Below are 72,089 nucleotides of genomic sequence, written 5' to 3' on the forward strand. Positions count from 1 at the left end.
TATATCAAATTCTAAAGGTCTCCTCTTAGCACCCGCATACTTCTTCATCTGTTTGTTTGCCTTTTGCAAATTGTCTTGAGCTTGATCTAAAAGCTCTTGCCTATCTTTTCCCACCCAATCAGCAGCAAGAAATTTTTCCCTTGTTGGCTGTTTTGCAATCTCTATAGGGGTCAAAGGATGCTATCCCTGCACCAACTCAAAAGGACTTAACTCTGTTGAAGACAATTTATGAAGATTATAGCAAAACTGCACAGAGTCTAACAAATCTAGTCAATTCCATTGGCTAACAGTCACATAATGCCAAAGATATTCCTCCAACAATGCATTCACCCCTTTAGTCTGACCATCCATTTATGGATGATTAGTTGTAGAAAACTTCAATTCAATTCCTATCATGTTAAAAATAGCAGTCCAAAATCGTCTAGTAAACCTCTCATCTCGATCACTAACCAAATCCACTAGCACCCCAAAATACTTCACCACATTTTTATAAAACAATGCAGCAGCTGTCTACGTTGTACATGCATCTGGGGTTGCCATGAGAACTACATACTTAGAAAATTTGTCCACCACAGCAAGGACAAAAAACATACCTTCCACCTTTGGGAACCTGCTGATAAAATCAAGAAAGGCTGACACCCAAGGCCTCTCGGGAATGGGCAGGGGTTGCAACAACCCTGCTACCTTCCCTCTTTCAGTCTTGTCTAATTGAAAAGCAAGACAAGTCTTGACATAGGACTCAATATCAACTTCCATCTTAGGGCAATAATAATCCATTGTCAACAAAGCCAAAGTTCTTTCTCTACCGAGATGATTTGCCAATGGTGCATCATGAACTTCTTTTAGTAAAAGTCGCCTCAATCCACCCTTGTTTGCAACATACAATCTATTCCCTTTAGCATGCAATAACCCATCCTCTAACCAATGTCGTCGTACAATCCCATCATGAATTTGTGTCAACAAGTCCTTGTACTCGACATCTTGTTGGGTAGCCACTTGTAACCTATCCAAAATGTCAAATTCCACACAGGTTATTACATATAGAGTAGTAATAACTTCTTTCCTACTCAAAGCATTGGCAACCTGATTGTGCCTCACAAGCTTATGTTGTCATGTAAAGTCATATTTAGCCAAAAGATCCTACCATCGGGCCTGTTTTTGGTTGTTTTAAAGAAAGTGTTGGCACGTTATCTGTTATCACCACAAACTTTGTGCCCAACAAATACAGTTGCCATACCTGCAAGCTATGCACAACATCCACCATTTCTTTCTCATGAGCAGAATACTGCTACTTAGCCCCATTCAACTTTCGACTCTCAAAAGCAACAGGATGTCTTTCTTGTACCAACACCCTACTAATAGCTTTCTCTGAAGCATCCGTATGCACTTCAAATTGTAACTCAAAATTAAGCAACCTCAACATCGATTTTGAGGCAATGACTTTCTTCAACTTATTGAAAGTCGTGGTACATGTTTTTGTCCACTCCCACCTTTGCCATTTCTTCAACAAATTAGTCAACGACTCTGCCTTCTTTAAGTATCCTGCAATGAGCTTGCGGTAATAATTTTCCAAACCCAAGAAAGATTTCAAATCGGGTACCTCTGTAGGAGTTGGCCATTCCATTATTGCCTGCACTTTCTTTGGATCCATCCTCACTTGGCCTTTACTCACCAAGTGCCCCAAGAACACGATTTCCTATATAGTAAATTCACATTTCTCCATCTTCACATACAATTGATGCTCTCTCAATCACATCAACACCCTTCTCAAGTGAACCAAATATTCATCCAAATCCCGACTATAGATAACAATATCCTTTAAATACACAACCGCAAATTCATCCAAGAACTCATATAGCACATCATTCATCAAATTATAGAATGTAGCTGGTGCATTTGTCAAGCCAAACGGCATGATTAAAAATTCATATGAACCATACCTGGTCACACAAGTGGTCTTAGGCTCATCTCTCGCAGCAATTTTGACTTGCCAATACCCTGATTGCAAGTCTAATTTAGTGAAAATTGAAGCTCCACTCAACCTGTCCATGAAATCTTGACCAATGGGAACATGATACTTGTTCCAGATGGTAATTTTGTTCAATGCCCTATAGTTGACACACATCCGAAGGGAACCATCTTGCTGCTTTTGTCACGACCTTAGTCCGCAATGTTGTGACAAAAGCAGCAAGTGTGGAGAGCGAGTGTACATGGTTGAGTGGTTTCACGAAGCATTCACATGTGGTGTGATAGTTGAGACATCATGTGTGTTTCCTCCTGGCACATTGACAATGCTTCATTAGAATCTTTAGGAGGGAGGTGTTTTGTGAAAGGGGAGTGCATGAGCTCTTCTTCATAGAAGAAGGGATTAGACCATCTCTGCACAAACTGGTTGGGAGTTGGAGCTGCTTTGCTAATGAGTCCATGGCATGACAAAACCAGTAGACTTCGAACCAATGAATGTCACACGTGTAGGCTTACCCCGTCTCTAGCGAGACGTTGGGGTGCCACACGGGCCATTCCGCTGCGTCAAAACTCTTGGCTTGTGACACCAGGTAAACCCTCTTATCCTTTTCTGGCAAATTGGTTTAAACTATTTACAATTTCTCTTCTTGTTTAGTGGCATGTGTTATCCATTAATATTATTATATATATAATCCAGTAATTGTACACCTTACTCAAGTGTCCACAATCAGTTTGATTAATAAAGTAAAGCCGCCTCCTTGTTGAAAGATTGGACCAAAAGAACATGAATGAAATTTCTGAATGCACAGATTTGATACATCAATAATCTATTTATAATTATAATAAATTTACTACTTGAAAGTTAACGTCAAGTGTTTTGCAGGTCAAAAACGTGGTTCAAATTTTATGTCTAGAGAGAATGATTAAAATGAAAATGGCTCTAAATCTTGTCATTAATTGTTGAAAATTCTGAAACAGAATATCTTGGTGTAAGTAAGATGACAATTCGTGAGATTATGAAAGAATTAAACCTAATCTATATGTTTATAAGTTCTTAAGGGCAAATTCATTTGGCAAAGTTCCGACCACCCAACTGATACTCTCGTGGTAGGTCAATCTCTCGGCTTTGGAGGAGTAACTAAGCTCGTGAGCCGAGCATCCGCTAAAGAAAACAAAGATGGGGCTTAATAGTTTGGTAATGGAGTCGAAACGATTGGCGTTGTATTATCAAATTAATGAAAAACTCCCCACACCCTGTTCTCTACTCGGTGTCAGAACTGTGGAGTAAACAGGGCTCTCTTGAGTATGTGAAATTCAATTCTGAGCCAGAGTACGGTGAGGGTTTAGCTTATGATCTAACTCTAGAGAAATCAACTGGCGGCAGTCTTGTTTTGGAAAGGCGGCACATTGTCATCTCAGGATCTTCACTTTCTACGACAAGGTTACTTGGAGCGCATGGGAAGAAACTTTCACTCTCTTCTCCAGAGATTCAATTTGAGAAAATGAGTGCCAATTGCCAGAGAGATGCGGCAATTTCGGGGTGTGTGATGAATATCAATGTGTTGCTTGCCCATCGGAGAAAGGCCTGCCGGGGTGGAGCCAACACTGTGAAGCTAAGAAGTTAAATTCTTGTGGGGTGAATGATTTTCATTGTTAAAAGGTTGAAGGAGTGGATCATTTCTTGAGCAATTATAATTCAGCAAGTGGACCAATCAAAGTAGATGAATGTGGTGAAAATGTACAAAAGATTGCATATTTTTGGGGTATTTTTACAACCAGGAGACATCAAGACGTTGGATTGCATATGAGTTGAAGAATGTAACTAAAGTCTCAAACTCGACACATTTTGGCTACATTAAGGTACCCAACAAACAAGTAAATTTATTTGGCTTTTTCTTACTTTGTTGTAACTTGTGTTTCTGTGGGAAAGCATCGGAGACCGCTTATTATAAGGAAACAGTGGAGAATCCAAGTTGCCACAGAAAGTTGTGTTTGTTAAACTTAATTATTACAGAAAGATGAAAAAAAGTCTTAGTTGCCTATTTTCAAATCAATATCCCATCTTTTCATTATAATATAAAAAAAAAAAAAAAAAAAATAGGACACAGTGAAATCTATCCAAACTTTAGACATGAGATAAATTTAAGGAAACTTCCTTAATCTTCAAAAGCAGAATAAGATAAAAATCGTTCAACTTTGAACGTCTAGTAAAAATTCCAACAGGCCGCTGTCACCAATGAAAATAAAAATAAAAAAAAGGTAACATTATCCTTAATATTGTCCGGATGCTTCACTCTATTAAACCAATAACAACCAACATAAAAAATCAACAATAAATACTTTACAACACATTCGAAAATCTAGCTTAAAGGAATTTAGCTTCTAAAAAAGTAATAGAGATCGGTGGAACTAGGAAGAGAAATTAAAGTGAGAAGTGAGAAGTGAGAACAAAGTGGAGAGAAATGAGAAATAAAGTTTTAGTTTATATTAATATATGGGTTGTTGGGTTGTTAATTTATGAGAATTTCAAACATGGGTAATTTGTAGAGTAGTTAACGATTTTTTTCCATCCAATAATGGCTTAATAACACTTTTTCACCCGTAAACTTTAAATATACATTACTATCCAATTTATATTCCGATGGTAAATAGAGAACAACTCGGTCTAGATTGTTGGAGCTTTTGAAGAGGGGAGACCGATGAGTCTTTTGGTGGGGGAATGTTTTATTTGGTGGTTGTGATTGATCGAATTTAACTTGAGAAGAGCAGCTGCGCAAACCTAATCGTTTGATTGCTTACGATTGGTGGGTCGACGAGAGTAGGGTTTGAGAGGTTTTTGTGGTGATGATCGGGGAAGAGAATGGTTGTGTGGGTCATAACGATACAAGAATCGGAAGTATGATATAAATAGATAGTAAAGGGTATTTTAAAAAGTTTGTTGATGGAAAAGGTGTTAAGCATTATTTGGTGGGGGAAAAAGTCGTTTACTCTTAATTTGTATTTTGTTATGTGAATATGGTCAATGGCTCTAATTTCTCTAATCTATAATCCCCCTAAGGTTTATTAAATTACAAATATCTTATTGAGGTTGCAAAAACAAAAGGAAGAGTAAATTTCACTTACAATCCCTCAATTTTGTAAAAGTGACAGGTGCTTATCAAGTTTAGATTTTTTCGCCACATAACACCCCCATACGGCCATACCATTCCAAATTATGGTTTGGCTTATGAACACTTTAGTTTTAGAGAATATTTAGTAATGCTTTGGTTCCTACCAAAGACATGTTGGTTGCTAAGGTTTGTTAATTGCTAATCGGGGGATTAGCTAATCAGAGGGACCAAAAGTTACAGGGACTAAAACTTTACTAAAAACTTTTAGTAGACCAATTATCTAAGCCAAACTTCATGGATGAACTTGTCATTTTCCCGTTTGGTTCCTATGATTTCGAAATCTGTGAAAATAGTTAACTTACTAGGCATTTTATGGCTATAAGTTTCCAGATCCAGTTCCCAGAAAAAAACACATCTCTTTGACCGGTTGCACTATGTCCTGTTTTTTTTCCAATTTTGCTCTCCTTGACTATTATTTCACAAATTTTGTTCATCCACACCGACCTTTCCTCAACCACTGTAGAATTCATCATTTCATTTTGAACACTAGCAGGACCCTTTTGGTTCCAATATTTGTTTCTGCTCTTGTACTTTGAACACTAGCACAACCCTTTGAATGAAAGCTAACAAGTATTGAGTTATGGTTGTTTTCATGCTAGGCTCTATAAAGGCTCTCGGTAACATGCATATTGCAAACACAAGCACGAGAGAAAAGTAAACTGCACCAAGAACTATCTGTAGCATTCCTTTATATCTGAAGATGGATTATCAGTTGATGATGATGTTTGGAGCACTTTAGCATCAATCTTGGGGCTCTTTCTTGCAAAGTTCAAGAGAAAGAAAAAGAGTAAAGATGATTTAATGAAGATTCAGAGAAATAAATGTTGAAGAAATCAGTAAATGTAACACAACCATTCCGAGGTTCTGGAAGCACAGATATAATTATTGTTGGTGCTGGAGTTGCAGGTCAGCTCTGGCTTACATCTTGCCAAGGTAGTACACTCTGCAATGTGAAATTGGTTTTCTTTTTTTCAAAGACTAGGCTTTTTCCTTAATTCTAAGGAGCTTTTTTTTTTTGGATTTTATAAAACTCTGTTGATTGCCAAGAAACATAAAAGGAAGAAATAGAAAACTAACATCTTTCATTTCCAGCCTTTGTTTTCTATAGTTAAGTTCAATTGAATCTGTTGATGCAAATGGATCACATAATATTGCAGAGGAGGATATTGATTGGATGAATGAAGACTATCATATCCAACTTGTTTTGAGTATGTTGCAGGATGGTCGCCGAGTGCATGTGATTGAAAGAGACTTGACTGAACCTGACAGAATTGTTGGTGAACTCCTACAACCAGGAGGCTACCTCAAGTTGATAGAGTTGGGTCTTGAGGGTAAGCACAAATTCAGCTACATCACTGTGCCTTTGTCTTCTCATATGTTATGGCTACAACACCTCGATTCTAATCTGTGAAATATGTTTGTGTGGCTGCAGATTGTGTAAATACGATTGATGCACAGCAAGTGTTTGGATATGCTCTCTACAAAGATGGAAAAAGTAACAAAGTATCTTATCCCTTGGAGAATTTCAATTCAGATGTGGCTGGAAGAAGCTTTCACAATGGCCGTTTCATTCAAAGAATGAGAGAAAAAGCTGCTTCTCTATCGAAGTAAAGTTTTTCTCCTCGAACATCCCATTTCAAATTGCTTCTCTGTTCTTATAAGACGAAGCTTAATAAAGTTTACAAGATATGTTCCTCCAGGCTAGCCATTACAAATCTCAATAGTTTGCATACTTTCCTGGGGCTTAAATTTCTGCAAAGTTATCTTAAACTTTTATCTTTCAAAGTAATATCATTACTAGCATCTTGTTTACATAATTTTTCTTTTTCGCTGCAGTGTAAGATTGGAACAAGGAACTGTAACATCTCTAATTGAAGAAGAGGGGATTATTAAAGGGGTGACATACAAAACTAAGACAGGTCAAGAGTTGACAATATATGCTACCCTCACGGTAGTATGTGATGGCTGTTGTTCAAATTTGCGGCGCTCTCTCAGCAAACCTAAGGTTAGTATCCTTGTCTGGTTTGGTATGCATTTCAACAATCTGATTAATGACTTGAATTTCTAGGTAGTTTGAAAGTACAATCATTACTTAACAAGCTGAGGTTTCAGCTATCACAGAAAACCTACTTATTGCTATAATTGTTTTGCACTAGAGTTTATTATAGGGTACTTATCTTTTTTGTAGGTTGAAATCCCCTCTTGTTTTGTTGGTTTGATCCTGGAGAATTGTGAGCTTCCATACAAAAATCATGGACATGTCATACTGGCAGATCCTTCTCCAATCTTGTTTTATCCTATTAGTAGTACTGAAGTTCGCTGCTTAGTAGATGTACCTGGCCAGAAAGTACCATCAATTTCAAATGGTGAAATGACAAATTATTTAAAAACTGTGGTGGCTCCTCAGGTATGTGTAATTTGTTTGAATAGATCTCTACACAGTTGTCTAATTTTACTACTATTGCATAATTATGTTTTAAGTGTTCTTTTGCAAATCAAGTGAAATGAGAATGTCACATTTGCTTATTCCTCAAAGTATATGAGTGATTCTGGCGATGAAAACAATTTTTTAATGTTTTAAATTTTCTTAACAACATTTGAATTTAGCTTGTGACTGATTCCTTAATACTTATTGGAACTTGCATGTTTCAGATTCCCCATGAACTCCACTCTGCTTTCATTGCTGCAATTGATAAAGGAAACATCAGAACAATGACTAATAGAAGCATGCCTGCTGCCCCGTCTCCTACTCCTGGTGCTCTTTTACTCGGGGACTCGTTCAATATGCGGCATCCTTTAACGGGAGGAGGAATGACTGTGGCTTTATCTGATATTGTTATCCTAAGGGATTTGCTTAGGCCTCTGGGCGATCTAAATGATGCACATAACCTTTGCAAGTATCTGGAATCTTTCTACACCCTCCGTAAGGTAAGTAGCATTCATCGATTCAACATCTGACAATGTCTATGCTTTGGTTATGGTATTTATAGATCACTGTTGGATTTACAAACAATTTGAATTTACATAATTCTTGTCTGCAGCCAGTGGCATCTACAATAAATACATTGGCTGGTGCCCTCTACAAAGTCTTTTGTGCATCACCTGATCCATCAAGAAATGAATTGCGGAAAGCATGTTTTGACTATTTGAGCCTTGGAGGTGGTTTCACGAACGGACCAATAGCTATACTCTCTGGTCTAAATCCTCGTCCACTCAGTTTGGTTAGCCATTTCTTTGCTGTCGCAATCTATGGTGTGGGACGTTTATTGCTTCCATTTCCTTCACCTAAACGCATGTTGATTGGTGCTAGACTGATTTTGGTACGCATATCTTCTGCTTTGTAACTTTAAATGGCCTAAATAATTTATCACTGATTTTTCTATCTTCTAATGGATTCAACTTTTTTCCCTAATTTGTCAATTCTGTTCTTTTTCAGGATGCATCAAGTATAATTTTCCCGATTATGAAGGCTGAAGGTGTAAGAGAGATGCTCTTCCCTGCGACCATGCCAACACATTACACAGTTCAGGATCTATGCTTAAGTTAGGTGAAGAAATATGTGAATCATCAAACAATTTTTATTATATTTGTAGGATTTGTTCTCAAAATATGACAGAAAGTTCGAATTGAACTGAAACTAGACATTCTTTGTACAATGTAAATTAGTTATTCAGTTTATGAACATGCCTTTTACACTGGAAAAAGGACTTACAATGTGATTGTGTATGTTGAAACTTAACATTCTCTGTGTATTATAAACTATTTGTTTATTCTCTAACATGCTTTTTCACTGGCAATGAACTTAGATTGTGATTGTGTATGCTTAAATTGAGGGGAAAACAAGTAGCTATTGTGAACTGCAGTGACCATATCCGTAAGGAATAACAATGATAGGCTAGTTTATCCTTGTGAATGTGTGTACATTTTTATACAAGAAATGTTTAATGCAGACAGTATCACATTCTGTAGAAAGAAAACAAGCAGTCAATCCTAATGTTATGAGTAGGGGAATTCAAATTATGGATCTTCATGAAATGGAAAACATGGCGATATACATTTTTTCATTAAGCAACCATAAGGAGGATCGGGGCAATATCCTGTTCTGCAAGATTACTCAGTTATTGAAGGTTTTATTCCGTCCCAAAAACCAAATATGGTGTTTTTTACTTACAACTTTGCTGGTTTGAATGATGAAGGAACCTAGAGAAAGGCAGTTAAAGAATTGAAAAAACAAGAATTATGAAGCTGAACAGAACCCAGTATGGCAGTATATCATTCAAGTTGATACATAATCAGGCCATCTCAAGAACATTTGTGATCCTAGGCAAAAATTACTTGGGGGGCCTTCTAATAATATAAGCATATATTAAAAAAAATATATCAAATTTATTTTCTTGTCTTTTGAGATGCAAAATCACTAGGAGAGGTGGACGACGATTGGTAGACTAATTAGGTCAGGTTGGTGGGGGGTTTTGGAGAGCAAATGTTGGAAAAGTGATGGGTGATGAAATAGATAATTTCCAATGCCTGGATTGGCCAGAAAAGGCTTGAGAAGTCGCACAAAAGGTATCGGTGGCTGCCGATTTGACGGAGTAAACGAATGAGTTATGATAGAGATTTTGGTGAGAGGGTTGAGGGGAGGAAGATGGTGGTGTCAGGGAAGGCCAACAACGCCAGGTACATGCTGAAAATGTTGAAAATGACTGTCATGCACGGTAGAGTTGGGTTATGAGATTCGTAAAAAATTGGTCAAATCGAGGGCTATCAAGATTAGAAAAACACTTGGAAAAATGATAAAGTGATGATTCCAGTCAATTTTGGTGAGAAACTTGATGAGAATCAGCTCCAAATGGCTGGCGGTGAAAGAGGGATGGAGATAATTTATGTGAATTATCAAATTTGGGATGGAATTGAGGTTGAGTAATTTGAGACATGTAAATGACTATTTAGCCTTTTATTGTTAAAAGAAATATAATGTGTTAATTTAAGGGTGTAAATTGGAATATATGAAATTAGAGGTACAAACTACTATTTTATCAAACTTTGGGTGAGAATATATATAAAAAATTTATAATAAATTTGGTCCTTTTGGTTTTTTTTTTTTTTTTTTTCCTGGGCCTGGATAAAAAATCATACACCATTTCTATTTTTGTAATATATTAAAAAAATTATAAAAAATTTGGGCCCTATTTGTGGGGGGCCTTGCGCCGGGCCTGTACATAATAATCCTAATAAATTTACATTTGGTTAACTTTCTCAACCTCTGAACAAACTTTTCTAAAAAGCACAAGTTCACCCAAAATTTGACAAATTGGGCAATTCAATTGTACTGCCTAATGAAGCCATAAATGCAGGCTCAAGTTGGCATCAAAGATGAGAAGCTGGTTCAAAATTTTAAAGATTTCTTCAAACATAAATTAACCCATAACCCAAATTTTTAATAAAAATGGATGTATTCCGCTGCCAGGATTTGACTTCAATTAATTAAGCAAGTTTTTAGATTCCTGGGAATCCCAAAACTTTACGCTCAAGGCTTTTTATTTTTTATTTTTTATTTTTTTGCCTGCGAATGCATGGCTGATGGCTCCTATGATGTGGATATCAAAATTTAAACGAGACTGTCGTCTGTACTGTTGGGACTGTCTTTTAGCTTATTTTAGGGAGAGCGACTTCCCACCCAAGGTTTGGTGAGACCACACTTTCCCATCTGTCAGGTTTTAAAATGACCCTTTCCCACTCGTCGAGTTTCAAAATAACACTTTTCTACCCTCAGTCAGATTTCGTTAGGGTTTTCTGTTATAAAAAAGCGTAATAAGGTCAATTTTAATCTAGCCGCAAAAAAAAAAATAATAAAAAATTGAAATCTCGGTGAGTGTCGCCTGAATGGTTGGCTGCCTTTTCTCTCTCTGCTTTCTATAACTAAAACCATTGCGATCGGGTTATTGGTTGTGTGATCAACACATCTCCACCTTTCTTCTACTCATCGTAGATATATCGTATTGGCTTCTTTTTGATCTTTTGTCCGACCTACTTTTTAATATACTATAGCACCACTTTGACATGGGTATTTCCGCCCATTGACACTCACTCTCAACGCTCTAACCTTGTTGCAGAACCTTACAAAATTTCACTAAGGTATGTCTATATCAACTTATATTTATCTACACTACACATATAGATTTTCCCTTTCCGTCTCCTCTCTTTTAACAAGTGTGTTTACTTCAACTTTTGTTGCTTTTTGTTTTTGGGTTGGAAATGGTGGTGAAGATCTGAACTCATCAGAAGCTTAGTTGGGCATTCAATATTCTTGTTGAATTTGGAGTTTAAGATAATGGGTAATTTCGAATTTAGAGGAAATGCATTGTTAGATTATGTAAGGACTAAGTAGTCGAAAATTTATGTATTGTTATTTGTAGTAACTGCTCCATGACCAAACTTTGCAAAGCTTTGATTGAATTTTGAAACTTTTTGGAGTTTATATTGCTTAAGTTGTAGCATTAGAATGTTGTATCGTTATTATACATTGTTGTTTTATGGTCTCGTTTCCTATCTTTAATTTCTTGCAATGTCTAAATTCAATTGTCATTTTTTTCTTCCCTGTTCCCACATTTTGACTAACTGTAAATTAAAAGGTTTTCCAAAACTTGAATTTTCCATGAGGGAAAAAAACATTCTAATATTAGAAAACGACACGTATATTGATATAAGATGATTGAGTACTTTTCATCACTTTTGTTGTCATTAAATTATGTGGTAGATTGTGTCATTTGAGATTTTCATTTCTGTTCAGCTTGTATTTTCATGGTATTGGTGAATCTATATGAAAAGGTCCTTTTAGATAAGCTCTCTTAATTATGTTTACGTTTGCTTGATATTTCAGAATATCTATCAATCAAATAGTTGATGGGTGGGATACTTTCAAAACGAACAAGTTCTCGACAGTCTTCTTTTGGATCTAGTTCACGTTCATGGTGTCATCACAATTATCCATCGCCAACATATGCTCAACCAAGCCAAGATTATGTGTCACAGCAGCACTATGTGCCTCCTCATGTTGTAAAATTGAGGATCTCCGTTTGTTATTACTGCTATAATAATCTGTAAGCTTCTTGACAACGTGTATTAAGGAATTGAGATTGCATTGGAATGTTTGTTACCCTTTTTTATAACAGAAAACTCAATTTTTTTTATAAGTGGTATTGTTTGTTTTAGCCTTATTTTTTTGGTCCTAACCGTAAAAAAATATTCCAAATCAACATTTCAATTGATTAACTCAAGGAAAAAATAGATAATTTTAATAAAGACTCATTAGTTGGTGAGGGCTCATATGGAAGAGTGTATTTCGGTGTTCTGAGAAGTGGGCAGTCTGTAGTCATCAAGAAATTAGATTCCAATAAGCAACCAGACCTGGATTTACATGCTCAGGTTTGTCATATTATTGTGCATTATTTTCAATTCTTCTATAGCGTTGCACATGTTTGTAACTCTCTCTTTCTCTCTCTCTCTCCGCTCTCTTAAACTGAAACAACTAACCTAGAGTTCAATTGTAACTCTCGCTGCTCTCTGAAATTGAAGGGTTTTCTCCCTTTTTTGTCGTAACCCTTACTTCTGCTTATCGTACGTACGTAATCTTTTCCAAACGCAGTTGCCTTCTATTTTGGTGTCTTCTTGGGCTGAGATAGAGTGGTTATGGTAGTGGTTTGAATGCACAACAATTCCGTGGACTAACAAAAAGCAGATTTTGTGTTCTTCCTATCCTTCGAAACTGACGCGATTGGGGACTTAAGGTTGGCGGCTAACGACGACTGACAAACAAAGGTTTGAAAGGGCGAGTGACGATTGGCTACGACAACGAGTGAGAGAAAAATAAAGATCGCCAGAAATCATTATAAAATTAAATCCCGTAATTCAATAAGGCAAAGCTTCCTCTATGAAATTTTTGTAATTTGTGGCTACTTGGTTTTACACTTTTGCTTCTCTATTAATTCTGCAGTACTATTTTTTATCTTTACACAAAGTTGTTGCAAATCTACTTTCTTGTTATTGAATTTCCTATTCTTATTGGGTTTCAATTGACAAAAAATTATATATATATATATATATATATATATATGCACTGCAATTTTACAATTTGGTATATATATATATGCACTGCAATTTTACAATTTGGATTCTTATTTTCAAATATTAGTAACGCTAGTACTTTGTTTTATTTGGGTTTAGATTGACATTTAACTATAAATGCCAATTTAGGGTTGCAACAACTATAAGGACAAAATGGTAATTCTATAGGTTTTAAATTTTAAAAAATCCAACGGTAACTTCATACATTTGAAACATTATTTTTAATAAAAAACAAGGACAAATTGGTAATTTAATTTTCATATAAAGTGGAGGGCATACTAGTAATTTCATATTTAAAGAGTGGATATTTTTGTAATTGCTCTGTTGATATGACAAAAAATAATAAAAAATTATGAAGTCAAATATGTAAGGGTATTTTTGTCTTTTCAGTCAAATATTAACAGAAAACACTAACAGAACCTGATGGAGGGTGGGAAAATGTCATTTTGAAACTTGATGGGTGGGAAAGTGTAGTTTTGCCAAACCTTGGGGGTGAAAAAGTTGTCCTCCCTTTATTTCAATTAACATAATATCCAAATAAAGATTTATTTAATATGCATGGTACCGAATTACAGAATTTTTACTTCAACTATTCCATATTATTCTGTGGTTAATTTGTTTCTTCTTTAAGAGTCAATGACATTTTCCCACCCAAGGTTTGGCGAATCTGCAAGTTCACACCCCTAGTTTCATAAATTGCAGATTCTCACCCTTAAATTAACAGAAAACTGTTTAATCTATTAAAAGGGTAAAATAGTTATTTCAAAGATAAAAATTTCAAAATAACCCTTCACTTATCAAATTCACCTCACCGACAATTTTAGGCCATTTTGGCCTGTTTCCGGCGTAGTTGACCCCTCTTGACACCATCATTGCAATCCCCTAACCCCCCACATCAAAACCGCTAACCTCCCTGTTGATTGAACCCCCCAATCGCCAACGGCGGCTCTTAGTTTTAGTCGACGTTTCATCCAAATTTCGATAGGTCTCGGCATCGGAAACCACCCCCAACACCACCAATAGCATCACCGGCTTCCCCCCCACCCAAAACCCCCAACATCGCCGATCGCAATAGCCCGTCGATTGCCGTCGCCTCTCCCTTAGGTTTTCGCATTTTGTCGTGCCTCTCTAGCCAAATTTCGACACCTCGCCGAGGTGTAATTGAGTGGAAAAGTTAAAGGTTTTGATGAAGAGGATTGGGGGATGTTGATGGTGGTGCCGAGGAGGTCCAATGATGTCGGAATCAAGCTGGATTTTTGGCTTGGCCGGGATCTCCTCTAGGGGTTATTTGAGAGAAATTTGAGATGTAGGAGTTGTTTTGAGAGAAAAGTAATTGTGTTAATTTAAGGGCGGGAATCTGCAATTTATGCAACCAGGGGTGGGAACTGCAGATTCGCCAAACGTGGGTGGTAAAATGTTGTTTACTCCTTCTTTAATGAGGTAATCCACGTCATACTAGAGCCTATTATTAGTTAGTTCAATTATGGTACTTCAAGAGAAAGAAAAATACATCTTTTCCTGAACGGCAATGATCTTCCCTTACAGGAATCTAAATATTTCTAATTAAAAGAACAACATTGTCAAATATCAAAGTAAATGCTGAAGATATTGGAAGGTAGTATACACGTGATTCAAGATGATGCACAACAGGAAAGGAGCCACTAAGGGGTGAGAAGGGGCTCTAGCCCTCACTGAGGCACTGACCCTATGAAAATTTTCAATTTGTACCCTTCTATTATGTGTTGTAACATTATCACCCGTTTGTTTTATTTATCAAAGTAGACTAAAATCCCCACATTATCACCGCTTTTATTTTATTTTATTTTTCTCAAATCTCAAATACAATATTTTAATTTTGCTGCTTCTAATGTATTAAAAAGTCGTTTTTTCATGAATAATTTTTTTATATATCAAATTTTTTTCTTTGCCTCCACCGAAACGAAATCCTGGCTCCGCCCCTGATGCACAACAGTCTTAATAAACGTGTCGGCAGCTTAACCTCCGAACAACTGAGAGCTCAGGAGCACAAATCCAGCAAAATTCAATTCTTCTTGCTCCCTTAGTAGAATAAGTGATTGTTGAAATTGTATTGTATATACTTAAAGACATTCATTTGGGTTAACCTTGGGGGCCACAATCACAATGTGATCACAAGAGACAATTAGATGAAATAGTTATTTTAAAATAACCAACAGATACAAATAGCTAGTTCACATGGTATTCAGCATTGGGAACATCGCCATTTCAATTTCAACTATAAGCATTTGTCAGGTTTTGAGCTATAGACATATAAATTATTTTATTTTGTCTAATAGTGAGAACTGGATAGTCCATTATTTTAATTCCTCTACCACTGTTTGGCTCCAATGATTTGGAAAGCCTTGGAAATATTTGTTAACCTTACTTGGCATTTGATGAATTCTCTTTGACCAATTTCAGCATGCCCTGTTAATCTTTTGAATGACAATTGTTTTCACAAATTTTGTTTATCAGAGACCGACTTCTTCCTCGACCTTTTCTAAGTATTCATTACTTTTCAGTTTGAACATTAGGAGGACCTTTTGGATCAAATATTTTTCTCTGCTCTTGTATTTTGAACACTATCATAAACCTTTGAATGAAAGGTAGAAAGTATTCAGTTATAGTTCTGTTGGCAGGTCTATAAAAGACTCGTAAAAATGCAAATTACCAACACAAGCCAGAGAGAAAAGTAAACCTGCAGTTATAGCTTAAAAGATTCATCACATCTTTTCAAAATCAATTCTTGATAACTTAAGATGGTTTATCAAATGATTATGTTGGGAACAGTTATAGCTACTCTCTTGGGGCTGTTGTTCTTGCAAAGTTCAAGAGGAAAGAAAAAGAGTGGAGATGTTTTAATGAGGATTCAGAAAAATGAGTCTTCAAAGAGATCAGAAAATGTAACACTCTCTGCAGAGGTTACTGGAAGCACTACTGATATAATCATTGTTGGTGCTGGAGTTGCAGGTTCAGCTCTGGCTTACACTCTTGCAAAGGTAATAAACTCTTGAAACTGAAATTTGTTATCTTGTTTTCAAAAACTAGGAATATGCTTTTCTTTTTTAACTTCACACAACATTTCTTCTAAACTCTGTTTCATAACATAAGAAGGAAGAAATAGAAATCATTACTAGCCTTTCTTTTCTGTCACTAATTCACTTAAATCTGTTTGATGCAAGAAAAGAAGTTGACGAGTCTCAGGAATACTCTAATTGTGAATGATCATTGAATTTGTCCAAGGAGCCATATTGATTGGATGAATAAAGAAGATATGCCTGTCCACTGAGGTTTTGAGTATGATTAAAACCTTGGTTTTTGGCTGTTTGTTGCAGGATGGTCGCCGAGTGCATGTAATTGAAAGAGACTTGACTGAGCCTGATAGAATTGTAGGTGAACTCCTACAACCAGGAGGCTACCTAAAATTGATAGAGTTAGGCCTTGAAGGTAAGCAAAAAAATTAGTATAATCTGTATTCTGTTACAGTTAGAACGCTTGCATTCTAATCTGTGATATGCGTGTGCGTACAGATTGTGTGAATCAGATCGATGCGCAGCAAGTGTTTGGATATGCTCTCTACAAAGACGGAAAAAGTACCAAAGTATCTTATCCCTTGGAGAATTTCAATTCAGATGTGGCTGGAAGAAGTTTTCACAATGGCCGGTTCATTCAAAGAATAAGGGAAAAAGCTGCATCCCTCTCCAAGTAAAGTTTTTCTCCTCTTTAACATTCATTTCAAATTGGTTTTCTGAACACTAATGAAAATTCTCCTGACGCTCAATTATAGAAATGATCTAAGCTTGAGATAATTTCATTTCATTTACAAACATCTTGTTTAAATCATTTTTCTTTTTTTTTTGCAGTGTACGATTGGGACAAGGATCTGTAACATCTCTAATTGAAGAAGAGGGGATTATTAAAGGGGTGACTTATAAAACCAAGACAGGTCAAGAGCTGACAGCATATGCTCCCCTCACAGTAGTATGTGACGGCTGCTGTTCAAATTTGCGGCGCTCTCTCAGCAAACCTAAGGTTAGTATCCTTGTCTGTTTTGGTATGCATTTAAACAATCTGATTACTGGCTTGAATTTCTTGGAAGTTTGAAAGTACAACCACTACTTACCAAACTGGGGTGTCAGCTATCATAAGAAAACCTACTTATTGCTATAATTGTTTTGCAGTGAAGTTTATTAAATGGTACTTATCAATTTTTGCAGGTTGAAATCCCCTCTTGTTTTGTTGGTTTGATCCTGGAGAATTGTGAGCTTCCTTACAAAAATCATGGGCATGTCATACTGGCAGATCCTTCGCCAATCTTGTTTTATCCTATTAGTAGTACTGAAGTTCGCTGCTTAGTAGATGTACCAGGCCAGAAAGTACCATCCACTTCAAATGGTGAAATGACGAATTATTTAAAAACTGTGGTGGCTCCTCAGGCATGTGTAATTTGTTTGAATTGATCTCTCTGCAGTTTGTTGTTTTATTTTACTACTAAAGCATAATTATGTTTCAGATTCCCCGTGAACTTTGCTCTGCTTTCATGTCTGCAATTGAGAAAGGAAACATAAGAACAATGACTAATAGAAGTATGCCTTCTGCTCCGTCTCCAACTCCTGGTGCTCTTTTGCTAGGGGACTCATTCAATATGCGACATCCTTTAACTGGAGGAGGAATGACTGTGGCTTTATCTGATATTGTTGTACTAAGGGATTTGCTTAGACCTCTGCGCAATCTAAATGATGCACCTGCCCTTTGCAAGCATCTCCAATCTTTCTATACCCTCCGTAAGGTAAGTAGCATTCATCGATTTAACATCTGATAGCATCATCATTCTAGGATATACAAACAAGTTGAATTTACATGATTCTTGTTTGCAGCCAGTGGCATCTACGATAAATACATTGGCAGGTGCCCTCTACAAGGTTTTTTGTGCATCACCTGACCCATCAAGAAATGAATTGCGTCTAGCATGTTTTGACTATTTGAGCCTTGGAGGTGCTTTCTCGAATGGACCAATAGCTATACTGTCTGGTCTAAATCCTCGTCCACTCAGCTTAGTTAAACATTTCTTTGCCGTCGCAGTCTATGGTGTGGGACGTTTATTACTTCCCTTTCCTTCACCTAAACGCATGTTAATTAGTGCTAGATTGATTTTGGTACGTATCTCTACTACTTGTAACTAGAAATGACAGCCTCAATAGGTTTTTAATGATCTGTGTATCTTTCAATGGACTCAATTTTTCGCTAATATGTCATTTATGTATTTTTTTTTTTTTTTTCAGGATGCAACAAGTATAATTTTCCCCATTATAAAGGCTGAAGGTGTAAGAGAGATGCTCTTCCCCGCGAGCATGCCAACAAATTACGGAGTTCAGGATCTATGCTTAAGTTAGGTGAAGAAATATGCGAATCATCTCATAATTTTTATGAGATTTTGTAGGATTTATTATTAAATTGTGACAGAAAGTTCCAATTGAACTGAAACCAGACATTCTTTATACGATGTAAACCATTTTTTCAGTCTATTAATATTCAATTTTTATTTATTTATTTTTTTGCACCGGAAAAATCAGTTGCAATGTGGTTGTGTATGTTGAAACTGAAAAATAGTTGCCACTATGAATTATGATTCTTCAAGAAACAGAAAAGATGGTAAAAATGGAGTAAAGTTGTTGTCACCTGTCTTCCAAAATGGAATGCTAGTTTTTCAGGAAATTCAGTTCAAGAAGGTTTTAGTGTCTAGTAAGAAAAGAAAATGGAGTTCCCCTAATAAGGCTTCGGTAGCAAAATTGTGAATTAATGTGGAAATGAAGAATCTGAATTAAAAAATCTATTTGAAGATCTTGAAATCTTTAAACGGCCGAACAACATCCTCCCACCCAAACTTTGCCTCAAAGACAATTTAGTACCCAAAAAGTTTTGAAACGACAAACAAACACTTTCTGCCTGAATCAATTAGTAAAACCTGTTTGACGAAGGACATGTTGGTAATTTTAATGTAGCCAAAAATGCTCTTTTCAATTTTCATTATTCTATTTTCACAATTAATTATAATGTGAAAGAGGAGAAAATGCGAAAAGCTCAGGAAGAAGAGAATGAAGTGCAGAAGTTGTCACAAGAGCTAAGTGCATATGAAAATTTCACGAAGTTCTATAAGATTCCCTATCTGGATGGCCAATCACATATGCCCAATAATATTGTCCAGGAAAGTGTTGTTGGTGATGTTAGTGTTTTTGTTAATGCCGGATGTGCAAAGAAAAGAGAATGGAAAGGAAAATTTGAACTGATTTTCATTAGACAACAAATCTGCATATAACATACTTTGGCTTACTGTTTCAACTACTGTCAGTAAGCTTTTACTTAATCTCAGCTAAACCACTCAAGTCTAACAACTTCATTACAAAATAAGCTGAGTCATCAAATTCAAAATTAACACTAAGGTTTACAGTAAAACTTAAACTACTGAACTATGGAACAACTCCATGCACGTCCATGTATAGTAGCAAAAATGGTTTCAGACTTTCAGTTTCAGCAAACCATACTTCCAGCACAGCATCAACCTTCAACACTCCACCTTGGTGCTTTGGCTGGAAACACCAAGTTCTAGCCTTAAGGCTTCAAACTTGGATTTGCATAATGCCTTTGTCATGATGTCTGTAACTTGGTCTTCCCCTCTACAGTGCACTAAGTTCACTTCTCCACACTGTTCAGCTTCCCTAACAGCATGATACTTAATCTTAATATGCTTAGTTCTGTCGTGGAGTACAGGATTCTTTGCCATTGCTACAGCCGACTGGTTGTCACATAGAATCAAAGTAGGACCACCTTGCATTTGATGCAAATCATTTAGCATCTTCCTAAGCCACACAGCCTGGTTCACAGCTGCTACAGCAGAGACATATTCAGCTTCAGTAGTAGACTATGCCACAGTCTCCTGCTTCCTTGACAGCCAACTAATTGCACCCTTATTCAGATAAAACACATAACCAGAAGTGCTTCTAGCATCATCCAGGGATCCACCCCAATCACTGTCAGTGTACCCCAACAACCTTAGACTTTCAGATTTCCTAAACCAGATGCCTAACATGCTGGTTCCTTTCACATACCTCAGCACATGTTTGGTAGCTTTAAAGTGCAATTCACTTGGGTTGCTCATAAACCTTGAGAGGTAGCTTGCAGTACTAGTGAACATTAGATCAGGTCTAGTGGCTGTGTAATACAGCAAACTTCCCACTAAGCTTCTGTATTTCCCTTTATCTACCTTCTTTGCACCATCAGTTTTGCTCAATTTCAGGTTGGGAACCAGTGGAGTATTCACTGGTTTACAATTCTCCATTCCAAACCTCAAAAGAAGCTTGGTTGCATACCTCTATTGGCGCACAAAAATCTCACCAGTAGCCTGACTTATCTCTATGCCAAGGAAGTACTTCATCAATCCCAAATCTGTCATTTCAAATTTAGCTTGCATATCTAACTTAAACTGATCCAATTCTTCAGGATTACTCCCTGTCACCAATAAGTCATCAACATAGAGAGAAACCATAGCCAATCCTTTTTCAGTTTTCCTAATGTAAAGAGTGTGTTCATTAGGACTTCTAGAGTAGCCAAGGCTACACAAATGGTCATTTATTCGACTGTACCAGGCTCTAGGAGCCTACTTCAAGCCATACAAGGCTTTCTTCAGCAGGTACACATAATCCTCCTTTCTTTCAACCTTGTAGCCATCGGGTTGCTCTACATACAGCTCCTCTGAAATCCACCCATTCAGGAATGCTGACTTGACATCTAGCTAGAAAATTTTCCAGTTGAACTGAGCTGCAAGTGCTAACAGTAGCCTGATTGTGTCTTGCCTAGCAACCAGGGCAAAAGTTTCTGAAAAGTCAATACCTGGTTGTTGTGCAAAGCCCTTCACCACCAGCCTTGCTTTGTGCTTGTAGATTGAGGCATCAGGATTGATTTTCAGTTTGAAAATCCATTTCACCTGAATGACTTTCCTTTTTTCAGGTCTTGGTACCAATTTCCAGGTTTGATTTTTATCAATCATGCTGCCCTCCACAGTTCAGACTTTGCAACCTCAAGATAGCATCTTGGTTCCACCACTGCCATATTGCACCTTTCGTACACATCATCCAGTGATCTTGTCCCTCTGACAACATGTTCTTCTTCCTCATCTGAATCAGCCCTTCATTCATCTCATCCTGACTTGATTTAGCTTGCACATCAACCCTTTTTTCTTCCCAGTTCCAGACTCCACCTTTATCAACCTTTATGTCTCTTGTGATTACAATCTTCCTAGACTTAGGAATATATATCTATAAGCTTTAGAGTTGCTGCTGTAGCCTATAAATATCCCAATTTCTGCCTTGTCATCCAATTTGGACCTTTTGCTAGTTGGGATCATAACATAGGCTATGCTTCCAAATACTTTCAAGCTCCTTATAGCTGGCTTGACTCCACTCCATGCCTCAATTGGTGTTTGATGTTTGACTGCCCTGGTGGGTAGCCTATTCAGCAGGAAAACTGCTGTATTAACAGCTTTTGCCTAGAACACTTTAGGAAGGTTCTTTCCAGCCATCATACACCTGGCCATTTCCATAATGGTTCAGTTTCTTCTTTCACAAACACCATTCTATTGAGGGGTGTATGGTGCTGTGAACTGCTGCTGAATTCCAGCTAGACTGCAGATTGTTTTAAATTCATTTGAAGTGTACTCTGTCCTATTGTCACTCTTTACTGTCTTAATCAAGGTTCCAGCTTCATTCTCCACCAGCAAATTAAATTTCTTAAACACAGTAGCCACTTCATTTTTCTGCTTCAAGAAATAAACCCAAGTCACCCTTGAGAAATCATCAATGAAGAGTACAAAGTACTTGCTGCCATTTAAGGATTCAGTCTTCATTGGACCACACACATCCGAGTGGATCAATTGCAGCTTGTGACTTGCTCGATAGGCTTGATCCGAAGGTAATGATGGCCTGCTGAGTTTGTCAAGCTGGCAGGCTGTGCACAAGGTCCTCTTCTCCTCTATCTCGGGTAGGTCTAACACCATGTCCCTTGACTTGAGTTCTTTAATTCCTAGGTAGTGAAAGTGCCCAAGCCTTTTATGCCATAACTCAGACTCTTCAACCTTGCTGGTTAAAGCTGAGTTTTCTGGTTTTTTCCAGTCCAGTGGAAAGCTTTTACCTAGCATCCTAACACTCATCAATTTATTTCCCTCACCATCCTTTATAATGCAAGCATTGTTTTGAAAATGCAAGGTGTAATTTTTTTCTAACATTTGACCTACACTTAACAAATTCTGTGCAATTTCAGGTACAAATAGAACATTGGAAATAACCTTGGTCCCTGCCTGAGTTTGGACTGCCACATCTCCAATCCCTCTTGCTTCCACATAGTCACCATTTCCAACCTTGACTTTGGAGTTGTAGGTCCTGTCCATCCTAATAAAATTCTCTAAATTTGCTGCCATGTGGTTAGTACACCCACTGTCTATCAGCCAAACATCTCTGCTGGTCTGCATTGAGTAGCATGAAGCTACAAATAGCTGTTCTGGTTCACTACTCTGCTGCCGGTCTTCTGCACTTTGTGCTTACTGTAGTGGCTGTGCACCCTTGTTCCTGCACACTTTTTCAATGTGCCCGAACTGCTTGCATCCCCTGTATTGGATCCCAGGCCTGAACTAGCACTTACTATCTGGATGTCCCTTTTTTTTATAGTGGGAACATGGTGGATAATTTCTTCCTCCACTTTACTTTCCCCACTGTCCACAAACTCTCTCTTTTCCTCTCTTATCTCCAGCATATTTTCTATTACTTCCCTACACATTCACTCCTTTTTGAGTAGCCAACATAGCGCCTTCATTTGAGTCATCTTGCCTCATCAACCTTCTTTGTTCTTGGGCCTGCAGGGCATGAACTAATTCAGTGAGGCTGATTTTGGAGAGATCCTTTGAATCTTCTAAGGAAGATATCTTGGACTCAAATCTTTCCGGTAGGCTGACTAACACCTTCTCAACTATCATCTTGTCACTCATCTCAACTCCTAACAATCTAATTTTGTTCACCACACTCATAAGCCTATCTACATACTCTTTAACTTTCTCTACCTCCTGCATTCTCAGCATTTCGAACTCTCTCCGCAGGTTCATAACTTGCATGTTTCGGGTTGTATCACTTCCCATGAACTCCTCTCTCAATCTATCCCAAGCTTCCTTTGCAGTTTCACACGCCATTATCCTTGTAAATACAAGGTCTGTTACTGCAGAATATATGTGAGAAAGAGCTCTTGGAGCTTTGGACATTTCCTCCTCATGCATTCTCATTTGATTCAAAGTTGGGTTTGGACCAAGCTGTGGTGGCTGTTTCTCCTCTTCCACATATTGCCACAACCCTTGCCCTCTTAGGTAGGCTCTCATTCTAATAGCCCAAATGTGATACTGGTCCCCATTGAACACTAGAGGTGAGAGAGAAGCCGATTGAGTAGCCATGCAAAAACTGGTTGCAGTTTTTCTGGAAAGTTTTGTTCTTGCGGAAGATTAAAGTTTGATGGTGATTTAGGATGAGTTTTTTTTGAGTGCATTTGTTAGATGATGGGTGGTTGATCCAGCTCTGATACCATGTTAGTGTTTTTGTTAATGCCGGATGTGCAAAGAAAAGAGAATGGAAAGGAAAATTTGAACTGATTTTCATTAGACAACAAATCTGCATATAACATACTTTGGCTTACTGTTTCAACTACTGTCAGTAAGCTTTTAATTAATCTCAGCTAAACCACTCAAGTCTAACAACTTCATTACAAAATAAGCTGAGTCATCAAATTCAAAATTAACACTAAGGTTTACAGTAAAACTTAAACTACTGAAATATGGAACAACTCCATGCACGTCCATGTACAGCAGCAAAAATGGTTTTAGACTTTCAGTTTCAGCAAACCGTACTTCCAACACAGCATCAACCTTCAACAGGTGATCTTTGGAGCTTTGATGATAGAGCCAATGCTGCTACCCTTTTGAACTCAACGACTCTGTAACCATGCCGTGTTTTGTTGTTTTTAATTTTTTGCACCTTGTATTGTGTATTAAGTCCTTGAAATGGGTTATTAGTTCTGTCGTTCTAGGATCATCTTTAGATTCATAATTTTAGCTAAGAAACGAAGAGAAGAAGAAAAAAGATATGAGAAAGAGGAGGCGAAGAAGATGAAAGGATGAGATGGAAAGAAAGTGAGAGAAAAACTGGGGTTTTTATAAAACTTAAGAAGTGAAAATTACTCTTTTAAGAATGGAAGAATATCATTAATATCATGTTAATTAATGGATTTTACTAACCGATTCTGACGGAAAGTGGTTGTTTGTCATTTCAAAACTTTTTGGATGCTAAATTTGTTTAAGGCAAAGTTTGGGTGGGAGGATGTCGTTCGGCCATCTTTAAACTCGTGGAATAATTTTTTTTCTCACCAATTTCTTCAAATTGAATTGCTTATGTACCAAAATGGCCACAATTCTATAAGAGAAAAGAGGAAAAAAAAAAATCCTAGTTCAATTTGGCATCAAAAGAGTTTCATAAATGCTTGATGATTATTTTGAAATAGTTAAAATCCTTTGCATAAGCCAAATGCCTCATTCCATTCCACCAATCTCACCGTGAAAACAACTAAGATCTCAGGACAAATTTTACATCTCCCAATCTTCCTCCTCCCAGAACCAAATCTAGAAAAATTCTTACTGGAATAAGTGATTCTAAATATGAACAAAAAAGAAAGAAAGAATTAGATGAAATATTTAAAGGCATTCATTTGGGTTTATGTTGGAAGCGACAATGTGATCACAAGACAATTAGATGAAAGAGACAAAACTATGTACTTACTTTAATAGGTTACATATTCAAAATTTTAGTCCAATTATGTTAAGATAAATTTGCTCCATATGAATAAAGAGAAAGAATAGACTTTTATTAATTCAATCGATACCCTATTTTCCAGACTACTACTCTTAAATACCTAACAAACCAAGCATTCCTAATGACCCTAGGAAACCTACTTAATGTAAAATACTATTTCCATTAACCAATACGAAATAGATCCTACTTAACTAATAACTTATCAGAACCCAAAACCAACTAAACTACCTCCATTGCCGCATAATCCTTGGACCATATTAGAGGCTGCCAAACCATTCTTGAAACTCTTCTTTCATTTTCATCATTTTCATCCGCATCTTCCTCCAATCCCCTAACGTTGCCCATCCCATCCGACACAACCTTGTCCTCAGGTTGGAAGGCAACCCCCTAGATTTCTCCACCAAATTTGCAGCATCTCCCCAGGACGCATCCTCCAAAGGTAGTCCTTCCCACTACACCAACAGTTGCTCCACCAACCCACCTTTTCGACGCACCGTACTGCAACCAACCACTGCTAGAGGCAAAACCAAAGGCTAACCTTGATACGTCGAAGGCGGTAGCCGTACTGTATCCTACAATGGCACAGTGTGACTTGGTTTCAATAAGGATACATGGAACACGGGATGAATCTGAGAGTTTGGTGGTAACTCCAGCTTATAGGCGACCTTCCCCACATGCTTGAGAATCTTAAATGGGCCATAGAATCATCTCCCTAGCTTGGAATACATACCACAACAAATAGAGAGTTTCCGGTACGGTTGCAACTTCAAATAGACCAAGTCCCCTTCTTGAAACTCCAAGAAACGTCTGTGCTTGTTAGCAGACCGTACCATCCGTTGTTGTGTGCAAAGCAAATTGAACTTCAATTCTCACAGAATGCTATCACAAGTGGCAAGCATGTTGTCCATTGCATCCAACTTAGATTCCCTTGTAGCATACAGACAGATCAAAGCAGGATCTCGACCATACACTAACTTGAATGATGTAATGCCCGCAGCTAAATGGAATGAGGTGTTGTAGAAAAGTTCTGCGTAAGAAGTCAAACCACCTCTGCATCTGGTCCATAGTGAAACAACGGAAGACTGCTCTAACATGCGGTTGGTAACTTCTATTATGCTGTGCATTTGTGGATGATAAGCCAAACCATGGCTAAGTGCAGTACCGCTAAGCTGAAATAAATCCTGCCAAAAAGTACTCAGAAAAGTTAGATCATGATCACTTAATATGGACTTGGGTAAACCATGTAATTTATAGACCACATTCAAGAATAATTATGCAGCTTTGGCCACTATAAACCCTTGCGTAATGGACCAAAATGTGCATACTTTGACAATCTATCAATCACTATCATAATCACTGTATAACTCGCTGACACAGGTAACCCAATAATAAAATCCATTGCAACATCATCCCCAACTTGAGCTGGAATTGACAGGGGTTGAAGAAGGTGGGTTACAGAGAGAGCCCGGTGTTTTGCTTGTTGACAAACATGGCAAGCACGAATGAAGGATTTGACATCATGGCCTAATCCCTTCTAATAAAAATTCAAGGCGATCCTACTTTTCGTCTTGCGAATGCCACTGGTCATCCTATGGGAGAAGAGTGAAACTCTTCCAATAATTGTTGCCTCAAGTCATCCCGAGGTGGCACCATAATACGCCCTTGGTAAAACAACAAATTATCATGAATAAAATAACTCAGTTGCAAACTTGGGTCCCTTTGTACCTTCGTGATCAACTTGGCACATGTGGCATCTTGAAGAAGAGCCTCTCAATTTTGCTGTAAAATGTCAAAAATCAGGACTGTTAAAGCAAATATTGTTGGCTCCTTGGTTTCCTCATGTTGGTATGACAAATCATCGGCAATATCATTGTCTTTTCCTAGCTTGTAAGTGACGGTAAAGTCAAAGCCGAGCAACTTGATGAGGTACTTGTGTTGTTTGAGTGTATGAATCACTTGCGATCGTAAACTCTGCTGATAAGTGTAGATAAGAAATTTACATCCCAAGAGATACTGATGCCAACGCATCACAGCTTTCATGACTACGAATAACTCTCTCACATATGCAAAAGTTCGTTGTAGTCTTGACGATAGTTTCTTACTAAAGAAAGCAATCGAATGACCTTGTTGCATGAGAACAACCTCTACGCCTGTGCCCGAGGCATCGATTTCAACCACGAACATGTCTTGGAAATTCGGTAAAGCCAAAACATGCACTTTAGTCATTCCCAGTTTTAGATTATCAAAAGCATTCTAAGCTTCTATAAACCACACAAACTTGTTCTTCTACAGTAGGGAGGTAAGGGGTGCCTAACATAGCATGAGACTTTATGAAACACTAATAATACCTAGTTAACCCCAGGAAGCCAAAGAATTGTCGTATTGTGCTTGGAATAGGCCAATCAGACATGGCTTGAATCTTTGCTAGGTTAGCTTCTACCCTTCAACCGAAATAATATGGCTTGGGTACTCCTGACGATTAACACCAAATACACACTTTTCCCTTTTTAGAAAACAACTGATTTTCCCTCAAACACTATAGTACAGTCGAAAGATGGTGCACATGATCCTCCAGCCCACGACTATACACTAAGATGTCGTCAAAGAAAATAATAACAAACTTACACAGGAACGAACGAAATACGTCATTCATTGTACTCTGAAAGGTTGTCAGAGTGTTAGTAGTGAGACCAAATGACATCATCACAAATTCATAGTGACCCTTGTGGGTGCGAAATGCTGTTTTGAAAATGTCCTCCTCTGCCATTTGGATTTGATGGTAACCAGAACGAAGATCAATTTTAGAGAATATAGTCGCACCAAACAATTCATCCAGAAGCTCATCCACCGTAGGAATGGGAAATTTGTCAAGAATGGTAATTTTATTCGAGGCTCTATAATCCATGCATAAATGCCATGAACCATCACGTTTTTTAAACCAATAAAACCAGTGAGGAAAAAGGATTGCAACTTGGATGAATAAACCCGCTCTCTAGCGTTTCGCGCACCATGCACTCTAACTCACCCTTTTGAAAATTGGGATACCAATACGGTCTAACTTGAACAAGTGGGGCAGCGGTTGGGAAAGAAATTTGATGATCACTACGGCGTTGAGGAGGCAGCTCTATAGGGATGTTAAAGACTGACCCATAATGTGTCAAAATGCTATTGATGGCTGGTGTAGGAGCTGAATTTTGTAGTTGTGTATCAGGCGAAATGGAACCTGAAATATGAAAACATTGGAAAGATTCATTAATGGAATTCATATTGAACAAACATTCTAATCGATGTAACTGAATCGGTGGAATGTGTTGAGGTTGTTGGCCTTGCAAAGTCAAAGAGTTTCCCTTCCAATTGAAGGAGATGGTTAAAGCCTTGTGATCCATAACGATAGGACCTAAACTCGCTAGCCATTGTGCTCCCAAAACAAGATCAATGCCATGAATTGGTAGGACAAATAAATCCATTAGAAATTCATGGCCATCTAGTTGAAGAAGAACATTTGCACACAAACCAAAACAACACATGTGATCCCCATTGCCAATCATTATGGTAAAATTGGTAGAGGCAACTATAGAGAGACCAAGATGAACAACCACTCACTTTTGTATGAAATTATGGGTAGAGCCACCACCAATTTACACTTCCACTTGCTGTCTCAGAAGACGCCCACTCATTCGGATGGTACTTGGATTGCGCTGTCCCAATAAGGCATGTTGACTAATTGCTGCCACCTCCTGATCCCCTGGATCGTCACTGTTCGTGGTCTTAATCTCAGTTAATAGATCCTCACCCTCCTCAACAGTGAGTAAGTAAGACTTGGCCTTACAGCAATGTCCAAAATGAAAACGTTCATCACAGTTAAAATACGATCCTTTTTCACGGCATGCCTGAATTTGAGTCGGAGTTAAATGCTTAATGGGAAGCAAAGTGGCACGCCTATTCGATAAGACATCTAAATGATGAAGTGGCTCTGGTGTGGGTAAAAGGGGTGGTAGCTTGAATGATGGTCTATATCTTGGTCTTTGAGAATCCCAATTACGCGAACCTGACACACTTAACTGCTATCTTAATAAACCTATTTTATCTTCCTGAAGAAGATCCAGTCCCATTGCTTGCATTAAAGAAGTCAGCTGAAACGAGCGAACCTCATGCTGAATATTAGATTTCAGGCCCGAAATAAAACAACTAAGGAGAAAGGAATAAGAAACGCCTATGACTTTATTGGACAACTCCTGAAATTGATTATGATATTCAATAATTGACCCTTTCTATGAAATCTTGGCCAATTGCCCTTGATAATCCACAAAAGCCGATGGACCAAAACAAATTTGTAAATCTTGTAGGAAGGATAGCCATGAGCGTAGCTGTCCATTGGCATGCATCCAACAATACCAAGACAATGCAAGGCCCTCCATATGGAAGGAAGTGATGGTCAAGCGCTACGCATGCAGAGTATCCTAATAATCAAAAAATTGTTCATCCTGAAATTGCCAAGCTTTAAAGTCTGTACTGTTAAATCAAGGAACTTCCAACTAAAAAGGCTTGAAAGGAATGCCCCTAGAATTAGTGTGTTGGGACCCTGAAGTAACGCCTCTTGTTGGGGCGATCGCACCACCTCCCATCAACGATGGCTCACTAATCTGTGACTATTGCGTGTTGGTGTCTTAAGCTAGAGAATGCTAAGGAAAAGAAAGTAAGAAAATGAGTTGAGAGAGGTTGAAATTCATTGAATTAACATTACAAATTTATACAACAAAACAGCCTACTATTACACCAACTTTTTTGAGATATTTACAAATTTGAAATTTAAAACAAAGCTTACAACTATTACAGCCTTAATTACAACTGAGTACACCAAAACTCATCACTAAAACATATCAGCTTCAGTAGGTCTTACACGACAGAATGCAAGGCAAAAACAAGGGACTTCTTGGCGCCAAAAAAACTTTCAAACTTAACTGAAATTTAGTTGAATTTCTAACAAAATATCACTGCATCAACACTCCTCCTTGATAATTTTGCTGGAAACACCAAGTTTGAGTCTGAAATCTTCAAACTTGGTTTTGGAAATAGCTTTAGTCATAATGTCAGCCACTTGAAATTCACCCCTACAGTGAATCAATTCCACTTCACCATTTTGCTCAGCCTCTCTAAATGCAAGAAACTTAATTTTTATGTGCTTTGTACATCCATGGTTTACTGGATTTTTAGCCATTGCAATAGCTGATTGGTTATCACACATGATTGTAGTAGGCTTTACTTGTTTCAACTTCAAATCTTCTAATATTTTTCTCAGCCAACTAGCTTGATTCATAATAGCGGCAGCCGAGATATATTATGCTTGTGCTGTGGATTGAGCCACATTTTCTTGATTCTTAGATAACAAACATATTGCACTAGAATTCAAGAAAAATGCATACCCTGAAGTGCTTCTCATGTCATTTGTTGAACCAGCCCAATCATTGTAAAAAAAAAACCAACCAATTTGAAGTCTTTTGATCTCTTAAACCACACCCCAAAGTTAGTGTTGCCCTTCACATATCTTAACACCCTTTTTGTAGCCTTGAAATGAGTCTCTGTTGGTTGACTCATAAATCTAGACAGCAGATTCATGGCATACATTATGTCTGGCCTGGTTGCTGTCAAGTACAATAAGCATCCAATTAAGCTTCTAAACAGCCCCTCATCCATTCTCATTGCACCATCATCTTTGCTTAACTTCAGATTGGGAACCAATGGAGAGTCTACTGGTTTGCAATTCTCAATGCCAAACTTCTTAAGGACTTCATTTGCATACCTTTCTTGGCACACAAAAATCCCTTCACTGGACTGATCTATCTCCATACCAAGAAAGTATGTCATTTCCCCTAAATCAGTCACTTCAAATTCACTTTGCATGGACCTCTTAAACTGATTCAATTGCTCAACATTGCTTCCTGTAATTAGCAGATCATCTACATACAAAGAGACTATAATCAAGTCACTTTCAGCCTTCCTAACATAGAGTGTGCGCTCATTAGGGCTCTTGGTGTATCCTAAGCCGCATAAATAGTCATTTATTCGGTTGTACCAGGATCTAAGAGTCTACTTTAGGCCATACAAGGCATTCTTTAAGAGATACACCTTGTCCTCTTTACCCTTGACTTGATAGCCTTCGGGTTGCTCCATAAAGATCTCCTCACAAAGCCAACCATTTAAGAATGTTGATTTAACATCTAACTAGAATATTTTCCAGTCAAACTAAGCTATTAGAGCAGCAATAACCTAATGGTGTCATGTCTGGCTACCAGGGCAAAAGTATCAGAAAAATCTACTCCTTGTTGCTATACAAACCCTTTAACCACAAGTCTTGCCTTGTGTTTGTGGACTGATCCATCAGGATTGAGTTTCTTCTTAAAGATCCATTTCACCTGGATTACTTTTCTATTTGTAGGTCTGTCAACAAGTTCCCAAGTACTGTTCTTTTTTATCATTGACAGCTCCTTCTGCATTGCAACCCTCTATACTTCCGACTTTACAGCTTCATTGTAATTCCTAGGTTCAAGCACAACCATGTTGCATCTTGCATACACATCAGCCAAAGTTCTGTTTCCTCTAACCAAGAACTCTTCATCCTCTTTAACTTCTGCTTCATCAATCAAGTATTATGTCGGTTGGAGTGGTCTGAATTCTTCATCAATGTTCTTCTCTTCCCAGTTCCAGATTGATCTCTCATCAACCCTTATATCTCTTGTGATCACAACTCTCTTGGATTTAGGAATGTAGACCCTATAGCCCTTGGATTGACTGTTGTATCCTATAAAGATTCCAACTTCAGCTTTGCCATCTAACTTTGTCCTCTTGTTTGCTGGAACCAAGACATAACAAATACTCCCAAATATCTTGAGATGATTCATTGCTGGTTTTACTCCACTCCAAGCTTCAAATGGAGTTTGATCCTTAATAGCTTTGGTTGGAAGTCTATTGAGAATATAGACCCTTGTATTAACAACTTCAGCCCAAAACATCTTGGGAAGTTTCTTCTCGGCAATCATGCATCTTGCCATCTTCTATTTCTTCTTTCACTGACCCCATTTTGCTGTGGGGTGTATGGAGTGGTGAATTGGTGCATAATCCCAGCTTCTTTGCAAATTGAACCAAACTCACTTGATGTATATTCTGTCCCATTGTCACTCCTTACCACTTTGATCTTCAGCCCTGCTTGATTCTCCACTAGAAGCTTGATTTTTTTGAACACAACAGCCACCTCATTCTTCTGCTTTAGGAAATACACCCAGACCTTCCAGGAGAAGTCACCAATGAATAGAAAAAAGTACTTACTTCCACTCAGTGGTTTAGTTTTCATGGGGCCACACACATTAGTGTGGATCAATTGGAGTTTATCAGTTGCTTTCCAGGTCTGATTTGATGGAAAAGGTGACCTACTGAGTTTACCAAGCTGGTAGGCTGTGCAAAGGCTCCTCTTCCCTTCAATTTCAGGTAAGTCCAAGACCATGTTTCTACTTAATTTTAAGCTCTTTAAGACCAACATAGTGGAAATGGCCAAGCCTTTTGTGCCAAAGCTTAGACTCTTCTAGCCTACTGGCTAGTGCAAGAGTTTCTGATTTTTTTTCCACTCAATCGGGAAGCTCTTTCCCAACATCTTCACACTCATCAATTCATTTCCCTCTCTATCTAATATAACACGGGATTGATTTTGAAAAAGCAAGGAGTAATCCTTTTCTAACATTTGTCCAACACTCAATAAATTCTGACTAATCTCAGGTACATACAAAACATTTGAAATAATTTTTATACCTAATTGTGTTAGGACAACAACAACACCAATTCCCTTGGCCTTCACATAATCACCATTGCCTATTTTGACTCTAGAGCTGTATGACTCATCCAGCTTGATGAAATTCTACAAATTTGCTACCGTGTGGTTGGTGCAACTGCTATCTATCAGCCAAACCTCATTGTTGACCTGAGTTGTATAACATGAAGCCACAAAAAGCTGTTTAGACTCCTGGCCTTGTTGTTATAGCTGAGTTCCTTTGTTCTTACACACCTTCTCAATGTGGCCAAATTGTTTGCAAGCCCTATATTGAATTCCAGGCCTAAACTTGCACCTCTTCTCGGAATGGCCTTTCTTTTTGCAGTGAGAGCAAGGTGGATAATCCTTCATCCCACCTGGTTTTCCCCACTGACCATTACTTATTTCTTTCCCCTTCTTATCTCCAGCATACCTCTTATTATTTCCTTGTGCAAGTTTGCCTTTGTAAGTTGCCATCATTGCACCCTCATTTTTGTCTTCTTGCCTCAAGAGTCTTCTTTGCTCTTGAGCTTGCAAGGCATGTACTAACTCAGTAAGTGTAATCTGAGACATGTCTTTTGAGTCCTCAAGAGAAGAAATTTTGGACTCAAACCTTTCGGGCAAGCTCACCAAAACTTTTTCTACAACTCTCATATCTGTCAACTCCACCCCTAGCAACCTGATTTTGTTGACTACACTCGTCAGCCTGTCAACATACTTCTTCACCTTCTCAGATTCTTGCATCCTCAACATATCAAACTCCTTTCTTAGATTTAGCACTTGCATATTCCTTGTAATGTCACTTCCCATGAATTCATCTCTCAACTTGTCCCAAGCCCCTTTTGCAGTTTCACATGCCATTATCCTTATGAATACAAGCTATGTTACAGCATCATGAATGTGGGACAAGGCCCTCAGAGCCTTAGCAGCTTCTTCTTCAAAGATTCTAATCTAATTTAGAGTTGGATTTGGACCTAATTGTGTTGGCTGCCTATTCTCCTCTACATACTGCCACAAGCCTTGGCCCCGGAGGAAAGCTTTCATTTTTACAACCCACATGTGATAGTGTTCACCATTAAAAACTAGAGGTGACATCAAGGCTGATTGAGCAGCTGTCTGTTCAGGTTAGAGGTCTGAAGCAAGAGAAATATGAAGTCTGAAATAGAGGAGTTCTTGAGCTGAGAGCCTGAGATGAAGGATTGAACGTGGGAGGGAGAGATTTCAAGTTTTTAGTATGGCTCCAATACCATTTGTTGGTGTCTTGAGCCGAAGAATGCTAAGGAAAAGAAAGTAAGAAAATGAGTTGAGAGAAAGGTTGAAATTCATTTCATTAACATTACAAATTTATACAACAAAACAGCCCACTGTTACACCAACTTTTCAGAGATATTTACAAAGTTGAAATTTAAAACAAAGCTTATAACTAATACGCCTTAATCGCAGTTAAGTACACCTAAACTCATCACCAAAACATATCAACTTCAATAGCTCTTACATGGCAGAATGCAAGGCAAAAACAGGGGACTTCTTGGCGCCAAAAAACTTTGAAACTTCTAATTGAATTTCAGTTGAATTTCCAGCAAAATATCACTGCATCAACACTGCCTCTCCACGTGTTCTGCATCCAAAACGGAAACCTTCACACCCAATTCTTTTAAAAATTGCCCTAAGGACTCCAGTTGTTCAACCATGGTGGCCTGACTTGTCACCAGTTGACTAACCTGCACATCAAGAGTTTTCAAACAAGCATCGTTGGCCATTGAACGACAACACCAATTGTTAAGATAAATCTGCTCTATATGAGGGAACAGTATCTCCCAAGAATAAAGAGAAAGAAAGACTTTTATTAATTCAATCAATACCCTATTTTCCAGACTACTACTCTTAAATACCTAACAAACCAAGCATTCCTAATGACCCTAAGAAACATAATTAATGTAAAATACTATTCCATTAACAAATACAAAATAGATCCTAATTAACTAATAACTTATCAGAACCCAAAATCAAGTAAACTACTTCCATTGCCGCATAATCCTTGGACCATATTGGAGGCTGCCGAACCCTTCTTGAAACTCTTCTTTCAATTTCATCATTTTCATCCGTATCTTCCTCCACTCTCCTAACAAATTATCTGGTATTAAGCCTAGAAAGATTCAGCATTGAGAACATCACCAATTCAAAATAAGCATTTGTCAGATTTTGAGGTATAGACAGATCATTTATTTTGGCTAATAGTGAGATTTGGATAGTCCATTATTTTAATTTTTCAACCACTGTTTGGTTCCATTGATTTGGAAATACTAGACAATATATTTAACCTTACTTGGCAAACATTTGAGGAATTATCAAATTCCAAGCCGATTTTAAGATAACACCAAAATTGCGGTACCTCCTGTTTATCTTTTCCATTGACTTATTTTCACAAATTTTGTTTACCATAGACGGACTTCTCCCTCAACCTTTCTAAATAATCATTAATTTTCATTTTGAACATTAGCAGGACCTTTTAGTTGAAATATTTTTCTGCTCTTGTGTTTTGAACACTATCAGAGCCCTTTGAATGAAAGGTAAAAGGTATTCAGTTATAGCTTTGTTCGCAAGTCTATAAGAAGACTCGGAGTTGTAATTAACACAAGCCGGAGAGAAAAAGTAAACTTGCACTTACAGCTTACAAGAATCAAGTTTTCAATATCAATTCTTGAAATCTGAAGATGGTTTATCTGTTGATGCCGATGTTTGTTGCACTTATAGCATCTACCTTGGGAGTGCTTTTCCTGCAATGTTCTGGAGGAAAGAAGAAAAGTGGAGATGTTTCAATGAAGATTCAGAGGAATGAGTGTTCCAAGAGATCAGAAAATGTAACACTCCCTGCAGAGGTTGCTGGAAGCACTATTGATATAATCATTGTTGGTGCTGGAGTTGCAGGTTCAGCTCTGGCTTACACTCTTGCAAAGGTAATACACTCTGCAAACTGAAATTGCTGTATTTATTCTAACAGCAATTTTTGTTGGACTTCCTTAAAACTGTGTTTGATTGCGTAGAAAGCATAAGAAGAAATAAATAGAAACCTGTATATCTTTCATTTCCAAGCCTTTCTTTTCTGTCAGTAAGTTCACTTCAGTCTGTTTGCTCTATAAGAAAAAGCTGTTGAGTTTCAGGAATACTTAAATTGGGGAATGGTAACAGAATTTGCCAAGGCATCATTTTTGATTGGATGAATGAAAAATATATGCATATGCATTCTGGTATTAGGTATGATAACAGAACCTTGTTTTCGGCTGTCTGTTGCAGGATGGTCGTCGAGTGCATGTCATTGAAAGAGACTTAATTGAACCTGACAGAATTGTTGGTGAACTCCTGCAACCAGGAGGCTACCTCAAGTTGATAGAGTTGGGTCTTGAGGGTAAGCACATATTTAGCTCTATCACTCTATCTTTGTCATCTCTTATGGCTACAACACCTCTATTCTAATCTGTGAAATATGTGTGTGTGGCTACAGATTGTGTGAATACGATTGATGCACAACAAGTGTTTGGATATGCTCTCTACAAAGACGGAAAAAGTAACAAAGTATCTTATCCATTGGAGAATTTCAATTCAGATGTGGCTGGAAGAAGTTTTCACAACGGCCGGTTCATTCAAAGAATGAGGGAAAAAGCTGCATCCCAATCCAAGTATAGTTTTTCTCCCCTAACATTCATTTCAAATTGGTTTTCTCAGCACTATTGCCAATCTCAATAGTTTGAAAATTCTTCTGGCGCTGATCAAGTTATAGAAATTCTAAGTTTGAGATAATTTCATTTACAAATATCTTGTTTAAATCAGTTTTCTTGTTTTCTCCAGTGTAAGATTGGAACAAGGAACTGTAACATCTCTGATTGAAGAAAAGGGGATTATTAAAGGGGTGACATACAAAACCAAGACAGGTCAAGAGCTGACAACATATGCTCCCCTCACTGTAGTATGTGATGGATGTTGTTCAAATTTTAGGCTCTCTCTCAGCAAACCTAATGTTAGTATCCTGGTCTTTTTTGGTGTGCTTTTAAACAATCTGATTACTGACTTGAATTTCTCGGAAGTTTGAAAGTACAATCATTATTGCTATAATTGTTTTGCACTAGAGTTTTCTAAAGCGTACTTATCATTTTTGCAGGTTGAAATCCCCTCTTGTTTTGTTGGTTTGATCCTGGAGAATTGTGAGCTTCCATACAAAAATCATGGTCATGTCATATTGGCAGATCCTTCGCCAATCTTGTTTTATCCTATTAGTAGCACTGAAATTCGCTGCTTAATAGATGTACCGGGACAGAAAGTACCATCCGTTAAAAATGGTGAAATGACAGATTATTTAAAAACTATTGTGGCTCCTCAGGTATATGTGATTTGTTGGAATTGATCTCTATGCAGGTTGTTGTTTAGTTTTACTACTGATACGTGATTATGTTTAGTATTCTTTTGAAATCAAGTGAACTGAGAATGTTCTAGTAGCTTATTCATCAAAGTATAAGTGATTGTGAATTTGTGATTATGATCTAAATTTTTAATGCTTGTGCAACCAAAGGTTTGAATTTTCTCAACAACACTTGAATTTAGCTTGTGACTGATTCCTTAATACTTATCGGAACTTGCACGTTTCAGATTCCCCGTGAACTTTTCTCTGCTTTCATGTCTGCAATTGATAAAGGAAACATCAGAACAATGACTAATAGAAGTATGCCTGCTGCCCCATCTCCTACTCCTGGTGCTCTTTTACTTGGGGACTCATTCAATATGCGGCATCCTTTAACTGGAGGAGGAATGACTGTGGCTTTATCTGATATTGTCATCATAAGGGATTTGCTTAGACCTCTAGGCGATCTAAATGATGCACCTGCCCTTTGCAAGTATCTTAAATCTTTCTATACCCTCCGTAAGGTAAGGAGTCTTCATCGATTTAACATCTGACAGTATTCATGCTTTGGCTATGATATTTATAACATCCTTCTTGGATTTACAAACAATTTTTATTTACATGATTCTCGGTTGCAGCCGGTAGCATCTACGATAAATACATTAGCGGGTGCCCTCTACAAAGTTTTTTGTGCATCACCTGATCCATCAAGAAATGAATTGCGCCAAGCATGTTTTGACTATTTGAGCCTTGGAGATGGTTTCACGAATGGACCAATAGCTATACTCTCTGGTCTAAATCCTCGTCCACTCAGTTTGGTTAGCCATTTCTTTGCTGTCGCAATCTATGGTGTCGGACGTTTATTCCTTCCATTTCCTTCACCTAAACGCATGTTGATTGGTGCTAGACTGATTTTGGTATGTATCTCTTCTGCTTCTAACTTTAAATATCCTAAATATTTTATCTTCTAATGGATTAAACTTTTCTTACTAATATGTCAATTATGTTCTTTTCAGGACGCATCAAGTATAATTTTCCCGATTATGAAGGCGGAAGGTGTAAAAGAGATGCTCTTCCCCGCTACCATGCCAACACATTACACAGTTCAGGATCTATGCTTAAGTTAGGTGAAGAAATATGTGAATCATCACACAATATTTACTAGACTTAATTCGTAGGATTTGTTCTCAAAATATGACAGAAAGCTCGAATTGATGAACTGAAACTAGACATTCTTTGTACGATGTAAACCATTTATTCAGTCTATTAATATGCAATTTTTTTAAAACTGGAAAAATCACTTGCAATGTGGTTGTGTGTGTTGAAACTGAAAATAGTTAAATTATGATTCTTCAAGAAACAGAAAAGATGGAGAAAATATAATTCGTTCAACTGCAGATGGAGTTCTCCTGATTGGGTTTCCCAGTAAATCTCTTTAAAAAAAATTCTAGAAACATAAATTCAGCCAATAATTGAAAAAACTGGGTAAGTGCTCTATTATTTAATTGAATTGTTTTTACTTAGTATTGAGATGAATTGGAATCCTAAGATGTAATTATCAACACAAGTGATAATAACAAATTTAAAAATTTTTTGATTATAGTTATCCATTATCATAATTCATAAATACAACATGATAAGATGAATTGTAATTGTTGCTGCCATATCTAACATGGACTCATGTTTTTAACAATTATTAGATTAGAATTGTAAATCAAGTATTTCAATTATTTTAATTATAAAATTTTTTAATAGTTTATTGAAATAACATATTGTTACAAAATTCGCACCAACCAGAGTGATCTGATTGACCGTGATGGAATTGGAACCAATGTGTGCGTGATTAATTAAAACCAGCAATGACAATATAAAAGTGCAGTAATGTAAAGAACGCAAACAACTTTAAAGTGGTTCGGCAAGTTCGAACTTAAGCCTACGTTCATTATTCTCTTATTGCGCTGGAGAGCTTACAAGAAAAAAATAATGTAATCCTCAGAACAAATTGCTAATCCCCTTCTCATAATTGGAGGGGGTATTTATATAAGTTTGAGATTAAGGAAAGAGAGAGGATATCAGGATTGCAATCAAATTCAAATTGCAACTCCGATATTTCTGTGACTGGGAGCTAAGATCGCGCTGCCACTAGTGTCAACCTTATCCCTTCCGAAATATCCGAGATTTGAGCTTATCTATGGTTTTTCGAACAACTGCCAGGGTTGGTCGCAACTAGCTTGTGTCGAGTCGAGCTATCACTATGGACAAGCTTATGTTGGGTCGGACCAATGCTGAGTCGAACTGATTCTGGGTCAAATTAGCTCCTCGTGGGCTTCTGACTTCTTTGAGCTTTATGGAAAAAATCACACACAACATCCCCCCTCTAGTGTTCGGAGTTCGTTTCGAGCTTCAAAGACTAATTTCCTGCTTTGCCATTTTAGCTCGAATTTCTTAAGTCGCATGTCGACTGCAGACTTGGTCGAGCTTCGTGAATAGGCCTTGGTTTCAATCGACGTGAGCAAGACTTAGCTTTTATTGTGGTATTCTTGATGAATTTGAAATTTGAAATGAAGGGCACACACAGGTAATTTCCACGCGATCGTGTCGCATTAAATGTGGTCGACTTTTGCAGTTACTTTTCGTCGCGCGTAAGTGTTAAAGTCATGAAAGTGACTCTATTTTGGTGATAAAAAGACCCTATGTGTGATTAAAATGAAATCATATTGAGATAATTAAGAGAAATTATGAATTTATGTATAAAAATCATATTTTGAGTTTTTCTTACTAATTTGTCATGTTTGGATTGAAATTGGAGATTGTGTAAGTTGATATTAGGATGTGATTTATTTTCTAGGGTTGATGTTGTCTCATTTATGTTGTTAAGGGGTCAAATTGTCATAAAACTTGGGGTTGATTTTGTCATTTTTCAATATGCAGGGACCAAATGGATATTTTCTGCAATGTGTATAAATTTACAAGTGAAGGTCGTGAAAAGGGGGACGCGCCAAGAAAACCCAAAAACCCTAACCTCGCACCGAAGTTTGGTCTCTAACCAACGACATTTCATTTTCTAGGCCGGTGACCCTTCACCTTCCACCGCCGATCTCCACCCTTCACTGCCATTCAACCAACGCCGACGAAGTACGCTCTCACCGTCACCACTCTTCATTTTCTGGTGACCTTTCGGCTTCTCTGGCGTTGATCCAGCTTCTCCTGGTGGCGGCCACTCTTCCCCACGGCCGGATCTATCCTTTGCAAGCTTCAGCCGTCGCGAAAACCGTCGGAATCCGCCAAATCGCCGCCTCGCTTCTTCATCTTTCAGCCGAGATCTTGCTCATTTCTAGCGACCTTTCACCTCCCCAGGACTTGATCTGAACTCCCCATCATCAGAGCTTTCCATCGGTACCTTCGGTTCCCATTTCCGCCACCATTTTTCGGAAGACTGGCCGAAAAATTAATGTTTTTCGGCGAGTGCGACTGTTCGTATTCCGAGCTGTCCATTGGTCGTTTTCGCCACTTCTTCACATCATATCGCTTTCGGTTACCTCCTTTCCACCATGATCAGCTTCGTTTCCACCGTTTCAGCCTCCGTCATCACCACCATGAGCGGTTGAGTTCCCGGCTGTCTGTTACGGTGTAGGCGAGATCGAAATTGACTCCATTGATCTCCTCATCAGCTCTTGACTAGTTGGATGAGCTCGAATGTTGGACATTTGGTTAAGTTTCTTGTATTCAGATTATATTTGTTTTCATTTCAGTTTGTTTGTGATGCTTTAATATTATTCTAATGCTTGACGTGTTGAATTGATAATGTCCATTGAGAACGTTTATTGATATATAACTTTTCGCATAATTGAATGTCGGTTTGAGATTATTGAATGTTGATTATGACTTTAAATTGCTTCGGTACTGATTGCAATCAAGTTATAGTAGCGTTTAATATCATTTCTATTAGGAATGCATTTGTTATGTAATTAGTTGATTGGATGATACAGGTTAATAGGTTGTACTTGTTAACGTTGTACCAACTAGTGGTGTTTAAGGGTTTAGCCTTTTTTGGTTAGTCAATGATAGTCTTTAACCAATCGATCTGTAACTAAGACGACATGGAGACATGATAGATTATACCTAGATTGCTGGAAGCCATTTTATTGATTTGCCTAGCCTTGTAGGTTTAGGAAATTGACGAGCGAGGAGAGGAAGTGTGAGAGTTAGTCTTGAGTCAAACCGAACCCGTAACGACAACGCTTTTAATATTGTGTTTTAGTTAGCAATTTATTTGATGTTTTTTATTTTTTTGCAATTAATTAGCTTCCTCAGTTTTAATCAATCATTTTGTCAATTTCTCTTTCATTAACTCAAATATACATTAGGTCGTTAGTCTTGCTCTCTGTGGATTCGACCCTGCTTACCGCTAACTACGGTATTTAGGTTTAATTTTGTGACCGTGATGATCGGTTCGACAGTGGACGACTGCAGTTATCCACGCATGAATTCAAGGCGACATGCAGTAACAGTTATGATTGCTATATTCTGATGGTTGATCACCCTTTGTTGATGACTGACACGTGAATCCATTGAGCGGTCAAGATCGCTTGGCAAATGAAGGGCTGAGATTCGTCGCAGATTGACTGCTTGGGTCGAATCCCGCTTTTTCGTCTCCCCGCTCATCACTATATAAATAGGCTTTTTTGCCAGAATTATACAGTTGCAAGAATTCTTCTACACCCAAAATCATTTGCCTTCTCTTCTCAGTCGTTGCTTTCTAGATTCACAGACGACTTTCCGACGAGTTCTTATCACATCTCGTATTTTGGTAAGGTTCTTGTCTTTATTCTTTTCTTTCTTTTAAGCTTTCTTGCTGTTAAGGGGGTCATTGTTGTGGCGGCATTAACTTATTTAGGTTTTTTGTAGACCCAATAGCTTGGGTTTTAGAAATGTTTAGATGGGTGGTTGTTGCAATCTTGGTAGCTCACTTGCATCCCTAGGTTGATGCAAGCTATCCTGGATGCCTGAACTGAAGGCAAGTGTGGATAGGTCGTTTATAGTCTGAGCTCTAACACTTGGTCCCTTATGTTTCAGGTATCCGAAGGCAAGCTTTCATGACATCTTCATCCAATGGTCGCAGTATTGAGCGCCTGTTTGAAGTAGGTTCCCCGACAACCTCATTTGTTCGCGGGGAAGGAATCCCGGAAGAGGTTTTCGAGGAGGTCATTGTGAGGAGCTCAGATAGTATGCTGCAGGCTCTTCAAATGCGGCTTCTACCAAAATAGCCCTACCTAGGGGCTCACCAGTCCCTAGGTTTAGAAAAGACAAATTCCTTGATTAATTCAAAGGACATTGATCGCATACAGGACATCTATTCGACCCAACTCCCATTGATGGCTCCGAGAAATTCTTCCAGAAAAGATCCCCCCACGGGTGGGGTGGTGATCTCTGAAATCCTTTTGAGGTGTGGTATGTCTGCCCTAACTTATTTCTTCATTGTCGATGTGTTGAGAAGATTTGGCATTGCTCCCCTTCACCTCACAGGGAATTCATACAAAATTATAGTAGGACAGTATATAGCTTACCAAATAGTTAACATAGGTAAGCTATTGGTGGACGAGCTTGTCCACTTGTATAGACTTAAAAAGAGTAAAGACCAGACGTAATACCTTTCCAAGGCGAGGAAGACGTGTTTGAATGGTCTGGTTGGAGTCCTGAAAAAGTTGGGTAATTGGGACTCTCGGTATTTCTTTTACCAAGCCAGGGAGAATGGCACATTCACCTAGGATGCTTTCTCACACTCTTCTGTCCATTTAAAACCCTTGTTGCCCTTCAAGGTTTCAAAAAATAACGGGCACCTGTTAGTTGCTCAGGAGACAAATTTGCTCAGTACGGCTACTCGCCCTATCAAACTCTGAACTTGCTTTATTTTGGTTGGACTTTGCATGTTCAGAAGAGCTTAAATTTTGTCTGGGTTGGCCTCAACACATTGTTGATTCACTAGAAAACCCAAGAACTTCCCCTGGCTTACTTCGAAAGTACACTTCAAGGGATTCATCCGTATTTAGTACTTATTGAGGAAATCAAACATTTCTCCTATATGTTCAATGTGGCTTTCAGCGACCTTTGACTTGACGAGCATGTCGTCAATATACACCTCCATGGTCTTGCCAATTTGTTTGGCGAACATCTGATTCACTGAAAGCTGGTAGGTCACCCCAGCATTCTTCAGGCCAAATGGCATAACCTTGTAACAGTAAATACCCCTGTTAGTAATAAAAGAGGTATGCTCTTCATCAGGCTGATACATCAAGATTTGATTGTATCCTAAGTATGCATCCATGAAGCTTAGTAGTGCATTCCTTACTGTCGCATCTACTAATTGGTCGATTCGAGGTAACAAAAAGCTATCATTAGGACAAGATTTGTTGAGATCTGTGAAATCAATGCAAGTCTGCCACTTGTTATTTGATTTCTTCACTAATACGGGATTGGCAAGCCAATCCAGGTATTTTACTTCTCTAATGAAGTTGATGTTAAAGAGCTTATTAACTTCATCCTTAAGCGCTCGAGATCACTTAGAATCCATAAACCTTCTCTTTTGCCTTATAGGGCCAGCTTCTGGGTTGACGTTCAATCTATGACACATTACTTCAGGGTTGATCCCCACCATATCTGCATGAACCCAGGCGAACACGTCGAGGTTCTTCTTCAGGAACCCCACTAGACTGTCTGCTAACTCGTCACTCAGATTGGTCCCAATTTTTAGAACACGAGTTAGGTTTTTCTCGCTGACAAGCACTTCTTGCAACTCTTCTGTCAACCTTGCTGTGGGCTCTTCTTTGTGAATGCGAGGGACTATGGTGTCTTTCAATGGTTCAAGCTTTGGCTCAGACTCGATAATGATCATGGTCTTCGACAATGCCCATTTTTATGCTACAAGTATAGCTTGATTGTAGCACTCCCTTGAATCTTTCCTGCAACTCCTTATGACTCCAATCCGAGGTTGGGAACTTAACTGCCTGACATCACACTGAAGTGACTGCACTTAAGTCATCGAGGAGCGGCCAACCCAAGATGACGTTATAGGTAGTCGGGCAATCGACCACTAAGAACTCTGTCATCATTGTTCCTATCTGTGGCTTCTTCACAAGAGTCACGGGTAGCTCGATTGTTCCCTTGGGACTAAGCTATTCCCTTGGGGACTTGAATTTGTATAGCGATGATGGACATGCTCTTAAATCCCACTCGGTGAACCTCATTTCTAGGAAAGCTCCCAAGAAAATAATGTTCGCTACACTACCATTGTCAACCATTGCCCGAAAGACTCGAGTATTGCCAATCCTCGCTGCGATTACAATCGCATCATGGTTGTGGTAAAGGAATTGGTCACACTCTTCCTTAGTGTAGCCTATGACCTCACTTTCCATTTTGGGCTGTTTTGGTAGCTTTACTTCACAATTCATTATCTGGGGGACCGAGTTTGTCTTGGCTTCTCATCCTTATTTCTCACAAGAATGTCTGGAACTTTCTGTAATGTTGGGTCCCCCATAGATCATACCCACTAGTACGTCATCATCGAGCTGGGCTAGGCCGGTCTAGTCTGGTTAAACTGGGTCTGGTTACTTTGCTCGCTCTATTTGTTGTGAGCTTAGTTCTTTTTCACAAATTCTTTCAAGTGACCCTTTTCTAATCAAATCTTCGATAGCATCTTTCAAAGTCCAACACTCATTAGTGTTGTGCCTGATATCTCGGTGGAATCTGCAGTACTTTTGGTAATCCTTTTTGCTCGGTGCCCCTCTCATTCTCTCTGGTACGAGTAACCTTTTAGCATCGCAAGAGACTTTGTAGAGGTGTGCCACATCCTCTGTCAAAGGGGTGTATTTTGCATATTGCAAAAAAAGTTGTCTTTCCTCGCAAAATTATTCTTTGCCTTTTTGGGAACTTGTTTCGGTTTCTATCACCTCGATCCTGGCCCTTTCTTTTGTCTGTTAGGCGGTCTTGTTGCCTCTTAGGGGCCCTCCTTAGTGAGTTGCTTGTTAAGGCCGCCAGCGAGCTTTCAACTCGTATGATCCTCACTCTAGATCTCTTTCCACAATTCTATTTGTAGCCTTATACTTGCTATAAGCAAAGTGTGTATTGACTCCTTAGGTGCATCTGTGACCTTTGCCTACTCGTTCTAGAACCTCATTAAATACGAGCTCAGAGTTTTGTCTCTTTCCAAACGAATGTTGCTCAAGTAATTAAGCAGTATTGCGAACTATCTCCTTGCTTGAAATTGCTGCAAATATAGCGAGGAGAATTGCTACCATGACTATATTGAGTTCACCTTAAGCCTCTTATACCACCTTTTGATGTCTCATACCAAAGTCACCGCAAAATAGCGACACTTTGCCTAATCTGAGACCTGGTGCAGCTCCATTAGGTCGTTGAAATTGTCTGGGTTGTCTCGTGGGTCCCCCTTACCATCGAATTATTCTCGGGAGCCTTAAAACCCTATGGGAGTGGCGCTTGTCATACTTCCTCCGCAAACAGGGAACTCACTATCTCTTCTACCACATTGTTCTAACGGGCTTTTAAATCATTGAGCATTTTCTGCACCCGATATAAATCCTCATTGTGAGGAGTGTTTGACTATGAGTTTTGTTTAGCCTTACTTCAAGTAGATAAGTTCAAAGATCAATTGCTTGTGAGCTTGCTCTGTCGTGCACACTAGTGCGCGAGGTGGAGTCATGATGGATGGGATAGTAGGTGTTATCATGCTCCTCAGTACGTTGATCACGACGTTGGTTAAAACCGAAACGTCAATTGTTGCTAGACTGGTATGCGTGGTTGACCTTGCAAGCTTGCAAGGTTTGAGCTTGCCTTTGGTATGGGTTAAAATCGACACGTTGGCATTGGGCGTTTCGTCGACTAGGACAAAAATCCCTTTGGCAACCATTATCTTTATTTTCCCCCATGGGCTGCTTGCCAGGTCGCCTCCCAGGGTTAACTTTCCCCCAAGACTCTCACTCATGAGCGGAGTGTGCCCTACAATGTCAGGGGTGATGGTCGCTCTTTGCTGCCAACAAACCAGATTGATCACCAACAGAATCATTACACCTAGTAGGTGTAACTTCTGTGAAATACGGTTGATTGAGATTATGGTTGGCCTGTTGCTCCTTTCTCAGCTCAGCCACATTTTGTTGCGCCATCTATACGACCAGCATCCTTATCATCTCCATCAGTTTGCCATTCTCGATATTAGAGGTCCCAACCCCCAGTTGATTTGCAACCTGTTGCACCGATGGTACTGGCGGTCGACCTGTAGCAACGACCTGATTCACCTCTTGGTGGGTGATTTCCACATTGTCATGGTTTCCAGTATTTGCTTTGCATCTTGTATGGGCCATTGGGAATTTCAGGTGCTTGATTGTTCATTGAAATTGCTTGCTTCTTGTCAGAACTAGGAAAAGTAGGCAGAGGCCCTCTTTCTAGCACCAAAATGTTGATACAAAATTCACATCAACCAGAGTTATCCGATTGACCATGACAGAATCGAAACCGATGTGTGTATGATTATTAAAACCAGCAATGACAGTATAAAAGTGCAGTAATGTAAAGAACACAAATAATTTTAAAGTGGTTCGGCAAGTTAGAACTTAAGCCTACATCCACTGTTCTCTTATTGCGTTAGAGAGCTTACAAGAGAAAAATAATGTAATCCTCAAAACAAATTGCTAACCCCATTCTCATAATTGGAAGGGTATTTATACAAGTTTGAGATTAAGGAAAGAGAGAGAATATCAGGATTGCAATCAAATTCAAATTGCAACTCCGATATTTTCGTGATTAGGTGCTAAGATTGAGTTGCCACCGGTGTCAACCTTATCCCTTATAAAATATCTGAGATTTGAGCTTATCTATGGTTTGTCAAACAACTGCTAGGGTTGGTCATGACTAACTTGTGTTGAGTCGAGCTATCACTGTCGACAAGCTTATGTTGGGTCGGACCAATGCTAAGTCGAACTGATTCTAGGTCGAACTAGCCCCTTGCGGGCTTCTGACTTCTCCGAGCTTAATGGAAAAATCACACACAATATAGCACAATAATGCTTGTATTATTAATCTAATTTTAACAATTTGATTATTGATATTTAAAATTACTTTAAATATGTAAACATTTAAATATATGATAATTGGTACTATATGCATCAAAAGGTCTGGCCGGAAAAGGCCAAATCTACGGCTAGATATGGCCGCTGACGACTAGACCTAGCCATGTTTGGTCATCAACGATAGCCATATCTTGGCCGTCATTGACAACTAGATGTGGCCAAAGATTTGGTCATTAACAGCCAGATCTTTGGCCTTAGATCTGACCTTTTTTTACTAGATCCATGGTGGATCTGGTTGAAAAAAAGCCAGATTGATGCATGACCGACCAGATCCAACTGGTCATGTACCATTACAGTGACTTCTGGCCACCCTCTAGTGGTGGTGGCTGGCTAACGGCATTTAATGGATGGGTATAGGTGTTTTTGTTAATTTTTAAATCATATTCTCGTAATAACAACCTAACTCAACTTTTTTAAAAATACTACTCAAAATAATAAAACAAACATAGCCTAAATGTTTCATTCAGCAAAGGAGATACAAAATCTAGGGTTACAATTTAAATTAGAGCAAATGACATGTTCCCACCCAAGGTAAAGCTAAATGGGAAGTTCTCACCTAGTTTCATAAATTCCAAATTTTCATTTTCCACCTTAAATAACAGAAAATTGTTTAATTGAACGGTCAAAGGGTAAAAAGGTCATTTCAAATTTTAGATCCAAACTAAAAATGGGCCACCACCAAAACCACCGACAGGAAAATAACACATATAAAGTTATAATTTAGACCAGAAAACACTTCGTAATTGATCCTAAACAACCTCCAAACAACACACAAGCAATCTCCTTTCAGAATCTCAATAAACAAAACTCCAATGAACCCCAATTTTGCCGAAAAAGCAAAACACTTGGAGAATCGGCCAAAGAACAGCAGGCAGAGAGGGTCAGGTCTGTTGGGGGTTTTTGTTGGGAGGTTTCGATGAGTCAATTGGCTGTATAACGGCTGATTTTTGACGCTGGAGGCGACCGAAAAATTGCAAGAAGCGTGCGATAACGGTGACGATGTTGTGGCTAGCAAACGATGGATGAAATCGAGTGGGGGTGGATCGGGGTTTGTGGAAGAAGATGATGAGAAATTGTAGAGTTCTTCTTCAACATGAAACTACAGCTACTGACTACTGTTTTAATGGGGTAGATATTGATGTCTTTGAGCCTGTCGTTTCTAAACCTCAGCAAAAATGCATCAAGCAACAACAAAAGTCTCAAGCAGTTCGAGATATTGTGAAGTGTTTGGTGATGATTATAGTGTTGAAAAGGGTGAGAAATCTTATAATCTCTTCTTGGAGTTTGGTTGATTAGGTGAAGAAGAAGAAGATGAGAGGGAATTTGGCTGATCAGGTGAAGAAGAAGAAGATTTGAGGGCTATTTGATAATAGCATCCTCTGCATCCCTAAAATTATTAACAATATTAATTTAAAAGTGGGAATTTGGAATTTATTAAACCAGGTGGAAACTTCTTGTTTCAATAAACCTTGGGTGGGAACATGTCCTTTATTCTTTATTTTAATATATATATATATATATATATACATACAGGACAAATGTTGATCATATTAAAGAGTTTTACCCTTATCTTATAGAGTAAAAGACTTTTTTTTCCACCCGAATAATGGCTAAATAGCACTTTTCCACCCATAAACTTTTAAAATACCACTTTATTATCTAAATTTATATTCTATTTCGGATTTCGATATCGTTATGACCCCACACCACCACTATTCTCTTTCCTGATCATCACTCACTAAAATCCCTCAAACCGTTCTCTCGTCGACCCCTCCAATCGCCAGAAATTGAGCAATTAGGGTTTACACAACCACCCCTCTCAAGTCAAATTCCAATTAATCTCAATTACTAAAATCCAACCTTCTACCACCAAAAAACTCATCGACCTTCCATCTTCAAAATATCTAATAGTCTAGATCGAGTTTGCTCTTTATTCATTAACGGAATATAAATGTGAGTAGTAAAGTGATATTTAAAAATCTATGGGTGGGAAAGTGTTATTGAGTCATTATTTGGGTGGGAAAAAGTCGTTAACTCTATCTTATATTATATTATAGTATTTAATGATATAATCGAAAATTTGAGATAAATTTAGATACCATTGATAACATCTAATTAGTAGTTAATCACAAAGCTTATGGTAATCTTTATTTAATTAATTAATATTTTAGACGATGTAAATGGAAATCCCCTTTTATTCCGCGTGGATTATTGGAAAAAGTTGATCATTACTGCTCATTTACCAGCATTGCTTTTAACAAAACTAAATGTCATTGTCTTCAACTCAAACAACTTCAACAAAACCAAAATCTAAAATCCAACACCTAACATTCATGGCTTCCTTTCACTTCACTCTCCTCCTCCTCCTCGTCCTCTTCCTCTCTCTCTGTCTCTCCACTTCAGCCAATCTCCACAACACGAAAGCCCTTCTTCACAAGTCCTCAAATCTTTACGATTCACAACTCCTCACTCTCCCTCTCAATGACACCCCACCAACTCTTTTCTTTGAAGTAACCAAGTCCATTAAGCATCCCAACACCGAACCTTGTTCGCATCAAATTCTCCGCCATGACTTTGGCTACACATACGGGAAACCCCCGGTTACTGCTAACTACACGCCGCCTACTCATTGTTCTTCCCAGAAGTTCTCCACGATCGTCCTCGAATGGAATGCCACTTGTAAAGGAAGACAATTTGACCGCATTTTTGGGGTTTGGTTAGGTGGGGTTGAGCTTTTAAGAAGTTGTACAGCTGAACCGAGGGCTACTGGGATAATTTGGAGTGTTGAGAAGGATATAACGAGGTACTATTCATTGCTTCTTAAGAATGAAACTCAAACTTTTGCTGTTTATATGGGTAATCTTGTTGATAAAACTTATACTGGTGTGTATCATGTCGATATAACTATGTATTTTTATCCTGCTGAAGAGGGTTTTGATAGGAATGGGCATGTTTTGAAGCATAATTTGAAATCTGGGTATAGTCCCAAGGCTGATTTGATTTTGCCCATTTCACGAAATTCGCCGGGAAACGATGGGTTGTGGTTTGAGATTGAGAATTCAACTGATGCTCAGGTGAAGGACTTCAAGATTCCTCAAAATGTGTATAGAGCTGTGTTGGAGGTGTATGTTTCTTTTCATGAGAATGATGAATTTTGGTATGGAAATCTTCCGAATGATTACATTGCCGAAAATAATCTGACTGGTTATGCTGGAAATGGACCTTTTAGGGAGGTTGTGGTGAGTCTTGACAGTGAGGTTGTTGGTGCAGTTTGGCCTTTTACTGTAGTATATACCGGAGGGATTAATCCTCTCTTATGGAGACCTATTACCGGCATCGGTTCATTCATCTTCCTACTTATGATATTGAAATCACTCCCTTGGGGATATATTGGATGGAAAGACTCATAGGATTGGGTTGTTGGTACTAATGCTTTGAATGTGTGGTACATAGATGCTAATTTGCATATTTTGTGGACAGTGAGTACACGAAAACTGAGGGGAAGCTTTTGAAACATGAAACCACACTCTCCATGTTAATTAGTATCAAATTATCAGGTTTAAATGGAACGTTTTTCACAGATGTAAACAGGTCCATATCCTCAACAGGATGGGTTAAGTCATCCCGGGAATGATTACAACTAATTTTATTCAAGACTTTAGTTTCAGTAACTCAATGGTCATGGGCAATAATGCGCATTTGCAGATTGTGGAATCAGACAATCATTTTAATGACAGCGTTTCTGCCACATGAGTCCTCTAAGGTCCACTCGGCGAATCATTTAAATTTCTCATTCTATATGTACTCAGATTCTTGGATCAAGGAAATGGAAGTTATTTAGCTGTTGCAAATGTCAGTTTGGGATTAATGCGAAGAAATCTAAGAAGGCTGGCTTTGGATTCTCAGGCGCATTCTCGATAACTGGCAGAATGGACAGGGTGTGATGGTTGTGAAGGACAACTGGTAAGGAGTGGAATAGGCAGTACACAACAATTGTACAACTTTCGTGGTAGAGAGTTCTGTTATTTTAGGAACGTAAGAGCTCAAACTACACCATTCTTATGATGAATTTCGAAATAATTGTCCTAAAAGAACAGTGTCTCAGTTCGGTTTGGGGTTGGCAAAACTACCAGCTTGTGCCAGCTAGAATGGCTCCTGTAGTTCTGATAGTTTGATGGTGTCTTGTGAGCAACTAATTTAACGTTTGGAAACAGTTCATTTGTCAGTTCTTCATAAAGGTGCTCCTTTACTTGGGTTTTCGGAGGGGTTCTGGAGTGGCTGCAAGAAATAAAATTGTAATTGCCGGTGTTCTTCATTTATTATGAACATATCAGCTTTGTGGATAATTTTATATTAGCCTTTTCAAACTATATTACCATATTTTGATTGTTCATAATGGCATTTGGATCCAGTGTTGTGTTTGAGTTCGACGAACCACGGTTTTGAAGAGTATCTTTTTTGTCGTGTCATATAATAGTCGAAGCACGAGCTGCAGATATGTTCTAAACACAATTTCTATGGAACATGGAGTATTCCTGCTTATGATATATAATCAGCTGAAGTAGATGAGTCTGTTAAGATGGCTGTCTTACGACATAATGAATCACTATCATAAGCTATATTACCAGCAAGGCTGTAACCTTGTTGGATGCATCGTACAATAGAACTTCAGTGTTAGCCTTTGATAATACATGGCATGTGTATGTTCAAACTAGTAGTGTATTCGAAGAAAAGGGCAAATGTCTTGTTATGATAATGGAAAGAGTACATAACAATGTTAGAATACCAACATTTTAGATCTTTATTTATTGTACCCACATAACGGATCCTCTGGAATGTTTAACGAGAGGATTTTTATGAAGCAATTACAGAATCAACTTAAATAAGACTCCTTCCTTTTACTGCATGCATGTATTTGACACAACATCATAGAGAAGTTGTCGTTTAAGCTGCTTATGTTCCTGAAGTAGCACAAGTCACTGCCACGATATTCATATGCTTGTTCTGTATCACAAAGCATCAAGAACATGGTTGCCCAATAGCTATGATAACGTGCCCATTCTGCAGATTCTTTAGAGAGTTGAATAAGAAATCAGAACCAGCAACCTTAGATTTCTCCTCATTGAATCCTAGCGTGATGTTTGTTACCAACGAATAACTTTCATCTCCTTTATCAGTAATCAGTGGACATGCCAAGGGGAAACCTTTTATATGAATTCATTGAGAAAACGAATAGGAAGGCATTCTGGTGTAAACACTGTCATTGAAATGGATCATCTGATTAATGATCTGTTATTCGAATCTTTACTCATCGACATGGAGTTACTATAGCGAAAATCTTGAACATTCAGTTGTCATCTCTCCATAGGAGGACTTGACCCACCCAGTTGAGGATATTGACCTGCTTACATTTGTCAAGAGTGTTCCATCGAGACCCGTAAAATCTGACTGCGAATGAACATTAAGAGCTGAGACGTTGTGTTCCAAAAGCTTCCCTTGAGTTTTTCTGCTCTTGCTGTCCAACCAAAGATGCAAATTAGCATCTACAAACCACACATTCATACCACTCGTGATGCTGAAGCCGAACTTATGGTTTTTCCATCTAATATGTTGCCCAAGAAAGGAGTTATTTCGATATCATAAGAAGGAAGATCGAATGAACCAATGCCGGTGATGGGACTCCAGAAAGGAAGTAATTCCTCCTGTATAGATTACAGTAAATGGCCAATTGGCCAACTATTTCATCATCAAGAGTAACCACAACCTCCTAAAGGTCATCCCTGGCGTGTTGCCTAGATGATTTGTTGAAACGTACTCATTGGGAAGATTTGAATACCAAAATTCATCTCTCTGATGGAAAGATAAGTAAACTTCCAACACAGCTCTGAAGCATTCTGGGAATTCTGAGCTCCTTCACTTGAGTATCCATTGAATTTTTATTTCAACCACAACCGTCAGTCAATGGTAAATTTTGCGAAATGGGTAAGATAAAATCAGCATTAGCACCAAATCTAGATGCGGATTATCCGAATTGTTCTCAGTAGAATTCAACTTCTCTTCAGCAGGATAAAAATTGATGGTTATATTCACATGATACACCCCAGTATAAGTGTTTCAACAAACATTACAAGATGAACAGCAAAAGCTTGTGTCTGATTCTATACAAGCAATGATTGATACCTTGTATGTCTTTATTAACACTAACAACAAAACTCCAATGAACCCCAATTTTGCCGAAAAAGCAAAACACTAGGAGAGTCGGCCAGCGAACGGCAGGCAGAGAGGGTCAGGTCTGTTGGGGGTTTTTGTTGGGGTTTCGATGAGTCAATTGGCTGTATAACGGCTGATTTCTGACACTGGCGGCGACCAAAAAATTGCAAGAAGCGTGCGATGACGGTGACGTATTGTGGCTAGCAAACGGTGGATGAAATCGAGTGGGGGTGGATAGGGGTTTGTGGAAGAAGATGATGAGAAATTGCAGAGTTCTTCTTCAACATGAAACTACAGCTACTATGTTTTTAGATTTGAGCAGAGAGTAAAATGAGAGTTTTTATTAATTGGGTAAAAAACTAACATCCTGGAAAATACAATATGCTTTAAAAGCTTAACTCAAGCTCTAACTCTAGTAAACTCAACTAACACTTAACTAACTATAGTTACAATTCTGTTATATCAGTAACCAACTTAAACCACTCTGCTGAAGTGTATTGAGACTGACTGATGTGCAACTAAAGTGTGTGTTGAGCTGCTGAGTACCAGAACTGTAATATCTCCAATACCCCCCCTCAAGTTGGTGAGCATAAAGATTAATGACTCCCAACTTGGACAAAAAATGATAATGCAACTGACTCCCGGGTGACTTAGTCAAGATATCAGCCTTTGCTCTCCACTAGGAACATATTTGGTTTGAAGTACACCAGCTTGAATCTTCTTCAAACAATATGACAATCAATGTCAATATGCTTGGTGCGTTCATGAACATCGGATTAGAAGCAATATGCAAGGCTGATTGGTTATCACAAAAAAGTGGGACAGGAGAAGAAAGAGGATAGCCAGTTCTGAAAGCAATTGCACAACCAAACAATTTCACAGACAGCAGAGGCCAGGCCCTGTATTCAGCCTCTGAAGAGATCGAGACACTATGACTGCTTCTTAGACTTCCAAGATAGAAGTGACTTCCCCAAGAACACACAAAAACCAGTAATGACCTCCTTGTTAGTAAACAAGAAGCCCAATCTGAATCACAATAAGCATTAAGTGGGCAGAATTTTCAAAAGGAAAATAGCCTAAACCAGGAGCTTTTTATGTATTTGACAATCTTCAAGGCTGCTTGCATATGAGACACTTTAGGAGCATGCAAAACTGACTTAACATATTGACTAATAGCTCAAATCGGACATGTCACATAAGTAGAGAAGTTTACCTATGAGCTGTTGATAAGGAGCAGCATTAGGTAACAAGGGATCTCCCGAAATGTCAAATTGGTTATCATAATCTGATGATGTAAACTTTACATGTGATCAAGAGGGATAAGAGAAGGTCGAGTGCCAGCTAAACCAGTAGTGGATATCAACTCCAAGGCATATTGCGTTGACAAATAGAAATGCCCTTATCAGATCTTGCCACCTCTAAACCAAGAAAGTATCTTAGCAGCCCCAAGTCTTTAAGTTTGAAATGTGAGTGAAGTAATGCTTAGTTTTAGCTATCAAGGTGAACTACTACCCGTGAGGACTATAATCAACATAAACTAGAACAGCCACCATTTGATTACCATCCTTCTTTACAAATAATGAAAATCTAATTTGGATTGAGAGAAACACCTTGAACCAAGGCAGAAGTAAGCTTGAAATTCCAGCCCTAGAGGCCTGTTTTAAACCTATAAAGACTTGGTAGGCTTGACACAATATGTTGTCCAAGGGCTTAGGAAAACCTTGAGGTAAGGTCATGTAAATTTCTTAAGTAAGTCTCCTTGAGAAAGCATTATCAACATCAAGATGATATAAAGGCCAATTGTTTATGGAAGCCAAAGACAAGATAGTCCTAACAGTTACCATTTTAACAACAGGGGAAAATGTTTCCTCTAATCATCTGCTGTTGTGTGTTAACCCTTTGCCACTATCCTAACCTTATACCTCTCCAAGGTTCCATCGGCATTAAATTTCAGCTTGTACACCCATTTACATCCAATTGGATGTTTACCAGGAGGCAAGGGGACCAATGACCAAGTATGATTATCTTCTAAAGCTTTTATCTCTTTTGACATAGCCTCAACCCATTTAGGATCTTTGGAAGCTTGGGAGAAACTGACAGGTTCAGTAAGAAGAAATTTTGCTAAGACAAACTTGGTATTTGGGTGAAATTTGTGTATAAAGAATACAATATGAATTGGATACTTCACTAGCATTGGAGTTTGTGACGAAGAAGAGAGTGTGGGGCAATGAAAATCTGTGGTCCAAATGCGTTGTTTGGTAATTCTGGTGGATTTCCTAGAAGGTTCAGGATGAGGATCTCTTAAGGATTCAGGTTCAAAAGTAAGATTAGGAACAATTGGTGGACTGGTAGGACTTGATATAGGTGAGGAATTAGAGATCACAGCTGGTTCTGTTGTGGAATTAGTAAGGTAATCATGATGCAGAGGGGACAGACTTGAATGTGAATGTAAATCAGATGTGTCAATGTCTAAGAAGGAATCTGATGGAAAAAGAGGCAAAGTTGATGTATGCAATTTGAAAGGAAATAAGTGCTCATAGAATACAACATCCCTAGTAGTTTGGATAGTATGAGTTTGTAAATTATGTAATAAGTAACCTTTTTTATTCAAAGAATAGCCTACAAACACACATGGAGTAGAGCGGGGAGAAAATTTATCCTTAGGAGTAAGAATGGTAGAATAGGCTAAACATCCAATAACTCTCAAGTGTGCAAGTGAAGGGGGCTTGCCATAAAACTTCTCAAATGGGGAAAGACCATTTAACACAAGTGTGGGACATCTATTGATCAAGTAAACAGTCGCATGAACACAATGACCCCAAAGATAATGTGGTAAATTTGATTGAAACTTTAAAGCCCTGGCCACTTGTAAAATATGTCTATGCTTCCTTTCCATAACACCATTTTGTTGTGGAGAGTAAGCACATGAACTTTGATGTTGAATGCCATACTTTTGGAATAATTCTTGACAATTTTTATTGAAAAATTCCAAACCATTGTCTGATCTAATGCATTTAGGTGTCACACAATGTTGATTATTTACCATAGTCAAGAAATGCTTTAGTATTTGAAAAACATCAGATTTAAATTGCATCAAAAACAACCATGTAACTCTTGTATAATCATCCACAATTGTTAAAAAGAATCTAGCATTTCCATAAGTAGGTACCTTATAAGGTCCCCATACATCCAAATGCAAAAGATCAAAAGCATGACTTGTACTAGATTGACTTAATGGAAAAGGTATTCTAGTTTGCTTTGCCAATGGACACACAGAACAATGGGAAAAATTGTCAATTGGCAAAGTCTTTATCATTTGTTTAAAGACAGAATTTGGTACATGTCCTAACCTTTGATGCCAAACAGGAAAATTAGAACATGAACTAGAAGAAATGAACTTGGAGTTAAGACTCGACTTATTTACTACAATATTGCAAACATCAGTGGTGGAAAGTGTTTTAGCCAGTGTATAAATGTCAGGATTGGGTGAGGCTGATTGTGTAATAGGCACATAGAAGTATAAGCCTTGGAAGTTTCTACCAATCCCCGTCAACTTGCCACTCCAGAGGTCCTAGATTAAGCAAAAATCAGGATGGCACAATTATTGGATGAAGTGAATTTTGAGACTGAAAACAGATTATATTTAAAATCTGGTAAATGTAACACATGATCAAGACTAAGATTTTCATCAAGTTTAAAAGAACCAGTGTGTCTAATCCTAGTTTTTGTACCATTGGGCAGACCAACATAAGTGTTTAGGCTAGAGTCCATGTCAATAGGAGAATTTAAGCTAGACAATCTACTGGTCATGTGATCTATTGCTCCTGAATCGATAATCCAATCTTCAGTTTCATTATAGCAAGAGAAGAGTGATGTTGCAATACCTGCCACGTTGGCCGAAGCTGAAATATTTTCCTTACCAAGCAACTGGAAGAGCTGCTTGTATTGTTCAGCTGAGAGAATTGTTCCAAGTGAACCTTTTGATGAATCTCTTGTAGAGTCAACTGTAGAAGGTGCTTGAGCATTGCTCTGTGCTTGATTTACCAATGATTTATTCTTGGATCCAGTCATCCTCCCTTTATAATCTGTTGGATATCCATGAATTTTATAATAAGTGCCTCTCTTGTGGCCTGGTAGATGGCAGAAATCACATTCTATGTAAGGCTTCTTCCCCTTGTATTTAGGATTTTGATTTTGCCATTTCTGTGTATTTTGCGCATTTAGTGCAGTAGTGACATCTGAACCAGCATTATTCCTGACAAAATCCTTTGACTTTCATCTTGATTAACAATGGAATAAGCTTGCTTGACTGAAGGCAACGGCGACATCAAGAGTATTTGGCTTCTTACTATGGAATAAGCATCATTAAGGCCAATTAGGAACTGCAACAATCTTTGTTGATTTAGGTGATCAAGATATGCTTTAGCCGACTCACTATCAAGTGGTGGTAAGCTGATCATGGAGCTCAACTCATCCTATAACACTTTCAACTTGTTGGAATAAATTGCTACAGACATGGTACCTTGTGTGAGATTCACAATTTCCCGATGGATTCCATAGATTCTTGTTCCACTCACCTTATGATATTGCTCTTGTAAATCCTACCGTACTTGATGTGCACTAGTGGAGTAAACAATTCCATTAAAGATTTCCTTTGAGACGGTGTTAAAAATCCAAGCCAAAACTAGTGAATTACATCTTTCCCATTGTGCACCTAAAGTTGAATCAGATGGCTTCTTGCATGCACCATCCACAAATCCCAACTTATTCTTGGCTTGAAGTGAGACTGTCATAGCTCTATTCCAAATACCATAATTTTTGGTGCCTATGAGTTGTTCTGTCACTAGTACTGATCCCGGTGTGTCTGATGAGTGGATATAGAGTGGTGAGTTTGAATCTGTAAGACTCATTTGCATTTCAAGACTTGTATTCGCCATTCTCTGTAATTGTTCTGTTATTCACAAAACTAAAGAAGCAAATTCTCATCGTCGGATTGAATTGATTTGCCATCAAACAGATTGGCGCCTTCAAGCAAAACTGACGTTGAACTGCACTGATTTGAGCTTTTGAACAGAACTGAACAAATCGATGGCTGAATCAAACAAATGAAGGAGTGAATTGAAGGGACTAAGCTTTTCTTCTTCTTACCGATTTGAAGAATAAAAAACCCTAAAGCTCTAATACCATTTTAGATTTTGAGCAGAGAGTAAAATGAGAGTTTTTATTAATTGGATAAAAAAACTAAGGCTCCGTTTGGTTCACATTTTTGCGTTTTTGGGAAAATATTTTGAAAAAAGTTAAAAAAAAGTTGAATTGGGTGGGTATTACGATGTAGAATTTATAAATTAATAAAATACCCCCTATGTTTGTTTATTTACAAAACACCCCTATAATAAAACATTAAAAGTTAACAAAAACACCCTCAACCCACCCTAAATTACGGACAACCGGCCACCACTGCTTGAGGGTGGCCGGAGTCACCGTATCGGCGCATGACCGGCTGGATCTTGTCAGTCGTGCGTCGATATGGCCTTTTTCGGCCAGATCCACGGTGGATCTGGTTGACAAAGGCCAGATCTACGGCTAGATCTAGCCATTGATGGCCAGATCTGGCTGTATTTGCTCGTCAACGACGGCCAAAAAACGATCGTCGTTGATGGTCAACAACGGCCAACAAACGGTCATTGTTGATGGTCAACGACGACCGTTTGTTGGCCGTCGTTACCGACTAGTTACGGCCAAAGATCTGGCCATCAACGGCCAGATCTTTGGCCTTAGATCTGGCCTTTTTCGGCCAGATCCACCGAGGATCTGGCCGAAAAAGGCTAGATCGGTGCACTACCGGCCAGATTCAGCCGGTAATGCACCATCCTACCAGATTCCGGCCATCTTCCGGTAGTGGTGGCCGGAATCTGGTAAATGTGGATTGCTGGGGTGTTTTTGCAATTTTTTAAAAAAATATTTAGGGGTATTTAATTAAATTAACAAATTTAGGGGGTTTAAAAAAAGTTAAATAATATTGTGAGTTTTTGCAATTTTACTGTTTAACTTTATTGGGAATACTAAAAGTAGTATTCCCAAACTTGAACCAAACAGAGCCTAACATTCTGGAAAATACAATATGCTTTAAAAGCTTAACTCAAGCTCTAACTCTAGTAAACTCAACTAACACTTAACTAACTATAGTTACAATTCTGTTATATCAGTAACCAACTTAAAACTACTCTGCTGAAGTGTATTGAGCTGACTGAAGTGTGCAACTAAAGTGTGTGTTGTGCTGCTGAGCTACCAGAACTGATAATATCTCCAATAATGTTAATGGGGTAGATATTGATGTCTTTGAGCCTGTCGTTTCTAAACCTCAACAAAAATGCATCAAGCAACAACAAAAGTCTCAAGTAGTTCGAGATATTTTTAAGTGTTTGGTGATGATTATAGTGTTGAAAAGGGTGAGAGATCTTATAATCTCTTCTTGGAGTTTGGTTGATTCGGTGAAGAAGAAGAAGATGAGAGGGAATTTGGCTGATTAGGTGAAGAAGAATAAGATTGTGGGTATTGATAATAGCGCCCTTGCATCCCTAAATTATAACATGTTAATTTAAAGGTGAGAATTTGGAATTTATAAACCATGGGTGGAACTTGTAGTGTCAATAAACCTTGGGTGGGAACATGTCCCTTATTCTTTATTTCAATATATATATATATATATATATAATTATTATATATATATATAATATATATATAATATATTATATATATATATAGGACAAATGTTGATCATATTAAAAAGTTTTACCCTTATCTTATAGAGTAAGCGACTTTTTTTTCACCCAAATAATGGCTTAATAACACTTTTTCACCCATGAACTTTTAAAATACTATTTTACTATCCAAATTTATATTTTGTTTCAGATTCCGATATCGTTATGACCCCACATCATCATTATTCTCTTCCCCGATTATCACTCACCAAAACCCCTCAAACCCTACTCTCGCCGACCCCTCCAATTGCCAGAAATTGAGCAATTAGGGTTTGTGCAATCACCCCTCTCAAGTCAAATTCCGATTAATCTCAATCACTAAAATCCAACCTTCTACTACCAAAGGACTCATCGACCTTCCATCTTCAAAAGATCCAACAGCCTAAACCGAGTTTGCTCTTTGTTCATTAACGGAATATAAATGTGGATAGTAAAGTGATATTTAAAAATCTGTGGGTGGGAAAGTGTCATTAAGTCATTATTTGGGTGGGAAAAAGTGTTAACTCTATCTTATATTATATTATAGTATTTAATAATGTAATTGAAAATTTGAGATAAATTTAGATACCATTGATAACATCTAATTAGTAGTTAATGACAAAGCTTATGCTAATCTTTATTTAATTAATTAATATTTTAGACGATGTAAATGGAAAGGGGGAGTTTATTAAAAGGCCATTTCAAGTTAAAATTTAATTAAAAGGCTATATAGTTTATAAATGTTAACTAAATAGCCTTATTTTTTATTAAGCTTAATCAAATATGATTATGGGTTAATTAGGATTAATGAATAATTGTGTAATCTTTTAAAAATTAAATATGTCCCAAAGAGTCGAAATTCTTGTAAACAAACACAAACACCTTCTTCTTCTTCCTCCCGCCACATTAACGCATTCCTCTGCCATTAACATCTTCTCCAACACAGATCCTCCTCGTCCTCCTAACATTTCGTCCAGGTATGTGTATCTCCCCTTTCGATTTCATATTTCGATTTACAAAGATCTAGGTTATGATTTTGATTTAGCATGGATTGGGTTTGGGTTATGATTTTGATTTAGTTGTTTAGGTTGTTGGGCGGTGTTTGATGTAATGGAAGTTGAAAGGAGTGAAATTTGTTGAAAATTTTCTTGCATTGTGGGTAGCTGGGGGTGGTAGCACCGATTGTAGGTGGAGATGAGTGAAAATGTGTTCTGGGTATGATGGATCGCTTAAACGATCTAGTGTATCGCTTAAGCAATCTGGTACGTCTGGTAATGCAGCAGATAGATTGCTTAAGCGATCAGGTATGTGGCATAAGATCACTTAAGTGATCTGCTAAAAGTCTGGTGTATAGAAGCAGATCACTTAAGCGATCAGTAAATGGCATAAGATCGCTTAAGCGATACACTAGACCATATAAGCGACTATACAGATTCTTTTAAAATATTTGAACCCTTAGTACATCATTTAAGAATATTTTTGTTCTTGCATTATAGGTAGTTGGCTATTATTACACATGGGACATGTTGTTTTGGGTGTTGAATATTTTAGTGAATGGGTGGAGGAAGAAAGTAGCTGGAAGTGGATTGGGAAGAGCAAAGAAGTCATACCAATTGTTGTGAGCACAAAGGTTAGTTTTGATGAGTTGATTGATGAAATAATTAGAAGAGGTGATTTGAGTTGCTCGCGTAGTGATATAGTTGTGAAGTATCCTGAACATTATAAGGTACCTCCTGCTATATTAAAGTCGGACGAAAGTGTGAAGTTATATATGATTGATATGGCCGGTAATGGTTCAAGGTTGATTTTAAGGGTTTCTTTTGTAAAAAAAACCGTTGGAAGTTGGTTCAAAGGAAGGGGATAACGAGGAAGTAGGCAGAGATTTGGCTGGTTTTAATTTGAACTACGAGGCCATTGATTTGTTAGTTGAAAAATCACGAGTAGAAAGTGAATTGGGTGGTGAGGAGGACACTGTAGAAGAGGTTGGTGATGGGGGGCAGAATGAAAATGTTGAGAAGGAGGACCCCGTACATGTTCCCACAGATGTAAGATTCCTTTAAATACAGATTATGCAAAAGGTGTATATTGTGAGGAAGAGAACACTATGGTCGTTTATACAGGTTCAGAGGGGGCAATTGGAGGTAGTAGTGAATCAGTTCATGTTTTTATGGATGGATCGGAGTTGTGCATAGGGTATTTTTTTGACAACAAAGAGGAAGTGGTGAGGAAGCTAAAACTTGTTGTCGTGAGAGGTAATTTTGAGTTCATCACCAAAAAGTCAAATTCATTGGTTGTGATGGTTGCATGTCGTGACCGAAAGTGCAAGTGGCAGGTTTATTGTAGAAGGTTGGCAGAGTCGAAAAAATTTATTATTAGCACATATGCCCGTGAGCACACATGTGGTTTGGGACATATTTCAGGTGAGCATCGACAAGCGTCCGCTGATGTTATTGGACAATTTGTCAAAAGTCGGTTCATTGAAGGGAAAGGTCCATCTTCTAAAGACATTCAGACACTTGTTCGCACAGAGTTGGGATGTGTTGTTAGTTATTGGAAATGCTGGAAAGGAAGACAACATGCATAAGATTTTGTGAGGGGCACGTCGGAGCACTGGTACGCAGTATTAGAAGCGTACCGTTATATGCTTGAGTTGACAAACCAAGGTAGCAAGACGGCTTTGAAGTGGAACAGGAATATGATGTTTAAATATTTTTTTTGTTGCTTACGATTCTGCTATAAGGGGTTTTGTAAACATGAGAAAGGTGTTGGCTGTTGATGGTTGCTTTCTAACAGGAAAGTATGGAGGTACATTGTTGGTGGCCACTGCACAGGACAGCGAGAATCACACATATCCTGTTGCATGGTGTGTGGTTGACTTTGAGAATGACGAGTCATGGACTTGGTTTTTTCAGCAATTACGTACGATAGTGCCTAACAATGACGAGATGTGCATAATATCCGATAGGCACAAATCTATAAATAAGGGGATTGCCACTATTTACCGTTAAGTACATCACAGATTCTGTATGATGCACCTTGGTAAGAACATAAAACAACAGTTTAAGTGTGTTGGCCTCCTTCAGACATACTACATGGTAGCAAAAGCTTATCGGGTTGATGAGTTTGAGGAGCACTTCCAGCAAATCCGAATCAAGGATGATATAGTTGCTAAGTATCTTGAGCATGATGTTGGTTTCGAGCGATGGAGTAGAGCTTACTTTCCTGTAAGAAGGTTTGATGTCATGACCACGAATACAGCGGAGTCCATAAATTTGAAGTTGTTAATAGAAAGAGAGTCTCCAATAGTTGCACTTTTTGATGTAATCCAGAGGACATTGTCAAGGTGGTTCTATGAGCGTTGTACGGAGTCAGATAATTTTACTACAACCCTTGTTCCATCAGCTGAAAAATTATTGCGAGAATATATGGAATTGTCAAATGCACTGTTTGCCTATCCTCTTAATGCTCAAGAGTTCACTGTGCGCAGCTATGGTCCGGATGCCCTAGTTAATCGTGTTAATAGAACTTGTAGCTATAAAGTGCTTGACATTCAACGTTTACCTTGTCCTCATGCACTAGCAGCACTGAAACACCAACAGAAGTCGGATTTTGGTTCAAGAATTATGGAACTTTGCTCCCCTTTCTATATGTCAAATCACTACATGCTAGCTTATTCAGAAACAATATATCTAGTGCCTCTAGAAGAGCAGTGGGTAGTGGCGCCAGAGTTGGCTGGCATTATCATCCATCCGCCATTGAAGAAGATAGCAAAGGGGAGAAAAAGAGTTAAGCGTATTCCATCAGCCTCTGAGGTTCCCAAGAAGATGAATAAGTGCTCATTTTGCAAGACACCTGGCCACAAGAGAAGCAGTTGCTAGAGGTAATCACATGCAGATCCAAAAAATTAGGTTCGAAGAAGGATGAAATTCAAGGAGTTGCCAAGGCCAACTGTTGATGAGTTATTGTTTTCATTTATTGATGTTTTAAATTTTATTGTTACCTTGAATAAATCATTCTTTATATTTAGTATTCTTGTTACATGACCTAAATATTTGTTGGTGTTTTTAGTTTGGAATTAGGTTGTCAAATTGAGGAGAAAGTATGGAATTAATACGTGTTGGTAATTTTAGTTTGTCAAAATTCAGGAGAAAGGCTGAAAAACTATATATTGCCCATGATCGCTTAAGCGACAAAGGGTTTTTCAAACATGATCGCTTAAGCGATATCACGGATCACTTAAGCGATCGTGCACCTAGGCAGATTGATTCTGCCCATCACATGATCGCTTCGCTTAATCGACCAAATGAAAAAGACAAGAATCACTTAAGTGATATAACAGATCGCTTAAGCGATGGGAAGATTTGATTCTGCCAATCACATGATTGCTTAAGCGATCTACGATCGCTTAATCGACCAAGTGAAAAAGAAAAGAATTGCTTAAGCGATATCACGGATCGCTTAAGCGATCATGCACCTGGGCAGGTATTGATTCTAGCCATCACATGATCGCTTAATCGACCAAGTGAAAAAGAAAAGAATTGCTTAAGCGATATCATGGATCTCTTAAGCGATCATGCAGTTGGGCACATATTGATTCTGCCCATCACATGATCGCTTAATTGACCAAGTGAAAAAAGAAAAGAATCGCTTAAGTGATATCACGGATCACTTAAGCAATCATGCACCTGGGCAGATATTGATTCTGCCCATCACACGGTACGATCGCGACCTTGTGTAAATGAAGTTTCTTTGACTATTAAACAGATTTTTTTGTGCAAATGGTTTTGCACAGTTACAACTCTGTACATATCTCAACCGTGAAGCCATTTTATTGCTCGAACTCTTAACATATAGGGTTTACGATTCGTTCAGTGGACCATGACTGTTATTATATTTGTATTAAACATATAGTTCTTTTACGTCAGTATGAAACATATAAGGTGTAGAATGTTTACGTCTATGCTAAACATATAGGGTTTACGATTATTGTTTGTGGGCTATGACTGTTATTATATTTGTATTAAACATATAGTTCTTTTACGTCAGTATGAAACATATAAGGTGTAGAATGTTTACGTCTATGTGAAACATATAGGGTTTATGATTCGTTCAGTAGAACATTAGGCTATTTCAGATCGCGTAAGCAATCATGTCTGAGGCAGAATCGCTTAAGCGATCATAAATCTGTTAAGCGACCAAGTGTAAAAAGTTAGAATTGATTAAGCGATATCATAAATACCACCGGATCTCATAAGCGACTAAGTCTAAATACACATGATCGCTGAGAAAATTGACAACAAGAAAAAAATAAATATTATACTCTTTTAAAATTCTTCTTGGTCTGATTGTAAAAGAAATGATTAAACTAAGTTTAAAATTTGAATGATTGCTTGTGCAGATAGTTTTGCATATTTTTTATTTTCCTATTTGGTACAGTGAAAAAGTGATTTAATTACAGTTTTCTTTTGGTGTTAAAATTTCGATAGGTCCAATAGAATGTGAAAATAACACTTGGTCTTTGTCAGTTAGTGACCATACATAAAACTAAGTAGGCTACGTTTATTCAATTAATCTATTATTTTTGTTAGGTCCTTTCATTTTTCCATGATCCATTTATTTAATACTTAGGATTATTAATTATTTTTTTCATTTCAATATCCCAACCTATCCATATTCCCAAAATATTTGTTTGTTTAATTATTTAGTAAATATGAGTTTATATTTTTAATTACTTTAAGACCCCTTAAGTTTATTAATATTATACCGACAAGAAAAATTTTAAAATTTTAAAATTTAACAAATACACCCCCACCTACCCACGGTGCCAGATTCCGGTCACCACCGTCGGAATCTGGCTGGGAAAGGGCGTTATGACGCAAAGCGGTCAGATCTGGCGGGTAAGGCATCGATATGGCCTTTTCCGGCCAGATCGACCACGGATCTGGCCGGAAAAGGCTAGTGACGGCCAGATCTGGCCATCAACGGTTGAAAATGTCCATATCTGACTGTCAGCGATGGTCAAATATATGGTCGTCGTTGTCGGTAAATGATGCCCAAGATTTGGTCAACGACGGCCATTTCTTTGACAGTCAATGACGGCTAGATGTGGCCTTTTTCGGCCAGATCTACTGCCATTTCAGGTCGTTTGTAGCCATCGGTGGTAGCCAGAATCTGGGAAATTAGGTGGGTGGGGGTGTTTTTGTTAATTTTTAAACTTTTTTAGGCCGTATTAATGAAATTAATTCACTTAAGGGGTCTAAAATTAGTTTAAAAAATACAAATATTTCCTAAATAATTAAACAAAGAAATATTTTGGGAATAGGATTTGTAATATGTATAGGAATATTTAACCAAACACACTCTTTATGTTCTGAACAAAGAAAAAGAAGATATGTTCACTAAGCTTCCATGGTTACCTATATGTTTCACACTGACATAAAAGAACAAAATGTTTAATATAAATATAATAACAGTCATGGTCCACTAAACGAATCGTAAACCCTATATGTTTAGCATAGACGTAAACATTCAACACCTTATATGTTTCATACTGACGTAAAAGAATTATATATTTAATATAAATATAATAACGGTCATGGTCCACTGAACGAATGGTAAACCCTATATGTTTAGCATAGACGTAAACATTCAACACCTTATATGTTTCATACTGACGTAAAAGAACTATATGTTTAATATAAATATAATAACGGTCATGGTCCACTGAACGAATCGTAAACCCTATATGTTTAGCATACACGTAAATATTATACAACTTATATGTTTCATACTGATGTAAAAGAACTATATGTTTAATATAAATATAATAACAGTCTTGGTCCACTAAACGAATCGTAAACCCTATATGTTTAAGATAGCGTTAATCGCTTAACCGATGTTCTGAAATACAATAAATAATATCTGAATACATACGATTGCTTAAGCAATTTACTATATCGCTTAAGCGATCCTCTGTATTTACACTTAGTCGCTTAAGAGATTTATGATATCACTTAACTGATCCTAACCTTTTACACTTGGTCGCTTAAGCGATTTAAGATCGCTTAAGCGATCATGAGCAAAGAATAAGTGCCCACACGGACGATCGCTTAAGAGATCGCTTAAGTGATGTCTGCGGAAATGATCGCTTAAGCAATCTTAAATCGCTTAAGCGATCATTACTGAGGTAGAATATCTGCCCAGACCTATAATCGCTTAAGCAATCCGTTTGTATCGCTTAAGCGATTCTTTGCTTTTACTCCTGGTCGCTTAAGCGATCGGTAATCGCTTAGGCGATCTAGTCCGCGGTAGAATCATCTACCCAGATCTATGATAGCTTAAGCGATCCATTTGTATCGCTTAAGCGATTTTCTTAAAAGACTCTTGGTTGCTTAAGTGATTTGAGATCGCTTAAGCGATCTTGTCTGAGGCAGAATGAACATCTGCCCAAATCTTTGATCGCTTAAGCGATCTTATGTATCACTTAAGCGATTTTCTTAAAAGACTCTTGGTTGCTTAAGCGATCTTGTCCGAGGCAGAATGAACATCTGCCCAAATCGATAATCGCTTAAGAGATCTTATGTATCGCTTAAGCGATTCTTCATAATAGACTCTTGGTCGCTTAAGCGATCATTTCTAGAAAAGTCTTGGTTGTTTAAGAGATATATGTGGTCGGTCATATACGTAATTGTTTGGTACCATGCCTGTCTTTAAGTTAATTAATTTCAAAATGACTGTGATTGGGAAACATTTGTACATCACTCATTTCCCTCCCAAATCCGAAAAGAATTTGTATCGCAAAATTAAGTAATTTATATCAATGTAATTGAAATTTTAAACTTAAAATCATCTATAACAGTGCCGAAACATAGTAATTCCTAGGACATTTAACTCTAGTTGTGATTGCAATAAAATGTCCTCCACCCAAACAATTGCAAAGAAGAACCCAATTCCAAGTATCATTTTTTGTCTCATTTCCCTTCCATACATTCTCATTTCCCTCATGTGACTTGCCAACCAGCTTTTGAGAAGTTTCCAAATTCTGTTTGCCAGGAACCTGTCTGGGATCATTGTTTGGTACCATGCCTTCCCAGCAACCTTTATTGCAGATGCCTCCTCCTGCCAACTAGTCTTTGAGAAGTTTTCGAATTCTATTTGCCAAGAACCTGTCTGAGATCATTGTTTGGTACCATGCCTTCCCAGCAGCTTTTCTTGCAGATGCCTCATCCTGCCAACCAGCCTTTTAGAAGTTTTCGAATTTTGTTTGCCAGGAACCTGTCTGAGATCATTGTTTGGTACCCTGCCTTCCCAGCAGCCTATATTGTAGATGCCTCCTCTTGCCAACCAGCCTTTGAGAAGTTTCCTCTCATTGTTTGCCAAGAACCTGCAAAATTATCTGGCACACACCTGCAGACACGTCAGCTTTTGTAAATTAAAAAAACACATAAAAAAGTTACAGAGTGCAAGATTGAGAAGTTCACTCAGTCCATCTCTTTCGGTAAAGCTTCATATAAGCATGACACCTGCAGCATCAGCACCATAACCCAAATATCAACATCAACATCACATAAACTACAAAATTCAAAGTCCAACTTTCATACCTTTGATTGGGTTCTGGTCACTCAAAACAGATCCATATGCCACTGGAAGCACTCAACAGCCCAGCGCTCTTGACAGTTACTCATTGTTTCGTCATTCAAGCAGTCCATTGGGGTGTTGGTCATGTCGAACTGAATAAATTTTAAGGCATATGCCCCACATTCAGCACTACAATAGGAAGAAGACATTAGCATTAGAATAAACTTATAGAACAATTGTATTATGTAAGTTAGGTTTATACAAAATTTACCTTGACTCATTTATTGGGACGGTAGAGTGCTTAAGTGGCCACTTTTTGGTTAGTACTTGATCACCGAAGTGCCCAAACATCCCGTTGTCACACAACAGCCGCGGGAACAACCTAGACAGTGGCTCCAACTGGATCTCCAACTACTTGTCTCGACAAATAGTTGGATTACAGTCAAGGATCTTCAACAACCCCTCCTCTAGGTGCGCGACGACTACTAACTAGTGCATCCCTCTGACGAGGATGATGTAGTGGACTTTTTTAACCATTGCCCAACCGTGGCCATATTTGGACCTTTCCCCCCATATATACTGCATAATCCTGTCATCAAACTTAAAATCATCAGGGATGCAGTCCAACTATTCTGGGGCCGATCTTTTTCGCTTCGCTCCTTTTGCTGCACCTCTACCAATGGCATTTTTAATTAAAGTGCGATATGTCGAAACAAGCGTTTGGCCAAACGCCACATCAGTGATGGCACAATCAGGATACAATAGATCACAATTACTGGTCTGTCGTACCCTTATCAGTGCTAATATCTCATCGATGTGCTGTATCAAATGAAAACAACAAGATAAGTATGGAAAACATAAGCAAAAATAAGGAAATTAAGCAAAAATAACTCACCAAGTCCTCAAGCCAACTGCCCATCGTCAACAACTTTTCAAACCATTCCCGATCATAATCCCCTGTCTTACACTTTATATGGGCATCACTTCCTGATTCATTGTAATAGGCATAGAACAGTTTTTTCTTTTCCTCCTTTATTGGCCTATACAAATCGACCTTTGAGTCCATTTTCGCCTGCCAACTTCCTCCCCCTTCCTCCATTTGTACATCCCCGCTTCCTTCGCCTCCCACCTCACCCTCCTCTATTATCACTGTTCCACTTCCTCCACCAACCTCCTTAACCTCCTCAATTTTTGCTTCTTCCTCCATTTGTTTCTTAATTTTCCTCTTCTTTACCTGTGTCACTACCGTGTAAGGTGATTTGACAAACTTGCTCTTTCGGCTCTCTCTTTTCAGCCCAAGTTGCACTTCAACCGCCTTTAATACCCCACCAACTTCCTCCTCCACTGTACCAACTTTCTCTGCCACCTTATCCACCTTCTCCTCCACCCTTTTCATTTGCTCTTCCATCTTGTCAAACCTGTCATAAACAGCTGTTGTAAAACTCTCAAACAGGCCGTTTATGAGGTCGACCACCTCATTCTCCTAACGTCGATGTCTCGATAAAGCAGTACTTGTTATACCGATTTGTTGAGGTAAACGAACATCTTCCTCCCTCTTCTCCTCCTCTTCCTCCTCTCTCCCGCTGATTGGAGCTTCATCATCCTTGGCATCAACCACGTTGTCAAGCAGTGGCCTTGCAACTACCGTCACATGCGTGACCCCTTCTAGGTCCCGCATCAGGCGGTCTATCTATTCATCCCTTTCATCCTCCAATGCTTCGAAAGATGTGACATAGTCCATTTCCGCTTCATCCCCAGTAGCGGTGAGAAAAGGACGGACAACTCCCTGCAATAAGAAACAAAATCAATCAAATTGAAGTAACATTTTAAAGCAACTACATATTCAAAAGCTTAATCCTTTAATCTTACCCCAGCCGCTTCAATCTCAATGTCTATTTGGTCGTAATCCTAATGGTTACACCTCTCGACATGCCACCGCAACATCCTAGGAAATTGCTGTTGCACATCCAAACTGTTGCTCCTCCCTCCCGCCTTAGCAAAGACAAGGATGGCCTCATACATCCAAGCCTATATTGTAAAAAAACAGTCCATATCATAATTCAAACACATATATTACAAAAAATATAACAAAAAGCTATTAATATTTACCTGCATTGCCCATGGGAAGCCAATCAAATTGTACGTGCTTGGTTTGTCCTTCCCGACCCATTGGGACTGCTTTAATGCCATGTCTTTCGCTTGAAGGGAGTGGATGGTTAACTCAAATGATACTCGTCCCCATGGATAAGAATTAAAGAAGTTCAAGTCACTTGCAAACAACAACCAATCCATCTCAACAGCTTTTGTTGAGTCACCAGCCAATAGGATCGAATGTAAGAACAATATCAAGCACACTTTTAACTTCTCTCGATCATTAAACCAAACTGTTCCTAGCCTCTGCTCTAAAACGCGTCCTGTAATAGATGCTGTCCCCTGCAAAACCTTGTCAGCAAACCTTATGGTTGCCAAACTCTTCCTTATTGCGTCTGCCTCTTTCTCATTTGACAATTTCCCACATCCTAAGCCTGTCACCAAGGCATATTCCATCATCCCAAAACGTAGTGGCTTTCCGTCCACAATGAACCACATTTCTTTATTTTTTTTTGCATTTTACTGAGTGCAGCAACATATAATGCACTCCCTGTACCCAGAACGCCTTTTTCCAATTCGCTCCAATTCTTAAAAGCTGACTGAAACAAGTCTCTAAGAATCGTTTTTCACCATTCCTCATTCCACCTATAATCTCCTTTATTCTGTCAAAAACATCCCAACTCGACCTGACTGTCACCCTTACAGGGAAGTATGGTACATCATCGCTTACAAGCTCCAACCCATAGTCTCTAAAGTTTACGGTCCACACAATCTGCACAATCGATATAAACAAAATGTCAACAACAAAAATAAACCAAAACAACTAATAAATAAAATATCAGCAACAAAAAAATTACCTCTGTGGTCGCTTAAGCGATTTCGGATCACTTAAGCGACCAAGAGTAAACTGAAAGAATATCGCTTAAGCGATCTTAGATCTAGACAGATGACTCTGCCTCGAAAAAGATCG

General features: G+C 38.2%; 4 protein-coding genes and 1 pseudogene across 4 annotated transcripts; 4 read left to right on the plus strand and 1 right to left on the minus strand.

The window, feature by feature from the left end:
- The first annotated feature begins 3,200 nt into the window (after positions 1-3,200).
- Positions 3,201-8,682, plus strand: LOC116122734 (squalene monooxygenase SE1-like). The gene is made up of 9 exons (XM_031408548.1): positions 3,201-3,406; positions 6,007-6,085; positions 6,355-6,466; positions 6,568-6,742; positions 6,972-7,140; positions 7,324-7,542; positions 7,788-8,063; positions 8,177-8,455; positions 8,572-8,682. The coding sequence occupies exons 1-9, from the start codon at positions 3,201-3,203 to the stop codon at positions 8,680-8,682; spliced, it is 1,626 nt and encodes a 541-aa protein (XP_031264408.1).
- Positions 8,683-16,036: 7,354 nt separating this feature from the next.
- Positions 16,037-18,670, plus strand: LOC116122735 (squalene monooxygenase SE1-like). The gene is made up of 8 exons (XM_031408549.1): positions 16,037-16,276; positions 16,613-16,724; positions 16,808-16,982; positions 17,141-17,309; positions 17,495-17,713; positions 17,791-18,066; positions 18,155-18,433; positions 18,560-18,670. Exons 1-8 carry the CDS (start codon positions 16,037-16,039, stop codon positions 18,668-18,670), a joined length of 1,581 nt encoding a protein of 526 aa, XP_031264409.1.
- A 4,424-nt stretch (positions 18,671-23,094) lies between these two features.
- On the minus strand, positions 23,095-23,763 carry LOC116122736. The gene has a single exon (XM_031408550.1). The coding sequence runs from the start codon at positions 23,761-23,763 to the stop codon at positions 23,095-23,097; it is 669 nt and encodes a 222-aa protein (XP_031264410.1).
- Positions 23,764-34,464: 10,701 nt separating this feature from the next.
- LOC116122737 (squalene monooxygenase SE1-like) lies at positions 34,465-42,629 on the plus strand. The gene is made up of 10 exons (XM_031408551.1): positions 34,465-34,479; positions 35,684-35,926; positions 36,264-36,375; positions 36,472-36,646; positions 36,816-36,984; positions 37,126-37,344; positions 37,611-37,886; positions 38,001-38,279; positions 38,379-38,484; positions 42,439-42,629. The coding sequence occupies exons 1-10, from the start codon at positions 34,465-34,467 to the stop codon at positions 42,627-42,629; spliced, it is 1,785 nt and encodes a 594-aa protein (XP_031264411.1).
- Positions 42,630-49,803: 7,174 nt separating this feature from the next.
- LOC116122738 lies at positions 49,804-51,648 on the plus strand (annotated as a pseudogene).
- Positions 51,649-72,089: the final 20,441 nt, after the last annotated feature.

The sequence above is a fragment of the Pistacia vera genome, unplaced genomic scaffold (assembly GCF_008641045.1).
Source record: "Pistacia vera cultivar Batoury unplaced genomic scaffold, PisVer_v2 Contig137, whole genome shotgun sequence".
Taxonomy (NCBI): domain Eukaryota; kingdom Viridiplantae; phylum Streptophyta; class Magnoliopsida; order Sapindales; family Anacardiaceae; genus Pistacia; species Pistacia vera.

Coding starts and splice junctions, on each gene's coding strand:
- LOC116122734 (XM_031408548.1), top strand. CDS start 3,201: ATGAAAAACTCCCCACACCCTGTTCTCTACTCGGTGTCAGAACTGTGG. Junction 6,086..6,354: donor AAGGTAGTACACTCTGCAAT/GTGAAATTGGTT, acceptor AGTATGTTGCAG/GATGGTCGCCGAGTGCATGT. Junction 8,064..8,176: donor CTTTCTACACCCTCCGTAAG/GTAAGTAGCATT, acceptor TCTTGTCTGCAG/CCAGTGGCATCTACAATAAA.
- LOC116122736 (XM_031408550.1), bottom strand. CDS start 23,763: ATGGCTACTCAATCGGCTTCTCTCTCACCTCTAGTGTTCAATGGGGAC.
- LOC116122737 (XM_031408551.1), top strand. Junction 36,647..36,815: donor AAAGCTGCATCCCAATCCAA/GTATAGTTTTTC, acceptor TGTTTTCTCCAG/TGTAAGATTGGAACAAGGAA. Junction 37,887..38,000: donor CTTTCTATACCCTCCGTAAG/GTAAGGAGTCTT, acceptor TCTCGGTTGCAG/CCGGTAGCATCTACGATAAA.
- LOC116122735 (XM_031408549.1), top strand. CDS start 16,037: ATGGTTTATCAAATGATTATGTTGGGAACAGTTATAGCTACTCTCTTG. Junction 16,277..16,612: donor TGGCTTACACTCTTGCAAAG/GTAATAAACTCT, acceptor TGTTTGTTGCAG/GATGGTCGCCGAGTGCATGT. Junction 18,067..18,154: donor CTTTCTATACCCTCCGTAAG/GTAAGTAGCATT, acceptor TCTTGTTTGCAG/CCAGTGGCATCTACGATAAA.